This window comes from Protopterus annectens, chromosome 1.part0, assembly GCF_019279795.1.
Source record: "Protopterus annectens isolate FY-2018-M chromosome 1.part0, PAN1.0, whole genome shotgun sequence".
Classification (NCBI taxonomy): domain Eukaryota; kingdom Metazoa; phylum Chordata; order Ceratodontiformes; family Protopteridae; genus Protopterus; species Protopterus annectens.
Window position 1 is genome coordinate 484,388,270 of NC_056725.1, and position 72,089 is coordinate 484,460,358.

Consider the following 72,089-nt stretch of genomic DNA (forward strand, 5'->3'; position numbering starts at 1 on the left):
CCGCGCTAACCAGTGCAACATTGGGCAACGTCGAGCAACGTCAGGCAATGTCAAGCAATGTCGAGCAATGTCGAGCAACGTTGGGCAAAGTCGGGCAAAGTTGAGCAAAGTCGGCTAAACATGGTCACACCTCCTTTACTGTACATTAACCATTCAGGTCTGGCCAGTAGGAAAATAAAAAGCAGTGACAGGGCTCAAACTCAGGATACTGTGCACTATAGTCACAGTACATAATCACTAAGCCATGACAGCATTTCATAACCATGCACTTTCAACAGACACATATCTATCAAAGGAATATTAAACATTGCCATCATCAGCTAAGCAGGTGTGCCTACAGCTGAGTTTTTTCAAAACTGGCTAATCACAAATAAGTGTGGGAAATGAGGCATATTTAAGCTCCACAGGTGGGAATACTTGCCATAAATGGTTGTAGCTCCCTTCTGCAGTCAGCATGGCTAGTGTTGGGGAAGGCACTTGATTTTGAGTGCAATGCTGGAGCATTGAGGAGACCAAAGTAATGGTTTGGCTCCTTGTCCACAATCATGAGGAAAGACACCTGTGGGGCCAGTACCAGGGCTCCCAATAAAAAACTGGAGGCCTGGAACAGTCTAGCTCATGATCTCATCAGTGCCATTGGCATTTCTCGGACTAGTGAGCAGGTCAGGCACCATTATTCTGACCTGAAGCGACGTAAGGAGGATCAACTGGACCAGTGGATCCAGGAGTCCCGTGCGATACCTAATGCCACAGTGCTGAGTAAGTAGCCATTGTATTAAGTAGTTAATAATTGCTATGCTTGTCTATACTATGGATAGGCATGTCTTAATATCACTGAATTTACTTCACAGCTGCAGGTGTCCGGGATATGAATCAGCAAGCCCATGAAGATAGGTTGCAAAGGCTGTGTCATCAGGCAGGTTAGTAATTATTCTGCATGTACTGTTATATAAAATAATGAGAGAGCCTTCAAAAAGTGTTTTAACCCAATAAATAAAGGTGTAATAATCCTTTAATAAATGTATAATTCCTGGAGTGCATCTGTGTCATTTTCTTTGATATGTTGTTGTACTGTTGCATTTTACAAGTAGTACTATTGTATTAAGCAGTGTTAACCCACCCTTGGGTAGGCCCATATAACGTGGATGAAGGGAGTGCCAGTGGCTTTTATGCATATTTACAGCCCTCAACTGTAGGTTCATGACCAGCATGTACAGGTTAGTCTGGCACATGAGCAGTTTGATATTTTGTTCCCCAGAAATGTCAGTGTGCTGCCAGAAATGTAAGAAGCTGTTAACATATAACTGATACTTTCACCCGAACATATCTAGATAATTATATGAAAGTAGAGCAACTCTCAAAATATGTAGCAGTAACATCTGCATCTTGGAAAGTTTGCATGTAAGATACAGCACATATAATGATCTAGCAAAATCCAATTGCACAATATAAGGACATTGGGCAGTGTAGTAATACATGTAAGGGACATATAACTGCAGTTAATAGGAATGTAGTGAAAACTAGAAGGATATGTATGTTGTTAACTGAGCAATCCTATTCCACCCTACTGTATGTGCATAAAAATGCAATTCTACACCACAATCAGTATATCTAATCTCAAAATATTTGTTGGGACATATGCCCTGTTGGTTTATAAATATTTGCATTTATTTCTATGCATGTTCCCTGTTAAAATACCAGAATATTGGTGGCCTGTTGCCATCAATTCAACCTGCATGTTGTTGTAATGTCCACTATTGTTCTATATATGCATGTGTTATGCGTGTCTTTCAACTGTTGAAAATCTGGTGTGTTGGGTTAATGGGTATACTTATGCATGCTGTTATAACTAATTGGGAATGCTGTTGACTGTTACTAACCCATATTTTTATTAAACCTTCCAAAACATAGTTCGTATGGGAAGGCTGGTCCCAGCAGACCCATCTGTCCCACCTCAGCTGGCCATGGCACCTGGCACCAGCAGGTCAGGTGCCCAGCCTGGGACCTCCTCCTCCATTGGCCCTCTGCCACCTTCGGGTGGAAGTGCTGCAGGGGATGGGGCTCGCCCCCCCGTGCAAGAATGGGTGGAGGAAGGCCACCTATCACCCTTCGAACGGTCCGGGCTGTGGTGCGTAGAGAGATCGAATGTTCTGTTGCAGAACCTCTATGCCAGATCGAGGCACGAGTGGCGCAACTCCCGGGTCATCCTGCCCCTACTACACAGCCCCCAGCACAGCCACCCTCTGGGCTGTGAAGGTGCAGTGGGGACTGCCCATGGGTGGGGACCTCAGTCTCACTGTTTCCATCTGTGGGCTCATGGGCCTGCGATTTCTAAACATCCCTCTCCATCAAAAGTGTTCACCCACCACGTGTCATATACCGCCCCTGCATGATTCTTGTTTGTCTTGTCTGTTTATCTCCCCAACCTACCTCCCTAAATATACTTACTTCCCCTAATCACATTCCACTCTCACCTGAAAAAAAGGGCAATCTGCCTCCAAAAAATTACACCCCATACATAGCTGCCCATTTTGCACACATGTCCATTGGACACATAAAATGTAATTTAATTGGCATTACAACATGCTTTGTTGTCCTCACCCCTCTCTCAGGGGTTGAAGGTTTCATATCTACCTCCAAATGTATTCCATATGCACAGCTGTTGCTGATAAAGAAGTGGGCAGATATGGACCTTCCCTACACCAGTCCTGCATATCCCAAGCTACTTTCCATACTGTCTTTCCCTCTTTGTGCCCCTTTTTCACCACTTTCCTATCTCCCCATTTTTCTTTTCTTTCAAAGAAATCAGCGCGGGGTTAGAAGGAGTAAGCACTATTAAGCAGTAGTTAGTGGGTTTGCGCAAGTGTGCGCTTGTTTGCGCTTAGTTAAGTATTGCTAAGCATCGCGCAAACCCATGCAAACCCGCTTACAACTGCTTAAAAGTGCTTTAGTTACTCTGTATGTGAGGGCAAAACACCTCTGTCAGTCTTGAACCCCAGACCTTGCACACACTACACAACATGAAGTACCACTAAGCCACTGTAGATATTCAACATGCTGGTGCTGAAATAAATATATCATGCATCAGAGTGAGTGAATGTAAAGGAAAACTAGGAATGCCATACCACAAAACTTATTCTGTGGATCTTTACCAACAGTTATTGTGGGATTACATTACATGACTGTGATAAGAGAAGCAGCCATTCTAGCAGGAAATAATGTTACACCATCACTTTACAACCCCACATAGTATCACAGCAGGGCAAACCCTGGCATATCTGTTTAGGGCAGAGGATATACCTCCCAACTGTCCCTAATTTTCAGAGATGTCCCTGATTTTGACACAAATATTAGCTCTGTCCCTCTGAATCCCTCCGAAAACTACTGACTATGGCCAGAAAGCTGGTGAATTACACTTAATGAATAATGACAATAATTAAGAGTTAGACACTTCTTTTACTTCAGAAAAGATGTATTAATTCATATGCTATGATTCACTCAATGTTCCAACTTAATGGCACTAACATTTTAAATGTGTCCCTGACTTTTTCTTTACTTTTCCCTGAGTCTGTTCAAATATGTACCTGAGTGTTTGAGAGGTCTGGCAGAGGCAGGAACACAGAGGCATATCAGCCTTTCTGCTGTTACACACTGTGCAAATAGCTTTGGAAGGAGTTTCAGAAGCATACCCTTATGTAGGAATAAAACACTGAAATACAAATGGATGTAGCCATGTATTGGTAGCAATCAACTGTACCAATGCCATTGCTCTATTGCTGAAAAGACCTGTGTGGTGCACAGACACAAAATAACAGGTGATTCTCTGGCTACCATGTGGATAGGTCCACAGTTGGGAGGTGTGCAGACAGACTACTTGCCTTGATAAACTAACATGTACACAGCAAACCTGTAAGTCCAGCAAGATAAAATCCACACAATAATACTTACACTCTCTGTACATCTGCACCCCTACCCAAATGTAGAATATACCTGTGTGTGCAGGTTCTACCAAGAATGTAGGTAAGCATATTCACAGTACTGACATGTGTCCAGGTTTTTCTGATCAGCTTGTGCTAATGTCAACACTAAAGAAGCACAAACTGTTTAGAACTGAGTAAATGAATATTCACAGTATAGCAGTTCACAAACAATTCTTGTGCCAAAGGAATACATCTCAATAACTAGCTTTGTATGGCAGTTAATTGTAAAAGTTGAAAAGAAAGTACATCTTTTCATGTATCTTGCGGTAGCATTTTGAGGGGTGAGTACATTTCTACACTGACAAGTGGGTACTGGAAGCAGCAACATTAGGTCTGAGTACAAAATGTAAATTTCTGGCTACACCCCTGGCTTCTGATATAAGAACTATACCAACATTCTGTCTTAAACAACGATGTCTACAGCAAACAAGGATGATCTTCATCTTGGAAAGCTGAAAGGGCCATGCCTACCTGAGTTAGAAATTTATAGTACTGGGTTGCTATGACAGTGATTACTGCAATTACTACACAGCAGGCTGCATGCAATTAGCAAGTGGTGGCCACTAATTGGTGCAGAGGCCATCACATGCTCATGTGCATATACCTACAAAAGCAGGCTGCAATCTCTGTCAACAAACTCAATCACTGTATTGTAGAGAATGACAGAGAGAGAGAGAGAGAGAGACAGAGAAAAGGAAAAAGAAAAATAAATATTACCAAATCATACAAAAGAAATGTATGTGACTCATATCTATTTACTGGCATGTAGTAGATGCTATTGAAGAATAGTCTACATAATGTGAACCATTCATATGTGGCAGCAGTACTTATTTATGCATAGCTGTTCTGCTTAACTACTGCTGTGGACAATACAGTGTGTACCTGTGGGCAGTGGGACATACCTGTGAAATGTGTAGCTCAGCATTAAATATCAAATATCTGATCCATGTTATCTGTGTTCTGTACAGTAGTGTGGCCAATGGCTGTTGGGGGGATTAGCGCTGACATTATATAAACATAGGTGTGACAGAACAACACATGCATGATAGTCATATTAAAGTGTAGCTTAGCATTGGCAACTGCTTTAGCAGTCTAGTATGCTTTTCTAGCATTTATAGCCATATATACCACCCCTAATGTTAGTGTGTGTTCATATGTGTTTGTGTTGCAGCAAGGCCCAACAGTTCAGCTGCCAGGTCCAGGGACTTACAACAGTGTGGACCTTGTGTGTGTATGCCACACACATATGGAGAAATATATATGTGTCATGTATATTCACATCTGTTTATGTGCATAGAGCAGGGGACATATTGCAACTGTTTGTGAAGGGTGGAGATATATATGTTGATGAAGGTTAGTATGCGCATATTTGTATGTAGGTTTTAGTGTGTGACAAACAAGACAGCATACAGTGCTGGCATATCACATGTGGTGGATAAACACTGTGAGTGGTTTGTTCAGTTTGCAATGGTGAAGCCAGTGAGGCCTTCTAAAGCTACCTGGGCTGTGAACACCTTAAATGCATTTATCTCAAGACTGTGCAATTTTATTACATTACTGTACACCTCACATCCTTTGTATAATTGATATTCTCACTATGAAAGGTGAAATGTATATGTGCCTACATATATATGTATTTGTACACCAATGGATGTGTATATATATATATATATATATATATATATATATATATATATATATATATATATATATATATATAGTTATATAGTCATATATACTCATACGCACCTACATCTACTTGTTGCAATATATTCTCTGTACTGTCAACTGACTGTGATGGTCAATGTGTTTGTGAATACATCAAAGATATTTATCTGTGGGATAGCTTAGTGGGAAACTGTTTATGTCATGGTATTATAGGTCCTTGCTTTGATCCTAGCAAAAGTTAGGTATTCTGTTGCTAGGCAGAAAAAGTGCTATTGCATACAGTGTGATGAAGTCCCTTGGTTTTAACTGGGGTGTGCCATTGAGGCTAAAGCACTACATCTACGATTATTGATTGGCACTGATGTTGAATCCAAATCTTGTGTGTACTGTAGTATGACTTGAAGCTCTGGGCCTGTACAGCAAAGTATGGTGTATGTCCACATTGCTTGCATCCACTGTTTTGTGTGGTCCCTGTATTCATCACAGATTACATTTCTCAAGATTAAGCTTGTGTAAGTACTGACACACAGTACTGTATAGTACACACTGAAAGCTTATCTGGGTTGTCATACCTTTGCGTCCTGTAATTATGTCAGATGTGTGTGCGTGTGGGTATGTCTGTAACATGTCCTTTGACATATGTGTGGTAAAACATATAACTGCATATCTAGCAACATTCATAGTGTACTACAACAGTATGCAACCTATATTCCTGATTGTGCACATATTTTGGACACGGGTTTGCCAGTAACAAGTTGTGTGGTATAATAGTAATACATTTACTGGACTTTACACTCATTGTGATGGATGATATATTTCTTTACACATCAGCTTGATGTATATCTTCTGTGGCTAGGTGTTGCATCATGTTGCATACAGTGTGCCAGGTACTCTTGTATAGTCTTATATAGTGATTTTATTTTGTTGCTGTGCAGAATATAGTTTATTAGACTGAGAGTGAGCCAGGCACTTCCAAGCAGTTGCAGGGTGAGCAGTGATAAGTGGCAGTTAAAGTGTTTCACTCTCCGTTAGCTAATAGGTTGCTATATATGGCAGTTCAGTGATATCTGTACTGTATAATGTTAAATGTGCAATATGACTTGCTCAGACATATTTTCATATTTATGTCTTCCAGGGATCATGGCACATCGCAGGAACCCCACTTACAGTAGTGCTGAAGATGACATAATTACTATCAGTATGATTCAGCACTGCAGTCTCATGTTCTCACGAACCAGCCAGGACCAGCAGAGCATACTGCAATGTGGCAAGATGTTGTCCACAGGGTAAATGAAGTAGGCCTGCATAATCAGACATATAAGCAGGTACGCCACCACTGCTGTGATCTTCACAGACATGTCCGTCAGCATGCTGCTGATGTGCGGAGACAACATCTTGCAACAGGAGGTGGTGTTAATATCCACCCCCCCCCCACCAGAGCGGAGGAGCTGCTCCTGAGCCTGGTGGCACCTGCCCAACAACAACAGCAGCAGACATACACCATGATGGAGGATGGAGCCACCGAGCAAGCACACATGGAGCATGCAGGTAACATGGCATATCTGTAGACTACTGTTATCTGTATTGGTAGATCATGCATATGTGAAATGTGGAGTGCGTTGTTAAAAGATGTGGAGCCTGTTGTTGTGCAATACTGTTCATTTGAAACATAATCTGTAGCCTTGTGAATGCAAACTCTTGTTGTACTATAAGATTGCAAACACACAATAGCAATGCCACAGTTGTGGCCACTGACAAACTGTCTCATCTCTATGTAGGTCCCTCTGAGGTGACATCAAGGCAGCAGATGCTGGTGAGTGTGTTCTACATTTATTATTGTAAATAAAAAGTGCATGGCATAGTTAAGGTGTAGACCATGTACACATGTAACACACCTACCCATAATGCATGTTCTGCATGTTTGGTGTAAGACCATGCACATCTCACTATAGTGATTAGCTGACTCAAACACATGCAATACCCAGACCATCTCAAACAAATGTGGCTAGACTGTAGTGACCATTGGATAGGCCCAGTTGATACTCAGCATGCACATAACTTACACATCTATGTCATACACATAGCATTTTAACATGCTACACATAAAAGATTCCCAAACCTTCTGTAAAGACACACTCCAGTATCCAAAATCTCATCCACACATTACATATAATATACCTGAGAGGTAGAGGCCTATCATGGGGCATTTAAGCACTCTACAACACACTACACATTCATGTTAGGGAATGCTCCTTTTTGGCCTCCTTACAAACTCATGTAACAACTGGTTGGGAAATGGTGACTGTAGCCAAGGTAGTACAGTTCCAGTACAGCATGAGTAGTGCTGGTTTGAGAAACATTTGTAGCCTTGAGTGACCACATGATGCTTCATGATGATGTTCTATGGTACTATACTCCACCCAGTTATTGTAACCAAAGTAACATAGCTTTCTTTGCTATACACCTTGCTATACACCTTAATGTTGCATGTGTGCACACATATGCACCTCTAAACAATATGCATACCAGTCACCATTTGCACAACTGACACATATATGTCTTGTGATGCTATTGAGTGGCTAGGTCATATGACACACATTGAGTATGTGTAGTGGTTAAATATGCAGTTGTATTTTAGCATGCCATGTCATGGATTATACTGGCATGTCCACAATATGATCTACACTCACCATAAGTACCATATGTTGGGTATGTGGCCGAATGGTATTCCATCAATTATCCATGCACCACTGATGATGTTGTGTGAATACTCATCATGCATGTGCTAAAAATGTGTCTACAATTATTTGCTAAAGACACACAGGCTGTAATCAGCATTGGATACCTATCTGACACACAGCTACACATCCAGCCATGGTATGTACACCTGTTTGTTATGGTGCACAGTATATTACAGAGTTTTGAATACCTGCACAGCAATGTTGTGTCCATGTATGCATTGTATTCCAGGGGGAGGCCCATCACCTAATAACAAAACACATGCTTCAAAGCCATGTATACTGTTAGTAACAATGACTGTCTACACTTGCACTGCATGCTGTTGAGCAACACATGTCCTGCATGCTGATATGTGTGATTTGACTGTTTTGCTTGTGATACTGTACACCACCATCACCTGCTATTGTGTATGTTCTGAGATTGCTGGTATTGTGTGTGTCTGCTTTAGAGAGGAGTGTATTTGTGTGTGTGCGCATGTGTGCATGTGTGCATGTGCGCATGTGCGCATGTGTGCATGCGTGCATGTGCACATGTGTGCATGTGTGCATGTGCGTATGTGTGTACGTGCACATGTGCGCATGTGTGCATGTGTGCATCTGCGCATGTGTGCATGTGTGCAGATGGTCTGACATCATGTTCAGGTCTTAAAGTGTGATTCCTGTTTTCCTCTCACAGGTGATGAGGTGGGGCTGGTTCAGTACAGCAGGGAACCTGATGTCACTGACACAGACAGTGATGATGAGAATAGGTGCATTGAGGCACAGGCAGGTTTGTCAGGGTCTGTTGTTGGGCCACCAATTGACAATGCACAAGTCTCCACCCCATCCATGCACACAGTCATACTGCCTGTACATCCATCATCACCATTGCCCTTAGCTGAGGGACAGTGTATGGTTGGCACTGGCCAGGACAATGTGGCATCTATGGCACATGTATCAGGACACAACAGCCATAGCTAGATGTCTGGAATGGTACAACATAGGCAGATGCCCAGGGGTTCTCGTCAGAGCACTGCTGATCATCATGCCCCTAGCAGATGTGCCACACGTCTTTCTACCACACGCATGTTCCAGGCTGTCATGGGGGCACAGACATGAATGGAGCAGTACAGCAGATAGGGACTAAGGACACAGAGGGCTCATAACACCTCTGTAAATTACAGTATCCATGACCTAGCAGGTGCCATACGTAATTACATTGAGGTCATTGATAGACGTTGGGGTGAACCATTGGATGTCCTCCATAATGTCATGTCCATGTGTCAGGACAGTGCGGGATGGTTGAGACTTCGACTTGGATGTATGCCAGCAACATCAGCAGCTGGAGGTCACCGTGGACATCCAGCAAGTAACAGCCACTCCCGTAGTGCCAGTACCAGCCCCGGCAATGTTGGGGGGGGCTGTCCATAGACCGTCCTAGAAGACCACGTGCACATGGCTTTGGCCAGTCCCAGCAGGGACCTGGATCCAGTGGACATATGTCAACCTCTTCGGGTAGTACCCAGTCTGGATTAGTACGTGATACTGTCTGCAGCACCCCTGCCAGACACAGATTCTGTATCCGTGGCCAGAGAAGGTGATCTGTAAAGCCTGCCAGGTACAATCTGTAGCTGTCTCACAAATCCCCATATATGCCAGCCACATTGTGGAACTGTGTGCATGCAGACACACACACACATAAACCAGAAACCTAGGGCAAACACATACCCACACACATTACATCAACATTGGCCCATAATAGTACTCATGGCCCTCACACACACACACACACACACACACACACACACACACACACTCACACACACATGTCAATTGTATGGCTCAGTGTAGGCCTCTGGCAAACCCTGTGTATATGATGAAACATGTGCCACCTCCTGTCATCTGTAACACTGATGCAGGAACAGGTTAACATGGTGCTGATGCACAGGATGACTTTAATAAAATATAGCAATGGTTGAATGTGTAGCATGTTGTCAGCAGTAAAGTGTAGTGATATCCTTGAAGGTGTAGCTGAGCAGTCATGATGAATTAAAGCTGTAATTAGCAATGTTGTATTGTTTCCAATAGTGTTTATTCCAATTGTATTTTGTTTGCCTATGTGCCACTTGGCTGATGTGTGTAGTTGTGTCAGCATGTGTTATACAGTGGACAGTAAGTGTGGGTTGTGTGAAGCACAGGTCTGCAGGTGTACATTTGTGAACATGGTGGAGGTGCACTGTCTGCATGTACGTGCATATTGGACACATGCGTAGGGTGACATGCCATGTATTGGCCAGTGTTAACACTCCATACTTTCTATTGGTGGCCAGTATGCATTGTACTACACACATTTTGAAACTTGAGTACACGTGTGTGTATGACACTGGTTGATACTGTGCTGTGGGTGATGCTGTTGTTGCTATCTGTCATTGGTTTGCATTACTAAGGTTAACACTGTCCCAGCTGCATAATCCTTTATTAATGCACATTGTTCACCTACAGGGTTGCATGGACCGTGCTATCACAAACACAAGAAATTCTCACTTATACAGTAAAAGTGCATTAGTCTCATGGACCCCTGCCATAAACTAAATATATAATAGAAGGTGTGAAGTTGCACCAAAAAAGAGTTACATACCAAGAAGGGATAACCTCTCTGATCAGTATCATTTGGAAAATACAATCCCTCAATAAACATACAAGGCAAGCTTCAAAATGCAAAATGGCAAGGATTCCAAAGACAACACTAAGGTTTTCTTCAGTGTTGTTCATAATCTACAGGGGAAATCTTAGATCAGGTCACAGTTAATGTAAATGGTCACAAAGTACACTTATCTGACTGACATTACCAATTCCTTGTCAGACAGTTTGAATGAGGATTTCACTACCCTGTCATTACACAAGGGCCATATTTCTAGACCTGAATAATGTAAAACCTGATGATTCACAGACACTCTAGTTAAAACATCTCTTTAACAAAGTACACACCACAGTGGCAATGGTACTGGACAGTGTCCCTGGCTGTGTCATACAAAAGCTGACATATGAAGTCACCACTCACCTAAATGCTCTGTCCAGATCCAGCCTCTATACAGGTTACATACTTGTGGAATGACACACGGTAATGGTGTTCACAGTCCACAAGGGTTGAGCTACAATGTCTTCTTCTTCTTCTCCTTTTGGATGCTTCCATTAGGGGTCGCCACAGTACATAATTTCTTCATGCCCTCTGCACCTTGCGCTATCACACCATATATCTGCATGTCTTCTATCACCACAGCCATAAACCTCATCTTAGGCATTCCTCTTTTCCTATTACCTGGCGGCTTCATCCTTAGCATCTATTTCACAATATACTCTGCATCCCTCCTCAGCACATGCAGAAACCAACTTAATCCTGCCTATCTGGCATGGTATACTAATCTTCAAACCTGGCCTGGCCCTCTAATATACTTATTCTTTAACCTGTCCACCCTTGTCACACCTAGTGCAAATGTTAACATAAATTGATTAAGGGTAGAACTACAACAGGTCCTGGAAACTCTCACCCTATAAGCCAGACCAATGTTATCTGGAGGGCTATGGAGCACAGCATTATGGAACTCATTAACAGAGACATTATGAACCTGCAAACACTACACCATACTCACTTAGGTTCTCTAAAGGCCAGATCATGGCTCCTACACCTAGTAGACTTCAAGCCAGTCAGAAAGGCTATAGGTAAGGGAGGGGAGGTCAACACAGCCAGGCTATAGCTCACCAGCAATTCATACCCATCCCACATACTGGTATTATACATAACCTCAACAGACTGACCATAAACTATTGTTAGATTATGGTTTGACAACTGACGCACAGATGTAGGACACACAGTAACATTTGCAACCTCCATGTACTATTCTATGCCAGTAACAATTGGTATTCACCTGCACACAGTCCTGGGACCACTCCTGTTTGGCATATAGCTTTCGTAGGTGCAAGCAAACACATTAGGGATATGTCTGCCCATGTTTGATGACAATGCATACTGTGGGCTATACTTTATTCTCCAGATGACACACACATCCTCCAAAATGGTATCTTACAGACAGATACCTGGTGTCAAACTCATGCTGTAAAGCTATAAGCCAAAGAAAGCATAGTTATCCAATTTTAGAAAACAAAGTATCCCCAGAGAACTGCATAGGTAGTAGCCCCCAAAATGTGGAACAGGTACTAATGTATATGTAGAGCCATGTGTTAAGTCATCTCTCCTTTGATAATCACATTACCAAAGGGTTTTGGAAATCCCTCTGTGGAGCACACAAGCAATAAAGGGTTTGCATGCAGATCCACAGAGGTTGTTGCACACCTATAAAGATTAGTCATCTTTGCCAGACTTTGCTTGCTTAACAGGTTTCAAATATACCTCAAGCATAAGCCCTCACTCACACTCTTCAATAGAAACCGTGATGAGTGGATGTGAAATGGAAGACGTAGCCAAGGGATCACTACAGTGGCTAAGCTTGTCACAAGCATACAGAAGTGACCTAAGGTCTGGAAAGCGCCAGCATGCTCTGGCAAAGATAACAGATGTGTTCATGGAGAAAGCAGAGTACCCTCCTATGAAATACTTGAGGTCACATGTATGTATATGGATTTGCCCAACAGCTACCTTGCATGTGTAATGCACATACAGTTGTCATTGTGATATGTCATACATTAGAAAAATCAAAACACACTCCACATTGGCCCAAACACCTGGAAAACACACACAGTGAGCAAGTGCAAGATTCAAACATTTTTCTACTGACATTATGATACTACAGCAGAATGCATTTACATAACACGCTATACACATTACTGGAATTTCACCTTTCCACAGGTATAGTTGTAGGATGGTGACATAATCAGACTTGACAAACATGAGTATACCACTTTTAAGGGGTGTGAGTAGTCTCCAAAAAGATTGCACCTTCACAGGGAAACACATGCAGTCGGCAAGTGCAGGATTTGAACCCCGTACTTAAGGATGTTGTTATACTACAGCAGTACACATTTACATGACGTGCTATACACATTACTAGGATCGCATCTTTCCACAGGTATATTTGTAGGATGGTGACATCATCAGAATTGACAAAGATGAGCATACCACTTTTAAGGTGTTTGAGTAGTCTCCAGAAAGGTTGCTCCTCCCCAGGGAAACACCCACAATCAGGTGGCAAGTGCAGGATTCAAACTCCTACCTATCTACATTATGATAACACAGCAGTGCACATTTAAATTACGCACTATACACATTACTGGTATTTTACTTTTCCACAGGTATATTTGTAGGATGGTGACATCATCAGACTTGACAAAGATGAGTATACCACTTTTAAGGTGTGTGTAATCTCCAAAAAGGCTGCTCCTCCCCAGGGAGACACAAACACTTGTCCAGTGCAGGATTCAAACCCTGCCTAACTACATTATGATACTACAGCAGTATGCATTTACATGATACTCTATACACATTACTGAGATTTCACCTTTCCACAGGCATATTTGTAGGATGGTGACATCATCAGACTTAACAAAGATGAGTATACCACTTTTAAGGTGTTTGAGTAGTCTCCAAAAAGGTTGCCCTTCCCCAGGGAAACACACTCGCCAAGTGCATTATTCAAACCCCTATCTAACTACATTATGATACTACAGCAGTACACAGTTACATGACTCACTATACACATTACTGGGATTTTACCTTTCCACAGGTATATTTGTAGGATGGTGGCATCATCAGACTTGACAAAGCTGAGTATACCACTTTTAAGGTGTGTGAGTAGTCTCCAAAAAGGTTGCTCTCTCCCCAGAGGGAGACAGATACACATACACACACAGACACACACACACACACACACACACACACACACACACACACACACACACACACACACACACACACACACACACACACACACACACACACACAGTTGGCAAGTGCAGTGTTCTTAATCCAAACTAAGTATGTCTTTACACTTCAGCAAGCAATATGGAGTTACAGGGTGCAATACAGACATTACTTGCTGACAGTCTGCACAAAGGTTTTTTTCACATTTGCTAACCTCAGCAGGCTTATCATACTAGGTGTATTGTGAGTGTATTGTATGCATAGGCCATGACCATATCATATATGGGTTGATGAACCACATGCTGGCACACACCGGGTCAAACCTTGAGTAGCATCTTACCTTCACCTACATGATACTGCCATATAGCAGAAAGATAATAAACTTCAACAATTGGCTGGGCTTCTGGTGTCATTCAAAGGGGATCTAGTCTCTGTCTGCCTGTGATGACATGATAGACAAAAATTGTTGCTTCACTAGAGATGGTTTGCACCTGTCGCCCCTATGCTTCTGAATACTGGCCAAGCCTCTTGCTGTCCCCATATTACCTTCTTTAGGCAAGGCTTAAAGGTTCATAGGTTCATAGGTAGGTACTAGGCTATTGGCCCTGGGGCCTATACAAGCCCAGCCAAAAAGGTACCCTGGCTTTTGCCACCCAAGAAATTTATTTTCCTGTGCCACTGTAGAGCAGAGACACAGAAGTGATCCCCAGGGTGAATTTACTATTTCCCATCCAATCATCAAGATTTTTCTTGAAGAGTGCTAATGAGGAGCTTTGTTTCGTAGAGATAGGTAGTTTATTCTGGAGTATGTGAAGTCTCTAAGACAGGAATCTATCCCTCCGGCATGTTCTGTTTATTGTGGTGACAAGGTTTAGGTCCCTAGAGCATGTCGGTTCATAGCTTCATAGGTAGGTACTAGGCTATCTGCCCAAGGGAATTTATAAGCCTAGCCATAATGTGTTGGCTTTCGCCTCCATTTTAAATTAGTTTCCTGGGCCTCTGTCTAGCAGGGCCACTGAAGCAATCCCAGGGGTAAATTTACAATTTCCCATCCACTAGTCAAGATTCCTCTTGAAGAGAGTCTGTGAAGGGCTCTGCCTAACATCAACTGGGATTCTATTCCAAAGTGAGGGAAGTCTCTGGGACAGGAATCTATCCCACAAGCAAATCCTGTTTATTGTTTTGCTGAGGTTTAATTTACTGGAGCGTGTGGCTCTAAGAGATTTGTTTTTCTTGAGGTGGAGCATGTCCATTAATTCCGGGTTGGACATGGCCTTATACGTCAGGCATAGATCACCTCTGAGCAGGCAGTAAGCAACCAAGTAGAGCCAGAGTTTCTTTAGTTGAGCTGCATAGGGCATCTCTTTGAGGCCCATGATCCTCTTGGTGAGGTACTTCTGTGGTCTTACCAGCTGTTGCAAGTGCCAATTAAGGTACATACCAAATGGGGCATTGTACTTTATTATGGGCCTAATGAGTGATGAGTAGAGGGGCACAATGACCTCTCTTGTTGTAGAGGTGAACTCTTTAGTGATTAGGTGTGATACATAGAAGGAATATCTTACCTCTTTGGCAATGTGATTATCAAAGGAGAGGTTACTATCTACCTGGGTCTCCAGGTCCCTAATTACATTTTCTGTACCTAGTGGATTACCACCTTTGTGGTAATTCATGGGCACTTTGTTTTTTCCAAAGGGGATGACTAAACATTTTTTTGGCATTCAGCTTGAGGGCATGGTTTTGACACCAGGTATCTGTCTCTGTAAGACCCTTCTGGAGGATGTCTGTGTCAGCCAGAGAGTAGATTATGGCCCCCAGTTTGCAGTCATCTGCGAACTTGGTCAGCCATAGTCCTCCCATTCTTGCCTGTACCTCAGAGAAGTATATACTGAACAGGAGGGGTCCCAGGACCGAGATCTATGGGATGCCACTTGTGACTGGTTTAGAGTCAGACATGGCACCTGCAACTCTGACCATGTGTTTTCTATCCATGAGCCAGTTGGCCACCTATCTCATGACATAGGGGTTAATGTTCAAGCTGGTAAGCTTGTCTATGATGCCAGAGTGGGGAATGGTGCTGAAGGCCTTAGTGAGGTCCAGGTAGGTTGTGTGGACTACCTTCCCTTCATCTATGGCCTTGGTAACTGTTTCAAAGAAGTCAACTAGGTTTAGGAGGCAGGATCTGCCTTTAACAAAGCCGAATTGTGTAGGTCCAGTGTCTGGAGGTTCCCAATGTCTCTGATTATGAGTTCCATGATAATTCACTCCATAGCTTTGCAGACTAGACTGGTCAGTCTTATAGGGCGATAGTTCCCAGGTTCTTTTGTGGCACCACCTTTGTGGAGCGGGATGACTGTAGCTGTACGCCATTCTTTGGGTACATAGACTGTGGTAAGGCTGAGTCTGAACAGTGAATTTAGGTGAGGGTTTAGTTCCTTTTGGAGCTCATGTAAGACACAGCCTGGGACACCATCCGGTCCCTTTGATGCTGTGTTCTTAGCTTTGGAGAAGGCTGTTTTTACCTGCATGTCCATGATGTCTGGGGCTCTGCATTCTTCTGGGATGGACGCAGGCCCTTTTGGGGGTGGAGGGTGAAGTTTGCACTAAACTTGTCTGCCAGGATGTTGGCAATGTCAGTTGGTTCAGTGTATTTTTTGCAATTTTGCAGTAGCTCAAAGCATATCTGAGAGTTGCGACCTAAATGTTTGATATAGCTAAAGAAGGCTTTGTGGTTATCTTTAGATTCCTTGACAGTTTTTCTTTATAAACTGGCCTTGGATGATTTTATGAGCGATCGTAGTTTCTTGCTAATAATGATCAGTGATGCCTTTCCTTTTTGGAATTTTGTAGTAGTTTCCTCCTTCTGTTGTACAGCTTATTTATGGCCAAGAACCACCAGACTGGTTTCCTCTTTTTGGAGGAATGAGTCTTGGTTTTACTCAGGATGGCTCAATCCATGCATCCCTGTAGATGCTCATATAATGCACTTGTAAAGGATTCTGCAGATTGGATAGTATTATCCTGTAGCAAGGGGACTTTGAAACGTTCCACTTCGGTCTTGAGAAGTGTGAAGTTTGCTTTTGAAAAGTGTTACACAGTGGTTTCCTTGACTGGGGCTGGGGTCGGGATGTGGATGTCCAGTGTGATTACTTTATGATCTGATCTTACCAGCAAGGGGTTTACCTCTGGTGTGGAACACTGATCCCCCATGTTTGTGATGATCAGGTCCAGTATGTTGCCACCTCTAGTGGGCGTGGTGACCAGCTGTTCCAGGGCATTTGAGTTTATAAACTCTAGGAAGCTTTGGGCAAAGGAGTTTGTACTTGAGTAATTCTCCCAGTCAATGTTTGGGTAGTTGAAATCTCCTAATATCATGGTGTTTGGTAGGACCTTTATATTTTCCAGTGTTCTCAGGAATGCTGAGTGAGAGTCATGAGACAAGGTAGGTGATTTCTAGCAGGCTACGATCGGATATGCAGCTTTGCCCACTGTTAGTTGCACTTGGATGGTCTCCAAGGCCTCATGCTGTGCCACTAATCTGGAGGTGTGGGTATCCTTTATGAAAATGGATACACCCCCTCCTTTTGTATTTCAGTCTGGGTTTTGGAGCCCAAGCTAGGAGAGTGGAGCATGTCCGACAGCTCTGTGTTTGACATAGCTTTGTATGTTAGGCAGAGATCACCTCTGAGTAGGCGATATGCAACAGAGTAAAGCTGGAGTGTTTTGAGACATACTGTGTAGGGCATGTATTTGAGGCTGCTAATCCTCTTTGTGAGGTATTTCTGCAGGCTTTCCAGTTGTTGTAGATGTCTTGTGAGGTACATACCAAAAGGGGTGTTGTACTCTGTAATGGATCTAATGAGTGATGAGTAGAGGGGAACAATGACCTCTTTTTTTCTGAATGAGAAATCTTTTGTGATGAGGTGTGCCATGTAGAAGGATTTCCTGACTACTGTGGTGATGTGATTATCAAAGGAGAGTCTACTGACCACCTGTGTCCCAAGGTCTCTTATCACACTTTCAGTGTTTAGTATACTACTGCCTATGTTGTAGTTCATGGGTACAGAGTTTTTACCAAAGGTGTTGACAATGCACTTTTTGGCATTGAGCTTGAGGCCATGGCTTTGACACCAGGCATCTGTCTCATTGAGGCCCTTTTGTAGGATGTCCACATCATTAGAAGTTTCGATTATGGCTCCTACTTTGCAGTCATCTGGGAACTTCATTAGCCAAAGACCTTCTGTGTTAGCCTGTCCTTCAGGGAAGTAGATACCAAACAGGACAGGACACAGGACTGAACCCTGTGGTACTCCACTTGTCACTGGTCTGAAGTTGGACTTAGTGTCTGCTACTTTCACAATGTGGGTTCTGTCAGTGAGCCAGTTGGCAACCCATCTTGTGACATAGGGATTTATACCTAGTTTAGTTAGTTTATCTATAATTCCTGAGTGGAGGATGGTGTTGAAAGCCTTGGCAAGATCTATATAGGCTGTGTGAACCACCTTACTCTTTTTTTCGGCTTTGGTGACTGCTTCAAAGAAGTCTATCAGGTTTAGGAGACATGATCTGCCTTTTACAAACCCAAAATGGTTGTGGTCCAGAGTTTGGAGATTACCAATGTCTTTGTTTATAAGTTCCATGATGGTACGTTCCATGGCCTTGCAGTCCAGGCTTATCAGGCTAATAAGGCTCTAGTTCCTGGGGTCCGTGGTGGCTCCCCCCCTTGTGTAGTGGGATAACCATCGCTGTACACCATTCAGCAGGCACAAAGCCTGAGGTGAGGCTATGATTGAACATGGTACTTAGGTGTGGTGCCAGTTCGTTCTGTAGTTTGTGTAGAACGCAGCCTGGGATGTTATCAGGTCCCATGGATGCTGTGTTCCTGGCTTTGGAGAGTGTTTTTTACCTGTGCAGCCGTGATTACAGCAACTTTGCATTCTTAGTAAATGAAAATAAGTGTTCAATGTGCCCAAACTCACACTGGTAATCTCAACTTTGCATTCTTCCGGTATAGAGATGGGCTCTTTCATGGGTAAGAGGGGGTAAAGTTAGCACTGATCCTATCTGTCAGGATGTTGGCAATATCAGATGGGTCTGTATATTTAGTGCCATTGTGCTGTAACTCAGAGCAGATCTGAGTGTTGCCATTGTGATTCTTGACATAGCTATAGAATGCTTTGTGGTTGTCTTTAGAATCAGTGGCGATTTTTTTTTCGTAACTAGCTTTGGAAGATTTTATCAGGGATCGCAGCTTCTTACTGAGGCTGACCAGGGAGCTCCTCCACTCATGGGTTTTACCCTCTTTTGCAACAGTTTCTTCCTTCTGTTGTGCAGTTTGTTTATGGCAGGGGGGGAAACAGGTTGGCTTTCTTTTCTTGGAGGATAGTGTCTTGGTTCTGTTTGGGATAGCACAATCCATGCAGTCATGTAAGTGCTTAAAAAGAGCAATTGTGTAGGATTCAGTAGTTGTAACTGTATTGTCCATCTGCATGGATGTCCTGAAGTTCACCACTTCTGTCTTAAGAATCATGAAGTTGTCTTTGGAGATATTTTTTAACATGGTTTCCTTAATGGGGGGGTGGGAGCAGAATGTGGATATGTAGGGTAATTAGCTTAATGTCAGATCAGACCAATGAGGCATTGACTTCAGATGTGGAACACTGGTCACTCAGGACAAACCAAACCCCATAAGCAACACAAATAACCACAAAGTGAGCTAAATGCTACTCATTGCCAGAAGTCTTAGCCTCCAGATGCACACACTTGAGGCACTTCTCAGTATGGAGAATATTGATATCTATGCAGTAACAGAAACCTAGTTCAAGGCTCCAGAGAGTACACCAGCACTACCAAGATACTACTCATTCCATACCTTCCAGCATCCAAACCTGGATCATAGCACATAGGGTGGGGATGTATCATATCCATCAAGGATACCTATACCTCTTTCTATATGATCTCTATAGGATATGTACCCATAGAATGTTGCACAGCAACATTCTTCCCACTCCACAGGGGTGAGGCCACAAAAGACCCTTGGCATTCATGCTCTATGAACTTGATGAGTCTGATCTGCAAGGCAATGAAGCCAATCATAATGGAAGTCAACAATAAAGGCATTGGGAACCTTCACACAGTTGAGCACACCCAGTTTGACTTTGTCAAATGCAGATCACTCCTCCTGAACTGGGTGGATTTCTTTGAGACAGTTACCCAAGCTACAGATGATTGAAATGAGCTCCACACAGCTTACCTGTACCTTGCTAAGGCCTTTGACACCACTCCTCAGTCAGGTATCATAGATGAACTCACCAACCTGGGCACAAATCCATACATCACAAGATGGATTGCAAACTGGCTCACAGATAGATCCCACAAATTAAGAGTTGCTGGCTACATGTCAGACTCTACACCAGTAACAACTGGTGTCCCCCAGGATTCAGTCCTGGGGTCCCTCCTGTTTGGTATAGACTTCTCAAAAGTACATGCCAACACAGGAGGGTTGTGGTTGACTAAGTTTGCTGGGAACTGTAAAGTGTTTGCCATAATAGATTCCCTGGATGACGCAAATATTCTCCAGAAGGGACTCTATGAGACATGTGTGGTGTCAGAATCATGGCCTCAAGCTCAATGTGGAAGAATGCATAGTAATCCCCTTAGGTGAAAACAAGGTACCCACAAATTACTGCATAGGTGTTACCCACTTAAAACTGACAAGGTAATAAAGGATCTGGGGACACAAGTAGATAGTCATCTTTCCTTTGACAACTATGTTGCCAAAGTGATTGGGAGATCCTATGTGGCCCACCTAATCAACAAAGGGTTTGCATCAAGATCCAAAGAGGTAGTGTTGGCACTCTACTCTTACATCATCAGACCCATCATTGAGTACAGTGCACCATTTTGGATGTACTCAGCTAAGCATATCCAGCAGCTGTAGAGACCACAAAGGTACCTCACCAAGAGGATTACTGGCCTCAAACAGTTGTGTTATGCAACACAACTGGTAAAACTAAATATGTTCTCCGTTGCATATCACCTACCCAGAGGCACACTCTGCCTAACATGCAGAGCCATGTCCAACACATATTGAACATGTTCCATCTACGGATAACAAAACTGAGTTGCACTACACACTCCAGGGATATGAACCTCATCACAACAATGAATACAACATGCTGGTGGGATAGAGTACCATCCCAGACACTTGCCTTACTGTGCAACAGAGTCCCAATGTACATCAGACAGAGCCCCTCACTGGCACTCTTCAATAGGAACCTTGATGAGTGGATGGGAAACAGACAATTCATGCCAGGCATCACATCAGCAGCCCCACTAGAAAGGGGCTTAGCATACTAACTATTAGAACTAAGATTTGGAAGACTACCCAATGAGGTGGTGAAAGCTGCACAACTTGCCTAGGCTAATATATGCCTTCATGAAGATAGTCTACTACATACCTATGAACCTATGTGACAGGTACATGTCTACAGATAGTAGATGTGTACTTCATTGTACAGTCATGTTGTACAGCAGGCACATGGACCACATACACTGTAATGCTTACAGATACTGGTGGCTGTTATGTACAGTGGGTGAGATGTGCACGTCATGTCTTTTATGCCATTGGATTGTGTGCTGTGTGGGACAGTCCTGGATGGCTCCTGTCATGGTCACCCTCTTACACACATCTCTGCCCATCCATCTTTGGCTTATTATACTGCGTTCCCCCTATATATATATATATATATATATATATATATATATATATATATATAGGTAGGTAATAGGCTATCTGCCTGAAGACATACATTAGTATGGCCAGAGTGTGCAGCTACCACCACACATGAGGTTAGTTCCCTAGACCTCTGTGTAGTAGAGCTGATGAAGTGATCCATGGTGTGCAGACCTCTCAACTGTCCAGAATTCCTCGGTCTTTACCGAGTTTTGGGGTCCAAATAATGGGGTGCCACGATTCCCGAGTGGCACCCCTTCATTTCCGATTTATTTGCACTTGTATTTTTATTTTTAACTTTCGACATGTGCTGGCCATCACGCGGCGATGACGCCGACACCACCAGCCTGTCGGAATGCTCCCCTTTATCGTAGCACATTTTTCCGCTCTGGTTCAAATGCTTTTGCAAGCGGGAATCACCAGAGCCGGAAAGGAGTAATGAGTAGTGTGCTGGATTTCTTGTTACGAGTACTCGACTAGTGTGGTGGATCTGATTTCTCTAGAAGTAAAGAATCTCGCTGCACTGCCAGAAAGGAGTTAGTGTGTTGGATGCTTTTTGCAATGAGGAATCACCAGAGCCGGAAAGGAGTTACTGTGGAGGATTTCTTTACAAGAGAAGAAGCTTGCTGCCGGAAAGGAGGGTTTTATTTAGAAGATTTGATCTCGCTCAACGTCTATTTAGAGGGAGGTAAGTGTGTGTGTGTGTCCCTAGCTATCACCATGTGTGAGGCGAGCTTTGCCCAGGCTTTTTTGTGCTAAGCAGTTGATAGAGAGTAATCCTCAATGATTTACCTGAAAATCAAAGATTTTAACAGGGGATACTGCAACAAAAATATGAGGTAAAAATCACAAGAGTTGAGAGGAAAGGTGAAAACAATTTGTTTTTAACTCCAGCTAAGCATGAGATGCTAAACTTTGGTTTCAAGAGGTAATATTTGCAAGTTATTTGGTGGAAAAAGGCATGCCTATATTAATTAGAAAGGGAGCACCCTTTAAGATGATCAGAAAGTTAGATGACCATTGTAGTAGATATGCTGCCTGTACAGGATGGCTCTGTAGTCTGAAGCAGACGTTAGCTATTACCTGTAAGATGAAACTTTCTAAGATATGCATAAAGTGAGTGACATTTAGGAGGGATGCACTCTAATTGCCTGAGACTGGAACGCAGTTATAGAGACCATGAGTGTATACACAGAGTCTAGAATAGGAACACAATCAGTTGTGGGCAGATATCTGACTTGCTATATTCTAGGGATGGGCATGATTGATATCACAGAGCAGTTCAACCCCCCCCCCCCCACACACACACACAATTGCTTTAAACATGTTTTTATAGACTGAAGTCCTTGACATAAATTCCTATTTTTGCTGCCCAACAGCATCTTTATTTAGTTAAGACTGCACATACAGGGACAATTCACTTGTCATCTAAGAAGTGAAAATGACTAGCTGTGGTTGTTTGCCCATTATTCTGACTTTGTGATTTGTGTAAAGAAGGTTGGAATACTTTAATATGTGGTAACTCTGTGGAGCAAAGATGAAATGATAGCCATCCTGTTTTATCACAATCAGACATATGAATTAACTGCTGGACGGAGGTTGTCTGGATGAAAGTAAACAAGCCTTTTGTCATTTACTCAGTTTAAACACGTGGCTTTGCAAGAGTAGTGTGCATTTGTGTGAAGGAAGGTGAAGTACTTAACTTGACATTTAAAATACGAATGACAAAGTAGGCTTAATTACTGGAGAAGCCTGTGAAGGAATATTTGCTGTCTGCCATTGTTAGATCGTTACTCTGGCTTTGCAGGACTAATATGATTTGTTTGAAGCAACTTGGAATACTTTAATGTATGACAACTGTTGGTGAGGTGCAAAGGTGAAATGCATTATGCTGACAAGTGCAGAACTAGTGAAAACAAAAGAAGAAGAAAGAAGGTCCATTGACCTGCAGGGAGTAAGTCTGGAAACCATTCCCTGGTGTATAATTAGTTGATCACTTACTATTTATTTTACTTGTTTACTGTTTTGCTATTCAGTGAAATATATCTTTATTTTACTTCAGATATTTTGTTCCTTGTTTTGCATTCATTGACATTTCTGAAATCATAGAAAACTGATTTTGGGGAACAGATGACATCAGGAATATCATGTCATGCCTGAGCTGGATTTTTCCTTGCATCTGCTGTGTCCTGATGTCCAGTTTTAAGGATAGGGAAGCAGTCTTTTCTCCTAGGAGTGATACTGACTATATGTCGAACTGCTTGCAATTACTGTTTAAGAACAGCGTGGCATTTGTAGGGGTCCCATTCCATGAGCTATTTGGCACCCTTCCAGCCTGCTCATGTTGCAGTTAGTGCCTTCACTAGTGTACATTCCTGGACAGTATCCAGCATGTCCTGTAACCTGCTTCATTCAGCTGAGGAAGAAACCTTTGCTGTAGTGGAAAGGACTGTCTATAAAAGACTTTCAGCCATCATGGGAAAATGCTTGGCATGTTTTAGAGAGCTGGAGCTCTTAGTGGAAGTAGGACTCACCAGGCTTAGTGTGGAATCTTTTCTTGAGGCACTATGCACATTAATGGCTTTAAAAATGCTTATTCTGTTATGCAATTCTTGAATTTAGAATGCTGTTTTTTAATGTACTGACTCCAAACAGCTTTACATTATCCTCTGTTCTAGTTACGCACAAGCTGTGTTTTATCCTCATTTAGAATTTTAAAGGCTACTTTTTGTTATTGCCGTCTCCCTTTATGAATGTAAATATACATGGGACATGCCGACTGGGTTGGGCCCCAAAGGTAGTCTTTATCCGCCACTGGCCAGATGCATTTTCTTTGGATGTGGTGTGGGTTCAATGCTGTTTCAATGAATGTGAGTTTCAAGGGCAAAGAAGTTTTAATGTCAAGCCTATTTTCATTGTGAGACAGTATTGCTTTGTTTACCAGATGATGTCTTTTAGTGTTTCTGCATTGTTGTGCTGTAAAATGTAAAAATAAAATCCAAATCATTGTAGAAGTAAAGCAGTATGCATACATTAGTGTTTATGGTAAATGGGGCGAAATAGCCAGGTAACAGGACATTGGAATGGCTGCAGGGGGACTCTGGTGCCATGTTTTGGTCGTCTGTTCTTCAGTTTGTGTTTGAAAGTTGGTATCCCACAATTCCATTAGAGTGGGTGGGGTTACATAAGTATATATGCAAATTAGATGTTAATCAGCATACAGATTTGTACCTATTTTTCATGGGCCTTGTCCAGATTTTTGATTTTTCCAGGTTGAGAGGTATGATGGTGTGACAGTTCAGTTTCACATACACTCATCAAAGCTCCTCTGGAAGAGTGTCAGTTAGGGACTCAGCTTAATGTAGGTTGGGAGCCTGTTCCAAAGTAATGAAAGTCTGTGAGTTAGTAATATATCCTGCCAACATGTTCTATTTATTGCTATGATGATGATATCCTTAGAGCATGTGGCACAGTGAGCTTGGGTTTACTTCAGATAGCGCATGTACATCAGTTCTGCATTGGACATGGACCTGTCTGTTGGGCAGAGATCGCCTGAGTAGACAGTATGCAACATAATACAGATTGAGTTAAATTCAGTCTTGTTGCATGGGGCAACTGTTTGAGGCTAGTAATCCTCTTGATGAAGTACTTCAGTGGTCTTTCCAGCTGCTGAAAGTGCCTAGTCAAATTCATCGCAAGTGTGCCGTGATACTCTCTGATGGGTCTGATGACTGATGAGTAGAGTGAACCTCTTTTGACCTACATGCAAAGACCTTGACAATTTGTGGGAACACATAGCATGATTTTCTAACGACTTTGTGAATGTGCATCTGGAAGTAGAGATGACTATCCACATGTGTCCATAGATCACTTATTATTACCTCCATATTTAGGGTGTTTATTTATTTTTATTTATTTATTTTACATTTGTTTACCGGGCTAGTCTAACTGGATACATGTCCATTTTCAGTAGAGGCCCAGGGAGAAAAGCTCCTAGGTACATACAGCTAATTAACTTATTTCTATCTATGAATAACACAAATATGCAAAAGAAAAAATACAAAAAATAAGCATAAACAGTACTAAATTACAGGATAAAATAACAATTCTAGGTAAATAATCTGTATAGGATGCAGTTTTTTTTTTTTTTTTTTGAAGGAGGGGGAGGATCAGAGTATAGAGTAACTATAGAGCTAGTCAGGTTTGGAGCAATGACATAGCCAGTGAGATTTGAGATATACTTTCAGATTGTTTTTGAAACTGGAGAGAGGGAAGTGTAGAAATATCATTTGGTAGAAGATTCCAGGCTTTCCCTACAGTATTAGAAAAAAGGGAGTCACTGGCCTTGTTGTTTATTTTGGTAGTATGTGCTAAGAGTTTATGTGAGGACCTTAGGGAATCTAGGTTTTTATAGGGAGTGATTAGTGTGGATAGAGCAGGTGTTTTGGATGGTGTGTAAAGGGTTTTGTGAGCTATAGTTAGTTGATGGAATTTAATTAGGTTCTGTAGTTCAAGCCAGCCTAGCTGTTTTAAACTGAGGCAATGATGGGTTCTAAAAGGGTTTCCTGTGGCAAATCTGGCGATGTTATTATAGGACATTTCCAGTTTGCTGAGATTGTTTTTAGAAAGTTTAGTAAAGATGGGTGAAGCATATAGAAGAGGAGATATTAGATGTGTGTGTGCTATTGTTGTATGAGCAGAGGGTAGGAGAAAAGATTTAATCCGATACAGGGAGCCTAATTTTCTATTAACAGATTTAATAGCATTGTTTATATGTATATCAAGGTTTAGTTTATTGTCGATGGTGACTCCTAGCAGTTTAGTGGTAGGTTCTGGGGATATAATAGTATTGTTGGTGGAAGTGACTGAGAAATCCAATGTGGGGAATTTACTTGTGGGAGAGAAAAGAAGGAGTTTAGTCTTTTTGGGGTTTAAGAGAAGGCATCTATGAGTGAACCATGTCTCAACTGTGTTGAAGACTTGTTGGGTAAGGTGTAGGAGGTCTGAAGAGGATGAGGCTGAGCATATAAGTGTGGAATCATCTGCATATTGTATACAAGAGGCTTGAGGGATAGCCAGGTGGAGGTCATTGATGAAAATGGAAAAAAGTAGAGGTCCAAGGATGGAACCTTGGGGGACACCTAGGTTGACTGGTAGGTGGGTAGAGAGAGACTTGTGCCATAGTACAGCCTGCTGTCTTTTGTCAAGGTAGGACTGGAACCACTTAATGGAGGATGTGTCAAGTGATAAGGATTTTATTATGGTGATGAGAATTTGGTGATTCACCATGTCAAAAGCTTTAGATAGGTCAATGAATAGGGCAGAAGAGAGTTTGTTTAGACTACGGTGTTTGTTGATAATATCTGTAAAGGAGAGAAGGGCAGTGGAGGTACTATGTGAAGGTCTAAAACCATGCTGGCAGTTAGCTAGAAGGTTATTTTGTGTTAAATGTTGACGTAGTTGTTTATGGATGCATTTTTCCATAATCTTAGCTATAGGTGAAAGGAGGGCAATTGGTTGAAAGTTGGAAAGTTCAGTAGATTGGCCACCTTTGTGGAGGGGGATAATATGGGAGATTTTCCAAATGGAGGGGATATAGCTTTCAGTAATGGTTCTGTTGATTAGGATTGATATAGGGTAGGCAATGGATTTAGCGGCTAGTTGCAGAAATTCTGCAGGTAGTTGGTCTGCTGAGGGAGAGCATGGTTTCAATTTCTGAAGGAGGGTAAGTACATATGATGTAGGGATGGGTTGAAGTTGGAAGGAAGGAGAAGAGTTTGTTTTATTAGTAGGTAAAGTGAAATTATCAGGTGAGAGCTGGCTAGCTAGTGTTTGTATAGTGTTAGTGAAGAATGTGTTAAATTCATTAGCTGTATTTATTGAAGTTTTGTGTTCAATATTTTGAGGGCTAGGAGTGGTAGTTTGCCCTGAGTGGAGTAGTTGGTTGATGCTGGACCAGAACCTCTGTGGTTTGGTTTGATTTGCTTGTTGGGAAAGTAGGCAGTAATTCTTTTTATCTGATATTACAGCTCTTTTAGTTTGATTTTTTAGTTGTCTGAAGGTTTGTTGGTGGATAGGACTTTGAGTCTTTTTCCAAATTCCCCAATGTTTGTTTCTATCTTTGATTTTTTGTTTGGTTTCTTTAGACAGCCATGGCGCATGTTTGTTTTTTGTTCTAATTTGTCTGGTTGGGGCATGGCGGTCCAGGATGGCAAGAAAGTTGGAGTTAAAGTAAGTAACGGCATCGTCTAAGGATAAATTAAGCAGTGGTAACCAGTTACATGCTTTTAGTTCCATCTGGAATAGTTCCGAGTTAAAGTTCTTTTTGGATCTGATGCTTATTGTGGATGTTGGAGAGGGACAGTTAGTTTTATGTTTGATGATGTAGGTAAGGGAGTGGTCACTTAAGTCATCTGGGAGAATTCCTGAGTCATAAGTATGGGGAGGACAGTTAATAAGAATCCAGTCTAATAGGCTAGATTTTTTTATTGGATCTATTTATTCTGGTAGGGGAGGTGATAGTTTGGGAATACCCATATAGGTTTATGTGGTTAGAAGGGAGGTTACTGCAGAGGGAGGTCCAGTCTATATTTGTATCACCTAGGATGATAGTTTCTTGAGGTAGGTTTTGGGATAGCCAGGAGAGAATATTTTCCATAGTTGCTATATTGTTACCAGGGGGTATGTATAAACAGATGATATAGATAGATTTGGAGTTGTTGATAAGAAGTTTTGTGATAAGAATCTCTGCATTGGAGTCTAGAGGTGGTTTGAGGTTATGGGTGGTTAAATGTAGGCAAGGTTTATATAGGATAGCAACTCCTCCACCTTTTTTGGAGGTTTGGTCGAGTCTTAGGATATTATATCCAGGTGGGATGATCTGATTGTCCTTGGTTGTAGGTTTTAACCAAGTTTCTGTTAAGCATAGAATATCAAAGGAGTAGACTTCAGTCAGGGCTTGTAATTGTGTAACTTTATTGTTTATGCTGCGTATATTAAGATGAGCAATAGAGAGAGAGTTAGATTTTTTAGAAAATATATGGGTAGGAAACATTTTGGAGTTGAGGGATGAGGAAGGAGAATGTGAAGGCCCTGGGTTTGGGTGGATGTCGCCATCTTTTAGAGAGAACATTAGGTTTAGAAAGTAAAGGTTATGGATTCTACAGTAATGAAATAGACATTTCCTGGGGTTGAGGTTATTATATTTTGTGCGTTGTGTTCGATGAAATTTAGGAAGTATGTATTTAGAAGAGAATGTGATATTAGCATGTGTCAAATTTGGGTGTGGGTTTAGTGAGATGGTTTCTGTTTTGGGATAATTTAGTAGTGGGTCAAGTGGGCTTTTAAGAAAGGTGAGTAGATGAGTGAGAATTAGGGGAGGTAGGAGTGAAAGTATTAGTACGACTGAGATAAAGGGTGGGATGTTTTGATTCTTCATTGTAGGAGTATTAATTGGTACTATGTAGCTAGAAGCTAAACTGTATTGAGAGGAGGAGGGAGAGGATAGTATCAATTATATTTGGGAGGGAATGTGTAGGGTGTAATTAGTGGAAATAGATAGCTGAATAGTGTGAAAGGAGGAAGTATAAAGAGAAGAGTGTTTATGTAGAGTAAGATGAAGGGACACGGTAAGTAATAGGATAAAAGTGGTGGGAAGGAAGTTAAGGGTTTGGACAGTGATGAGAGAGGAAGGGGTGTGGTGGAGGAGGAGGTGTGGTCTAGGAAGTATAAAGGTAGGACCCCTGGGGGTGGGTGGGAATTGGGGGTAGGGAGGGGAGCGAAGTGAGACCAGGGCTTAACGGAGTGGGTAGAAACAGTTAGTGAAACTGCTTGTCAGGAAAACAATCAGAAAAGCTGTATACTAAGGTAAGTTATCAGTATGTAAGTGCTGAGATAAGTAAGGAGTCAGAGAATAGAGTCGGTGGTCGAGACCGGGGTAGGAAAAGAGTGAGGAAGTAGTAGGTTGGTTAGGTGGTCATAAGAGTCCAAAGAATTATGAAATGAAGCAAGTGGGCAGGAGGTACCCAAGAGATGAAGCTGAGGTTTAGGGGTGAGACCTATGGCTGGGTTTGCTATTACAGGAGATAGGAGAGGGGGATTGTGTGGTTGTAAAACTAGGGAGGGGGTGACTACAAGTAATAGGGATGTCTGTGTAGGTTAGGAGGTAAGAAGGGGCACTAATATGTTAGGAAAGGGTGGTGGAGACTGCTGTCTGTGCTGGCCTGAAGCCTGCACCTGGTTCCCTGGAGGGTTTATAACAAAGATTTACAGAAAATTATTGGCAGGATAGAGAGACCAACAACATACTTTCTTGTTAACTTGAGACAGGTTGTAGGGAGATTAGGCTTTGAGATACCACTGCAAGCATTCAGAAAGAGTTCATTCCACAAGGCAGGTTGGTTTCAAGAGACTAGTGCAGGAAATAGCACAGGAGAGTATGGTGCTGGGAGGAGAGAAAAAAAAATTACAACAATGAAGTGGGGAGCAAAAGCAAAGAGTTAGGACATGATTGGGTAGGTTTGTTAACATTAATAACAGTTAGTATTGATACAAAACATAAATAGCAAGCTTGTCTATATAAAACAGTAGCTAAATGGCATCTATGTGATATTTGTATGATTGTAGCTCGAGGCCATAATTTTGAAACCACATCTGTCTAACTGAGACCCTTTTTAAGGAGGTCTCTGTTGTCCTAAACATCAATTATGACAACCTTTTTGCAGTCATCCACAAACTTTGCTAAACATAGCCCTCATGTGTTTGACTGTATTTCTGAAAAATATACACCAGACAGGAGGGGTCCCAGGACTGAGCCATGGGGGACAGCAGTTGTTACCAGCTTGAACAGGAGACCACAATTCTTACCTTGTGGGATCTATCTATGCCCCAGTTGGCAATCCATCAGATGACATACGTGTTTATGCACAGATTGTTGATTTTGTGGCTACGACATGTGTGTGGGATGTTGAAAAAGGGTTTTTCAAGGTCTATGTAGGGCCGTGTGGAGCTCATTTCATTGATGTATGTCCTGGGTGACTACCTTGAAAACTGTCTATCAGGTTTAGGAACCATGATCTGCCCCTGACCAAACCAAAATGGGTAGGGTTGTGTGTTTGTAGGTTCCCAATAGATCTGTTTATGAGTTCCATAATGATGGACTCCATTGCCTTGCAGATCAGCCTTATTTGGCTTATAAGACTGTAGTTCCCATGGTCTGTTGTGCACCAACACTTGTGGAGTGTGCCAAACGTTGGTGTAACCCATTCAACAGTTTCATATCCTGTACAGACGGTGAGTGTCAACAGACTGTTCAGGTGCAGGGTCTGTTTGTTTTGGAGTTCACATATGACACAGCCAGGGAAACCATGTCATCCCATAGATGCTGTGTTTTTAGGTTTGGATAGAGCTGTTTAACCATTGTATATGTGATTTCTGGGTTTTCACAGTATCCAGGTATGGTAATGGGCCCTTTTGTCAGTAAGAGGGGGGCAAATATGTATGAACCTGTCAGACAAGAAGTTGGCAATGTCAGTCATGTACATGTATTCATTTACACTTTGCACTGACTCAGAACATATATGAGTTTACATTGATATGAATGACTTAGCGAAAGAAAGCTTCATGGTTCTCCATGGACTCTTTGGCAATATTTTTGCCAGAACATGGCTTGGATAATGTTAGGAGTGCTCATTGTTTCTTGATTATACTGATCGGAGATTTATTGATCTTCTTTGCATTTTCACTTTCATTGAACAACTTAAGTACTTGTAGTACATAGTTTGATTATGACAGGGGTCCACTATATTATATGGGTCTGTTTTCATATCACTGTGTGCGCAAGGGAGGATTGGTGAATAGTGACAAGTGTCTGGAGTAAGAACTGCAACTGCCAGATATGTGTGGCCCACTGCTGCACTCAGACATGGCCTAAGTGTGTGAGCATGCCCAGTATGACCTTTCAGTATGTTGTTGACTGACATTTGCTTTGTTTGTTTGTGTGTTAGCATGCCCATTATGACCTTTCAGTATGTTGTTGACTGACATTTGCTTTGTTTGTTTAAGTGTGTGAGCATGCCCAGTATGACCTTTCAGTATGTTGTTGACTGACATTTGCTTTGTTTGTTTAAGTCTGCGAGCATGCACAGTATGACCTTTCAGTATGTTGCTTACTGAAATTTGCTAAATTTGTTTAAGTGTGTGAGCATGCCCACTGTCTGCATATATACTATATGTGTGTGAAAAATCAAGGGCTCACCTTTGTGCTGTACATCGACAGGAAGCACGCTGTGCCTGCAGGGCTTCCATGAGTCAATTTTTATAGACTTATCAACATTTCTACATACAGGGGGGACAGCTAATATTTGTACATTTCTACCTGGGGGGGCACACCTGATTGTTACTGTGGTTGTACATAGGATGAGGGGTACACCTGACACTTATACACATTTGCTAGGCCTGCACTGCTATGTCAGGTACTCCATTTCAGTCTGTACTGTTGCCTATCGTACTGGCTTGAGGCATACCACTGTACTACAGACCTTAGCTTCCAATTACATGCATATTAGTTTGTGACTTCATAGCCTACACAACCCACATCTCACTGCTTGGTCTGCTATCTGTCTGCATAGGTCTGGGGGGAGGTTACTCATATGCCTTCTAGAGGGCATGATACAGCATTTGTTTGTGTTTGCATTTGTCTACAATTGTCCTGCTGGCTGTCACTGTTAGGTATGTGACCCCCCCCCTCCAACTGGTATGTGTGAGTGACTTAAGTTGTGTCTGTGCCAGTGAATTACTGTCATGGCTTAGTGGTTCAGTACTGTGACTATAGTGCACAGTATCCTGAGTTCAAGCCCTGTCACTGCTTTTTATTTTCCTGCTGGGCAAACCTGACTGGTTAAGGAACAGTAAAGCAGGTGTGAGCATGTTTACCCGACTTTGCTCGACTTTGCCTGACTTTTCCCAACATTGCCCAAAATTGCCCAACATTGCTCGACATTGCCCGACATTGCCCTGGTTAGCGGGGTGCGCAGCTATGCGCAACTGTTTTTAAATATGTTCAATAGTGGTAAAATTTGCTTAGCAGTGCTTTATATTGCTTAAAATAGGGACTCATGCCTCACGTAGCGCTGCAGGGCTGTCTATGTCGGATGCACATATTACACTCCCTATACATGTTTGATAACAGGTAGTGTCAAGTCCAGCATCCCTTTTACTGTATGTGCAAGTCAAAGAGAGGTGTCATTTCCAGAGTTCCTACTGAGTCAGTGTATGTGCTATGTGTTGCCTCTTTGCCAATGCCAGGGCATGCTGGGTATGCCTCCTTCTGCCTACTGGAACAGGCTTAGGTTGTTCCTCCTTCGAGTCACGCTGTGACTGTGAAGGCCTTGGCAATAGTGGGGGGCTGTTTGGCCCTGCCCCATATTGTTCCTGCTGCAGCTGTTTCCACAGGATCATATTGTGTAGCATGTCACATACCATGACAATTTGGGTACATGTAGTTGATGAGCACTGCAAGGCTGCACCAGATGTGTCCAGGCACCAGAACTGTGACTTGAGCATCCCAAACACTCACTCAATTATGTTTCTTGTTTGTGCATGTGCCTCATTATGGAGTTCTTGTTTGGGTGTGCATTTCTGATGGGTGTCATCAGCCATGGCTCCAGTGTGTATCCAACATCCCCCACTAGGTGACCATCAGGGATGTCCCCATTGGAAAATCTCTGGTACAGCTGTGTCAGATGCCAGATGTGGGAATCATGATATCTTCCAGGGCAGCCATCATACACATTCATTATTATGCCCTGGGCATCACACTCAATCTGGCAGTTGATGGAGGGGAAGCCCTTGCAGTTGATGTAGACCCTACCCCGCTCACTGGGTGGTGCTTTGATGTGCATGTGTCTGCAGTATATTGCACCCACTGCCTCTGGGTATTCTGCTATTTGGTGGAAAAGACACATATTGCTGGCCAATGCCTCATGGGAATTGGGGAAATATACGTGCTCACCGACATGTGCTGATGGCATCCAGGAACTGGTGCAGTACCCTGGATGCTGATGCCTGTGAAATCCCCATCATATCACCAGCTGGTCTCTGGAAGGTACCTGTGGCTAGTATTCTTAGGCCAACACATATCTTTGTATCCACTGGGATGGGTTCCCCTCTGTTGGTTCTGTGTGTGAGGCGTGGCCGGCACAGCTCAACAATTTACTGCAGGAGGTCTTTTTCCACCCTATAGCGCTTCACTATCTCCAGCTCATGTAGCCCCTGGTAGGTTACCCTGGGTCTGTACACTCTTCTCCATCTCCTCACAGTGGGTTGCTCAGCAGCATTCACAACATCACAACCCTCAGCACCTTGCACATGTTGGTTTAAGATAGCAAAAGCAGCCCCTAACATTTTGTCTGACTTTAAAGTTTTTAAGCTTTCCCTCTTTGTATACTGCAGTGTTGCAGAGTTCTTGGGAAAAAACAGGGAGTAATGCTGTTTGCAGAGTTTAAAGTGCTGAGCTGGGCTGGGCTAGTCTGCTACCTGTGTAATTGTCTGATTCTGATATATTTCACCTGGCAGCTCTGCTAGTTCTTCTTGGTTAACTTCCTACTACTTCTTTTCCTTCCCTTTCACTTTTTGACCAGGGCAGCGCCGTGCAAACGAGCGCACACGCGCGCACACACTGTGTGCACGTTTGCAAGAAATTTCAGATATATTCACGTCGTACACCTTTGATTTCTGGTTTTCAAAAAGGACAACTGTAGACACGCCTCTTGCAATCCTGAGCAACTCAGGGCAAACACAAGACACTGTGCTCCAATAAGATTACAGCCTTTCTGACACACCCCCTCATGATGTTACCTATATTCTACTCTACTATTCACCTACTCCTACACTTACACTCTTGGGACATGGCTCACATGCTGGGGAAAATTGGGATTCACTATCCTTATCCTCATTTGCATAGGATTGCCTACTAATGCATGCTTACATCTCTCACACTGAGCTTCCCCCCCTTAGCAACCACTATTCAGTGGCCATGTTGTCTTCAAGCTTCCATTCACCTGCATGGCAGTATAAGCGTTTTAGTGAAAATGGCTATTTTTGGCTATTTTTAAATTATTTTCTCTTTTTTTAAAGCGCCGCACATTTGAGCGGTGCTGTGCTACGCTTAAACTTCAGAGATTGGGAGAAAAAAGTTAGATTTTAATAATTTTAAACATTTCTAAATGCCAATGGCCTTATATTTGGCCATTGGCATGCATCCTCAACTGTATGCATCCTTTATTTGGAGCTGTCATAGCTCCATTTAGCTATTTTCAAAATGGTACTTCGTTACCAACAGAGTACATTTCTGTAGATAACACTAATCTTCCACAGACAGGTTAGTGTTTCCTGGATTGCAAATTTACCTAATTTGCATAGGTTTCAGCAGCAATCGAGGTAATTTGCATACCATGATGCTATCCATGCAAGAGTAGCTTTAGCAGCTCTTGTGCACACCCCTGCTGGCTGTACCTGGATCGCACGGCAGACATATTGCCTCCGTGAGCTCCTACACTCTTCTTGCACTTCATGCAAGCTTTCATAAGTCCGGCCCTAAAGTCTTATCTTACACATAATAAAATTTTATTTTTTAGTTTTCTTTTAATACCACCCACCACTCAGTCCAATTAACATAAGCAAATTTCTGATATGTTCTTTTCATAGACATTTCAATTCCTTAGTAAAAGTATCTACTAAATATAAAGCATTCAACATTTTAATACCCTTTCCTGGAAATACTGCCCCCTATTCCCACCTATCACTGGACATACACCCAAATGGTTAGAAGGATATGCTGGTCATGCTCATGTTGTGATATCCGTAAGTGTATCTGATTACATAATATAATCCATTTCAGTTTTCAGGTCACTTCTAATATAAGTAAGAGGTGTATGACAACATATATGTAACTGACCACATTAAGTAAATCGTGCAAAATTCTAAAATCTGAAGTTATTTTCCTTTTAGCTAACCCAGTATCACAGTTAAAATCTCCAATAAGAACAACATGAAGATTAACTAGAACATAAGGCTGTAATAAATGAAGCATCTTCTATTTCCTTCAACCTTAGTGAAGTATAAACTGTAATTATGCAAAAAACACTATTCATATATCTTATATCTTCTACATGTTACAACCACTATATCATCTAAGATAGCTATTTTGCTGTTCTTGACCAGAATGGCTAAACCCATACCTTTTTCATCTCCCAAATTCCACAAAACCTGGTTTCCCCATAAAGTCTGAAAATGGTTCTGACTGTCTAACCTAATATGCCATACATTTTGCAAACAGATAAAATCTATGTTTGCTTTTACACCTCTGTAAAACTAATAATCTTTTAACCTCATTTATTAAAATATTAACCGTCACAGATACAACTGCTATATTATCCATTATCTTTAAAAAGTTTGTTTCTGATCAATTTATTTTTATATTTCCTCTTTTTTTCCCTAACTCTATCTGGAATGAATTCCTTCTTTGTCTTTACAACTTCCCAATGTGATTCTAACCCTGTGTCATTCAATTCACTAGTGTCAGTTAACACTTTGCATCTGACGTCAGTATGTTCTACCTGAACAGAACCTTCTGTAGAAATATTATTGTCTATTGGTTCCATTACAGTTTTCCCAGTCTCAACCCTCTCTTTGTCCTTTTCTTTATCTTGCAATTTTATACAATCCATCCATTTATGATCAGTTCCATTATATTTATAACATGCCATAGTGCACATTTTCATTATGTGTCCCACTTCCTCACATCGAACACAACCTGTTTTTGGACAGTTTTCAATTAAATGTCCTTCCTTACCATAAAAGAAACATGTTGTGGGTCACTCCATACATTTAACAAAGCCATTCATGCCATCCACATATATTACACTTGGAAGATGAACAATTGTGCCATTATCCCATTTCAATTCTCCCATCTTTCCTTTCCCTGTGTCCATAAACCTCTCTTGCCTTTTATTTGTTGTAAATCATATAGTCTCACAGATAGTCTGGAAATAGCATTCCATCTCTTCCTTCTCAATGTCTAAATGAAATTGTATCACAACCTTCCTTTTCAAAACATCCATACATGTCAAAATCATATTTATTCCAAACATTACACATCAATTTCACAATAGTATCTTCTCTTTCCAAAATAATATCTCCTAAAGTGCTTTTCCCCCAAAATAAGTACTCTGACCTCTTTAACATCAGTGCCTAAGGGTGAAATAATAGTGTCCCACAAATCATATCTATCAATAAATAATCAGTTTTAGATGTAACAGTTACTAAATACTTGCATTTCCCAGAAGAGGGCTGCATAATCTTCATTTTATGTTTCTTATTTGAAGCTGTCACTACTGCATTTGACCACACATCTTTCCTTTTAACTGCATGAGTAACAACAATTTCTGTCATGCCATCTGAGAAGCTGTTCTCACTGAGTTTAAACATAATACCACCCCATTATGCTGACTGACAATCCTTCAGTTTAGGCATTTATACAAGTCTTGAAGTACTCTATCCTGCATCCCTCCCAATTGGAGGGTTGTAATAATAACACTATGCATTTCTTCCACCCAGATAACAGCAGCCATAACATCTTCCAATGAGCCAAACAATTTTTTCTGAAATTCAGTTTCAGAATCTTGAAGCCCATCTTTAGCTACCAGCACTCAGTCTCCATGTCCTGCCATCCTAAACCAAAATGTGTCTGACATCAAGTGGGAGTTTCCTGATACCCTGGCCGAATTTCCCCTAGTAACATATATTCCACCTCTGGTCTTCCCTGAAAGGAGGTTACTAGCCTAGTGGGACTAGCCCGGTCAACAAAGGATGGATAAATAAATAAATAAACAAATAAATAAAATAAAAGGGAGCAACGGGCTGTTTTACAATGACAAGGGAATACAACATTTTCTTCAAGGCATTGCTTGCAAGTTATTTTTTCTTTTCTCTTATTCTCAAGATGCAATAAATGAGTGACATATGAGGGGATGCAATTTTCTTTTTCAGGGCCTTGGGAGTTACAGCCTATACCAGGAAATGGCCGATGCACATAAGTCTGTTACTGAGTACCAGCACACTCAACACATTAATCTTTTCTTGTTTGTCTAGGGGGTAATTCAATAGCATCAATAAATTTGTCAGCATACCTTTGGAATAGCAAAAGAAACTGAAAAGCCAGGTAGAATCCCATGTATTCAATACATAACGAATCATGGGGCCAATGCACTAAAATTCTTGTTTGGAGGCATGGCCAAGGATCTTACAGACTGATTGCTTAACCTAAGAGTTCTGGCAACGTTGAACACAGATTAGCAAGCTGGACATTGTAAAACATATAAATGAAGGGAAGCAATGATTGTAGAAAATAAAGGACTGACAACATAGACTTTAAAGAAGTTAAAGGTGTGTTTTTATGGCTTACCTGTGTGATTGTTTTGTACCAATGAAAGTCAGGAATTTAATGTTGCAGCAAGTTTCACAACAATGTATTGTATTGTGTGAGGTAACAGTGCACTTTCCTGTTCTTATCCTTTTAATTGGGGGGGGGGGGGTTCTCCCTTGGAAAAAAATACTTTTTTTGTGTTTTTCAGCTCACCATTTTCAGTATGTGATTTGCGATTAACTGAGAGATTAAATCTCATTAACCTCATTCACATGGGTAACCTGTTATGACAGATGCAGCTAAATTAATATCTTAATTATCATAACTAGACAGCCATATGCTAAAAGTCTGGCATCCGAGAAGATCCAAAATGATATAAGATTAAGGGCTTGTATTTCTTGTGAATAGAACACAGTCATGTTGCAATCTCCTCTCACCAGTAGCAGAGGTCTTTTTTCATAAGATTTTCCATTGTCTAGGTGTTAACTAGCTGGTTTAATGACTAAAAACTGAAAACCATATAGATAACATGTAGAAGCATAACTAGGGCAGGATGAGAGGTTCAACTGCCCCAGGTGCAGTGTTGGGAATGTCACCAACAGCTGATCCCGATCTCTCTTTAAACTTGAGTGCTGTAGCATTCTGTGTGTGGTCTAAAGTGTAGCAAATGCTTTATACATTGTAGCAAGGAGGTTGCTCTTTTTTAGCTAAAACCTGAAAACTGTAATGCTTCATGCAACCTGGGTAAAAACTGCCACAATTGCTTACTGCATTTGTAGCAAGCAGTTTCCTACAGTTTAAAAGAAGATTATTTTTGTTTAGTAAAATTCATTCACAGAGGATCTTGGGGAATCTGGCCACCTGCCTGGTGTGTTTTTGTTGCTATTCAGTGGAAGGGCTTGGGTTGGATGGAACTGTAATAAGACAATCACTACAATGTTGCAATCAGTTTATTACATTCTGTGAAAGGCAGTAAAGTGTTTTTTTTTTTTTTTTTGGAAGAGTCAGTTGGGGATAGCATGAATACTGCAGCTGAAGCATTCAGCATAGCACAGTAAAGTGCTGCTTTTTTTTTCTTCACTTGAAGAGCTGAGGGGGTGGAGCTCTGGCTCATGGTATCATGGTACTGGCACAGATCGCTAGCTGAGCCAGCTATGCTTTTGTGTATATATGTATAAACTTATACATAGGCAGATACAGATGTATACACACAAGAGAAATACTTGAATTATATAATAAAAAAAATGAAAGGATAAGCTTTATTTCAGCATCTAAACATCACATAACTGAGCACCAAACCTATCTGAACAAAAAACAAGTAACTGTGAATGCAACAAACAAAGGTGAACATGCTGCAAAGGTCCAAAATTTTAATCACAGGCAACGAATAAATAATTGAAATAGTTAAAAAGAAGTCTAGTGACAACTGTTTGCTTAGAACTAAAGCTAGCAATATTTATGGGAATATTCAGTAAACTGACAAATATACATATAGGTAAATATTCAATTAATTGACATCTTCACTAATAAATTTGTTAAAATCATTCCTATTTTAAATATTAATAGAAAAGACAAGAAATGCTAATATCTTAACATTAAACATGTCCTGTGTAATTACTGTGCTGTGTTTATAGAATCTTATTTTAAAAAATGTGTATATGTTCTTTGTATTCCAGTAATTATATAAAAGGCTTCTCTCCTCTATCATCACATTGTATTTGCCGCAAAAGAAAGGGAAACATTGTTAACATGTTCAGACAAAATGTGTTCTACCACTAGAACCTCAGTTCTATTCCTTAAAGGTTGCTCTTGCGGTGCTTACCTCAAAGTGGTGCAGCATCACTGAGGGCTGTCTCTTGGCCTACTGCATATGCCAATGAGACATTCTGGGGGAGACGCATATGATAATTAGCCAGCCTCTCCCCCAGGAATGCCTGTAGAAAGTGTGTCACACATACAAGCAATTCATGGAATCACTTGGTTGAGTAAATCAACACCACCAGCTGTGTTAGTTAACTTGGCAAAAAGTTCATGGTTACTCATTATCAGAGCCGGCCTTAGGTATAGGCCAACTAAGTGGCTGCCTAGGGCACTATGTTATCTAGGGATACTTTTACAGTATTTATTTATCTTTCTTATTTTTTTATTTTTTTTATTTTTTGCAGTAAAGAAATGGTTTCTTTAAATATGTTGAATAATAACAGAAAAAAACTGAAGAGTAAGACAAACTGTGAGAAAAAGGAATAAAAAAAAAATAATCTGGATGATGTAGGTAGACCAGGATGGGGCCACTGGGTGGTACGTGAGCTGCTGCTGTGGATTCCTTTTGCCTAGGGCACCAGTTGACCAAAGGCCAGCCATGCTTATTAGTCTCAGTGGGAGGGATTGTGTAGTGGGAAATGCTCAGGAATTTAGTGGATAAGTAGGGTTGGGGGACATGAGAGTATTGTTTATGTGTGTGTGTGTGTGTGTGTGTGTGTGTGTGTGTGTGTGTGTGTGTGTGTGTGTGTGTGTGTGTGTGTGCGTGTGTGTGTGTGTGTGTGTGTGTGTCTCTGCCTGGGTGGTCACAGTAGTGGGGTTAGTTAGGGGATTGGTAGAGTAGATGTATGTAGGTGGGTATGAGTGAATGCATGAGTGTATCCTTGAGTCCAGTCAGGTGGGCAGGGTGTTTAATATATTGGGAGTGTAAGCATATGGCGGTAATGTCTTTGTGCATGTGCATGGAGAATGGGGTGGTGGTAGCTGCCATACCTGAGTTCTCCTTGACTAACGAGAAAATTCTGCAGCACTGACAAGCAATGTTACATATCATTTAACATTATGTTAGATGTCATAGGGACATTTGTATATGACTTAATTCCCTTCAAATGTTAATACAACAACAGGTTTTCCAGCACAAAATATGTGTGGGGTGTTGCTCTTGTAGTGTAGCAGCATTAAACCCTGAGTACAGCACAGGTAACCCATGTTCATTTAGTAGCTCCAGCAGTAGATAGAACAGTAGGGAAGGGATGGGCATGCCCATCTCAGGAGGGTCAGCATTTACCTGGGTGTACCTAACGGAGATCCCTTGTGGAGGCTGGGGGTATTGCATTAGGAAGAATGGCTTAGGAGGAGTAGGATTGTGTGCATAGCTGTACTGCTGCTGAGACTGGGCAATATGCTGCACGTATGACATCCCCATTGCATGCCCACCCCTTGATCAATACCATGAGACCAAGTTGTGTGGTGGGGGAGTGGAAGGCAGAGCATAACTGAAACTCCTCAATGGAATGCAGATGGTCAAGGCCACCAAGATGCCCTCAGGTTCCACAACTGGTCCCAGCAGAAGCAGAGTAACTCTGGGGGAGTCAGAGATGCTGGTATATGTGGTGTGGATGTGGGTTACTGGTCAGCATGACTGAAGGATGATGTAAAGGGGAATCCAAAAAATATTAATAAAAAAAGATGTATGGAGAGGGACACTAAACACCAGGGACACCTTATGAAGTTAATAGAGCACGGGATTTGGGGCATGAAGCACAGCATGAATCTTAAGAAGTATGAAACTCTAATATCTGGCATTATTGACTAAATATTGGTCTATGACTTAAGAGCCATAAACAATACTTTCAGATAAAGCTGGTAGGAAGACTAACTGACATCACAGAGACTTTATTCTAATCCACCAAGAGAGTTAACAGAGTAACAAATCTTGCCATATGATGAATTCTCTGTACAATAAGAAGAATGGAACACTATAGTCTGGCATTACTGACTAACTGCAATCATTCATGATTAACAATGGAAATGACTCCTGGAGAACCTAGCAATTGGTCATCTATTTGTTTAATTTGCAGACAAGTAACCTTTCTGATTTTAAGTTAATGATATTCTCAGAGATGATTATGGAATGGCATGTTTTGGTGGCAAATGATTGATATTGGTACTGTTTTTTTTAATTATTGTTGTAGCTACTAGAGGCTGGTAGGGACAGTAATTGTGAGATTTAATAAACACAGAAGTGTAAGCAAATTATTTTGGATCTAGTCTTTTTAATTTGAAAATTAAGGTTTAGGGGTGTATCAAAGCATATGCTGAGGCAATTGAAGGCTGAACTGGTCCCACCTGTGTTGTTGTTGTTTTTTTCTTGCTCTTTAAATTCTTTAAAAATGGTTATAGTTTCAGGTGGTCCTCATATATCATTTATTTGGCTTTGCTGTGAGAAAGTGGGAGTTTGTTAATGGAAAGCCATATGTTGAGAGATTATAATCTTTGTGTAGTTCCCTTTATTGTTTTACATGTTTGGTAATGGTCCTAAAATTCATCATATAATCTATATATAAGAACAGTTAGAGATGAGGTAAATATAAAGGGAGTTTATAAAAACTGAAATAAAAACTAGGGACAGATATTAAACCTTTCAAAAGACCAGTGTGAACTTAGGCTGACAATGAAAGAGTGAAAGAGAAGTACCTTATTTTATCTCAAAGGTTCTTCTGGATGGGAAGTCATTGAACCAGTATGAAGCCTGTGTGCAGATCCCCATTCAGGCATGTGTGTAAGTCGGATATGTGGTCATCTATGCTGAACTCCCAAGTGAAATCAATGAACATAGCCCCTCTTAGGTTTCCTTTGTCCATGCTGAGCAATATCTCATTTCTAAGTGTCCAAAGAACAGACATTATCTATTTGCTGGCTAAGAATCAATGTTGCATTGTGAGATGAGGTGTATTGTTGGATGTTTGCTGACAGCTGATTGTAAATTATTTTGTCTATGATTTTAAGGTGCTGGAGTAATGGAGCTTGGATGGAAGTGGGATGCCTAGGAGGGCTGTGCTACTTTGATAGTTGAGTAACTAGAGCAGATTTCCAAATGATGGGTGTGACATTATTGGTAAGGCAGAGGTGGTAAATGGGGTATAGAAGAGGAAAGGTAAAATCTCTGCATTGCTACAGGAACCAGGTGTTTCAGTTATATGATGCTTTGGGGCTCTCAAGTGGGACTTCTTCTAAGTGGTATTTGAAGTCTTTAGAGTGAATTTGTTTTGGGTGGAATGGTAGAAGTTACAGAGGTGTGCTGGGGGTAGGAGGTCAATGGGTAAGAGTATTGAAAGGGAATAGAATTCATTAAGAAAGTCAATCTTTGTAAGGTGGCTGTGTGAGCATTGTATGGTGTTGTGGGTGGTATTTTATTATTTATTTATTTAAGGTGGCCGTGTGAGCATTGTATGCTGTTGTGGGTTGTATTTTATTATTTATTTATTAAAGGTGACTGTGTGAGCATTGTATGCTATTGTGGGTGGTATTTTATTATTTATTTATTCATTTAAGGTGACTGTGTGAGCATTGTATGCTGTTGTGGGTGGTATTTTATTATTTATTTGTTTTGTGGGTTGTATTTTATTATTTATTTATTTTTGCATTTGTGAGCCAGGTGAGAGCACTGGTCAAAGGACCTGTTTCAGGCTTGACTTGGGCTATGAGACACTCAAATGCTCTATTTAAAAATAACATAAGAAAGTATGGCATGCTATTTAAAGAACATGGGAAAGTAGGGTATTAAGACACAATATCAGAAAGGTACATTTCTGCAAACAGCAATGAGCATATAAACAAATTGTATACACTGAGCAAGTACAAAAATAGGGTAAATAGGTAAAAATGAAAATGTAATAAGATGCAACAAAAAGGTAAAACAGAGTTGATATATGCATGGATAGTATCAAGGTGGTGTTAGGAAATGGTTACGTTTACATAAAGAACTGGCAGAATGATTAATAAATAGCAAGGGATGATTGATACGGTGGGAGAGACGCATAGTATAATTAGTGGCTGGAGCAGCAATAGTAGTTCTGGTAGAGTCTCAAAAATTAGACTGAGCCATGGCAGTAAGAAATAAGTAAAAATAAGTCAAGATGAAAACATTGATATTAGTGGCTAGAATGGAATAATTTCTCATGTGGAGTGTGGAAGGTAGCCTCGGGGAGCTAGTGGGGGGGAACAAGAGTAGGCATGGTTGGAAAATGGAAAATATTATGACTATATTCTGTGAACAGTAGAAAGGGCTTTAGTGCTGAAAATAATGGAATTTAGATGAATTAGTGAGTGGCTAGGTCACATGGGAAAATGTATATTATGGGGTAGAGCAATAAATGAAATGGAAAGGCAGGGTGCTGAGAGCACCTGATCTGTATATATAGGTTTCAGAGTACGTAATGTAGTATTAGTTATCCATTAATAACTTCTAAATGATTATCAATGAAGTGACACTGGTCTTACTTCTTAATGTTTGTATTTAGTGATTTTCAAAATTCTTTGAGGGAGATTGATCTGATATGCTCTGGAATTTTATTCCAGTGCTCTCATGCTAATTTGGTGATTGCTTGTTCAGTTGTTGCTAGGGTGTACATTGGCCTTATAAGGATGCTGCCATCATAATTTTTGATAGGGTATGCAGGGTCCCTAAAATAGACGGAGTGCTTGAAAGGGGGATAGTAGCAGTTGCTGTTGAGGTTTGTCATTGGATAATTAGGCTGGTCTTATGTCAAAACCATTTGAGGACTGTAGAAGAGATGGAGTTAATTTGGAGGTTCAAGATTTGCATTTTGAGAAATCTGATAGCGTATTGTTATGAATTGTTTCCTTGTCTGTTGTGATGGGTACAGTCTCCAGTTTTGTCAGGTGATGTCATAAAGTTTTAGGAGGTCTTTTAATTCTTTAGTAAACCATTGTGTTTGTTTTTGCTTGAAAAGTATTTTGACTAGTGAGAAGCATTTGTCTTATACCTGAAGGAGATAATGGGCAAGGTCTTCACTGGTAGTCTTTGGGATTTTAAAGGACAATATTGGTGACCAATTAAAAGTGGACAGAGGGGATTTGAGTGTGCTCATATTATTTTGTGTTTTTGTTTGAAGGTGATTAGTTTGGGATGGCATTTTATTGAGGGATTGTGGATGCTGAAAGGGATGGGGCAGTGGTCACGGAATAGATGTGGGAGTAGATGGAGAATTTAGAAATGTATTGGTTGGTTATAAAATGGTCAAGGGGTGAGTGGTGGTATGAGATAGGGTTAGGTCAGGTGGGTTACCAAAGGAGGTGTATAACATCAAGATCCATTAGTGGCTCAGAGATGTCATTTATTTCTGGTCCAAGAAGGTTAAGGTTAAAGCCCCTAGAATAAATAGGAATAATTTTTAGAGTGAAAAGACTATGATTTGAATAAATATTTGGACTTTATTGAGTGACAATGGAGGAAAGAATTTGGCTATGACAACTTAAAGTGGATTTTTTTTTTATTTACTGGTATTTTTACTAGCAACCAGTTGGGCTTGCAATCATCTGCAATATTATCTTTGTTTTTTTTTCATACCACAGAAGGATCCCACCACCTGGTCTATCACCAAATTTACATCAAATATGTAATCATATTCAAAGAGAATGCTGTATTTTAGTGTAATTATTTCTATATCATGACACTCTAACTGCAATTATATCAAGATTGCATATGCGAGGAATAAGCTAATTTTACTCACGTTTATTTATGATGCTGTTAGCATTTTGTAGAGTACAGGAGATTTAAGCGAGTTTTGGTAAGATCTGGTGATGTTTGTTGTTAAAGGACTTTGATTGATTTAATTGTTAGCCCAGATCAGTAGTAGAAGTAAGTGTATAAATATTAAGGTAGTGAAAGGTATATGTGATTGGGTGTAGGTATGAATGAATATAGCATGTAATGGAGTATGTGGAGAGGGCACTGCATGTATCATGTATGATTTTTATAACAATGTGCTGAAATTCAGTGCTCCTCTAGGCTCAAAGCTTGCGATTACAGGTCTCTGCTTCACTTGCCCTGCCATGTACTGCATTGATCACTAACTGTCAGGGCAGGTATGCAGCTAATGGTTGTTTCTGTTCAACAACAGTCTCTTCGTGTGCTTGGAGGATGCAGACTCTCGTCAAATAAAGGTGTCAATGTACCTTTATCACTAGCTATTGAACAAGCTTGGCCTGACTATAATGCAGCCTAGGGCTGCCCAGTCAATCACTATATAACCATATTATGGTGCATTCAACATGCTAATGACACTGATGAATGTGTGGGTTAGGTTACTAAATTTGGGCTCAATATGATAAATGAAGCTATATGAGTTAATATTATCCACAATGCCTTTGTTTACCAAATTAAGTGGCCTTGCAGAATTTCAGTATGCAGAAAGCAATGATAAAGCTGAGAGTTCTGCTTGACAAGTTTTTCAGGTAAACTACTTGGGTGTTAAGCAAACACATTGGTTATAATCCTGCATGCATCTTACAATACCTCACAATTTACTGAATGGTAGCCTTTTCTTTTCTGAAACCTTTCTGCCTGTGTTGCAGGTTTGCCCTTTACTGATACATACATGCAACAGATGTCACCCAATACCTCACGGAGGCTATACATGTTGTAGAAGGTATGCATGGTGCAATCTCTCTGCATAGGTGTGCTAGGAAACTTTATTAATGTTCCTCCATGGAGAGAAGCATTATTTGAAGTAACTTACTGAGATTTACAGAGATGGCTGCCTGTATAATACATACCCTCACAATTTGGTCTCAGAAAGGTATACTAGAATGTAAAGACATACACATACCATGATGTCTACAAATAAGAATAGATCACTCATTCCTATCAATTCCATATGAGTGACACAAGGAAGCAAAGACTTGTACAATGTTGCTATCAATTCTAAAATTAATACTAATGTCTTGTTTAATAAAAGTCAGCCTCTGACTGCACCATTTTTGTTGGCATAGGGTGGCACTTCATGCAAACTGGCAAGAATTTGCAGTTCTAAGGATTACAGCATGATGCCTTGTGATGGCTCCTCTGTATCTGAGGTTTTTTGATATGTGCACTCACAAAATGTTGGTGTTTATTGCTCTTTTATAGTTTGTCACATGGGACTGTTCAAGTTTGTCTATGCATGACTATAAACTTAGGATCATAGAAACAAAAGTATGCAAGTGCTCAGAGAGACATTAAGATGTCTAGCTATACATAAGAAGACAGACTTAAAAATTCTTGCCACATTTTTGGAGCACTCAGTAGTGCTCACTTCCCAAATCAAGCAGGGCCATACATGATAACACTGGTGTAAATATGTGTTTACCCATCCAACTCTCAATACTTTCCTTAAAGATAGCTAAAGTAGTACATTACTTGACATGTAGTGCTAACTTATTCCAAATACTTGTTTATCTATTGACAGCCATTTTTCAACTGCTGATAGAGCAAAAGCACATGTTGGCAAATTATAAAAACTTTGTGCAGGTGAGAGGCAAACCACCCATACCCCATAAATTACATATGCCTACTCTGAGGTTACACAGCAGCTAAGAAAAGGGTAAACTACAGTGCCACTGGAAAGTGATTTGGCATAATTTCTTAGATCTACTGGCAATCAAAGAAATGGCATTTGGTTTATTAACTTGTGCCCCTTATTCTATAAGCAGGTTGAGTTAGGAACTATTATTTATCTGTTGGTTAAGTCACTAGTGAAGGTGCTCATAGAGCCACTAGTATTATAAAGAAACAAAAGGTCAAATAGAACTTCATTTCATGGCTCAAAAAGCAAGAAATAGGTCATCTCATTGCAACCAGTAGCTGAATGAGTAAAATGAGAGTTATGCTAATCTATTGGGATAGTTGATGGATTTAAGGGCTTTATTTTCTTGTTACACATATTTTGGGCCTTTCTCATTGAGTAATATACTTCCATTAGTACCTACCACCAGGAAATTGTATTTAAAGATGGATCTGAGAAGGGACGAGTTAGATAAGTTTGATGGCTTCTATAAATCTTGAGGAAATTTTCTTGGAAATGAATTGGGTTAGATAGATGGAATTCCTGACTATACTGGAAACATGATGTTTAAATGAGAAAGAGTTGTCTGAACAAATGCCTGTGTCTATTATAACCATTTATGTCTGTCTGAAGAGCTTAACTATTAATAATGCATGAAGTGGAAGTAGCTTTTTATGTGGAAGAGTGGATAAGATTGCCCAGCTTACAGTAATCACAAAATTCTATCAAACATACTTCTAAGATATTGGCTCAGATGTCGGCAAAATAAATGCCAAACAGAAGTGGCCTTGGCACTACTCCCTGTAGTATCTCAGTAGTTACAGTGTTATGCTCCCGGAGTATACAAACAACTATCATAGCATGGGATCTTTGGAAATCCAGTTTGCAATCCAGTAGACAATATGGGGGGTTCATATTAAATTTGGCTAATTATTCAATAATGCCATCATGGCAGATAGTGTTAAAAGTTTAGCCCAGGTTGAGATATCCAGCGTACACTGACTGACCACTCTCCACAGCCTGTCTAATCTTTTCAGAAAGCCTTACTAGGCTCAGAAAATATAACCTTACCTTCACTAAACTGCACCGATGGAGGCCTATATCACTTATGTTGCCTTTGTATGCATGAAAACCTTCTGCTATGATTTGTTCGCTGCTATTGGTAGATGTCTGGTGAGGATGATCAGCTTATAATTTCCAGAAATTACCTAGGTATATAGAAGGCCTCTGTGATGTATGGGGTTCACACTGGCAGCTCTCCAGACATGGGCTACGAACCCTGTGAATTGGCTGAGAATGAACAGTTAAGTAGGGGCCTGGATAATGCATATTTGTACTGATAATGCTGCCCAGTATGTGTTCAAGGCTCATTTAAGAATTGTTTTTGGCCTTTGGCAGGAATCTTGTTCCTATGTGATTTCAGGTAGAACTTAATTTTCAGGGTTAGTGGAAGTATCAATGTCAGTATGTGGAGTAAACATTAATGCTAAGTATGTCTGCTAATATGTTGTTTATATCCTTGGGAGTGGAATGTATGATATCACTATGGTTAAGCCTAGTGAATTGTTGGGCATTATTCCTTAATGTCCTGGCATAACTAAAGAAAGACTGGTGAATATGTTCATACAGCAAATGAGCTGAGATAATTAGGATCTTATTCATAGGAGTTACAAGGCAAATGAGCCATGAGTCCATTATGCCCTTGCCAAAATCCACCTTTAGGCCTTGCTTCCTTTTCATAGAAGAAATACTATAGTAAAATCATAACAGGGGTGAATTTATAAATGCCAATCCAGTTGTCCATCTCCTTTTTAAAAACATGCAGTGTGTCATTCTGCATAATTTACAGAGAAGGCGTGTTACAGAAAAGGGGTAGGAGCTGCATTATAAAATCTATCATTCCATCTTGTTTTACTTATTTATTGGAGTAAATGTAGAACTCTGATCCTAGTATTAGTTGGTCTGTGTGATGTATGAAGGTATAAGAGTTCAAACAAAAAACAAGTAATCTCCGTGGTATCCCCGAAGTCTCAAAACAACCCACTAAAGTGTAGTGGGTCTAAAAACAAAACAGTGTAAGAAACTTCTCTGTGTGGAAGATTTTCAGTCCATATATTTCTAGTTAATCACTGTATATTAATCAGATCAGACAATAGTAGTAGAAGTAGCGAACATAAACTCGTCAAGTCAAAAAGTAATAGAAAATATATAATTCTACAGCATTACTAAGTATTCGAAAGTAATCCAAGCAAGGCAGGCAGTCTGTTTCCAGTCGAAAATCCTTTATTAAGTACACAGACAAGCGATCCAAGTAAAACAAAAATAGAGTAATAATTTCCTCACAAGCTTTCTAAATATATATATATATATACTTTTATCAGGCATGGGAGTGGTTTATTGTGCTGTAAAACAAAGTGTTATTGGTACACATGTTAAATTCACATCCCTTCCCCCATCAGTGTGACATTCGAGCTGGTCCTGCCCTACCTAGTAGCTGTCATAATAATATATAGCCCTAATATACTTTAATGGTACATCTTATTTAACCAAATTATTAAGTCTGTGATTTTATACAAGGCAATATACTACATGGCTGGAAATATATCAACCTTAGTTCATTTTGCGATAAAAAATTATATATAAATATACACATATACATTTTGCATGTAAAAATCAGTTTCTATTTTCATAACCTATCGTTAACAAAGATCGCTTTCGTCCTTCTAGACTTCTTCAGGTCTGTGTACAAGAACCCTAAAAACCTATATAATTGTATAATTAGTTAGTATTGTTATTACCATCATTTTGAATAAAGTGGAAAAAAGAGAACCAGAAAAAAATAAAAAATATATATGTATGATGATGGAAACAAAATATACACTTAAATTTCAAATGATTTAAAATGGTATTTAAAACCAATTTGTAGAAAAAAAATAAATAAAATAATTAATCATGTAAACAATGTGGCAATTTTCTAAGTTCCAGTGCACTTTTAATTGAACAGTAGTAGTTTAGTCCAGGCTTTCTAAAGGAGTTCAGCTTTAATTGCCACATGAGTTCCTGTTTCTCCAGAATATTCGGGATGTCTCCTTCAAGATCACCCATGTCTATATGATTCAGGATCTGGAACTTAAAACCTATGTGTCTTTTATGAAAAGAAAGGTGTTTGGCTAGTGCATTATTTTTACATCCAGCGCGGATTTCTGACAGATGACATGAAATCCTTCGCTTGAGTTTATTTACAGTCTTGCCCACATAGAATGCATCACATTCGTTGCACTGTGCCCTGTAAATTACTTTTTTAGTGTTACAGTCACCCCCTGCACTGGTTTTAATGATCTTCCTTAAATAAGGGCAATTCCCTTATTTAAGGAAGATCATTAAAACCAGTGCAGGGAGTGACTGTAACACTAAACAAGTAATTTACAGGGCACAGTGCAATGAATGTGATGCATTCTATGTGGGCAAGACTGTAAATAAACTCAAGCAAAGGATTTCATGTCATCTGTCAGAAATCCGCTCTGGATGTAAAAATAATGCACTAGCCAAACACCTTTCTCTTCATAAAAGACACACAGGTTTTAAGTTCCTATGTGATCTTGAAGGAGACATCCCGAATATTCTGGAGAAACAGGAACTCATGTGGCAATTAAAGCTGAACTCTTTTAGAAAGCCTGGACTAAACTACTACTGTTCAATTAAAAGTGCACTGGAACTTAGAAAATTGCCACATTGTTTACATGATTAATTGTTATTTTATTTTTTTTTCTACAAATTGGTTTTAAATACCATTTTAAATCATTTGAAATTTAAGTGTATATTTTGTTTCCATCATCATACATATATTTTTTTAATTTTTTCTGGTTCTCTTTTTTCCACTTTATTCAAAATGATGGTAATAACAATACTAACTAATTATACAATTATATAGGTTTTTAGGGTTCTTGTTCACAGACCTGAAGAAGTCTAGAAGGACGAAAGCGATCTTTGTCAAGAATAGGTTATGAAAATAGAAACTGATTTTTACCTGCAAAATGTATATGTGTATATTTATATATAATTTTTGATCGCAAAATGAACTAAGGTTGATATATTTCCAGCCATGTAGTATATTGCCTTGTATAAAATCACAGACTTAATAATTTGGTTAAATAAGATGTACCATTAAAGTACATTAGGGCTATATATTATTATGACAGCTACTAGGTAGGGCAGGACCAGCTCGAATGTCACACTGATGGGGGAAGGGATGTGAATTTAACATGTGTACCAATAACACTTTGTTTTACAGCACAATAAACCACTCCCATGCCTGATAAAAAGTATATATATATATATATTTAGAAAGCTTGTGAGGAAATTATTACTCTATTTTTGTTTTACTTTGATCGCTTGTCTGTGTACTTAATAAAGGATTTTCGACTGGAAACAGACTGCCTGCCTTGCTTGGATTACTTTCGAATACTTAGTAATGCTGTAGAATTACATATTTTCTATTATTACTTTTTGACTTGACAACTTTACGTTCGCTACTTCTACTACTATTGTCTGATCTGATTAATATACAGTGATTAACTAGAAATATATGAACTGAAAATCTTCCACACAGAGAAGTTTCTTACACTGTTAAGGTATAAGAGTTCCTGAACTACTGGAAGTAAGGCACAGATCACCCCTAAGGGATTTGTGTAAAAGGGAATACACAGATAAAGCATCCATTCTCTCATTTGGTAGCTCAGGTATATTAAGTCAAGATCTTTTAAGATAAAAATCTCTTGGGTCTTTCCAATTGCTTGATATGCTTAGTAGGGTACATTCCAAGGGGGGGCGTTGTATACACTATGGGTCTAATCAGTGCAGAGTACAAGGAGGTGAGCACTTCTTTTGATCATAGTTTCTATAAGGTCTAAATGAGTTGTAAGCACAAAACCTGTGCTCTTAAACTAGGCTTTTTTGACAACATACACATGAATGTGCTCCAAATGCAGAAGGGTCTCAAAGTCTGGCAGTTTGTTGTTTAGACTTCTTGCACTAAGTAGAGCTACCATGATATGGTACAGTGGCTGGTTTATTTTGGAAGTTACACTGGGAGGTCCAGTAGCTTGATCCTGCTTAAAAAATATACATTGGTGACAGCATGAACTTTTATCACTATGCAGAAGCCATGGAATGAGAGGTGTAAACTGTCCTTGGCAAAGCAAGTACAGTTGGCAGGAATCTTATCCCATACTGACACATGCTGAATCCCCTCTAGAATGACACTAGTTATTAAATTAATTGTTAAAGGGAATCATCTTTTCTTTATAATTTGACATCATTCTTGGTACGGAAAAAATTTTTACTAAACCTAGCATTACTCCTGCATTTGTGACATGCGTGGAGAGTTTTCTCCCAGGATTTGCATGTCAGTTCATTTACTCCAGTATGGACCACAATCATGTTGTAATCATATTTGTCCAGCTTAAGTGTCATCAGGGCCCTTGTAATACCACCAACATTGACACTTGAAATATATCTCAGTGCTGCCCTGCTTTGGCCCAGCCTTGTGAGCCTGGAATCAGAGTGCCTGACAATGGAGTCTCCAATCACTGATATTTTTCTGTTTGTGTTGTAGATTATTTTGGTGTATTGTCTTTAGGTTGTGCACTTTCTGGTGATGTCCAGATGTGTTATCACTAGCTAATGTTTCATTGCTTGATTTATGCTGGGCCTTGCTCATACTAGCTCACTGCAGTGTGGACAAGAAACTTAGAACTGCCTCAGCATATGATAATTTAGTAAGGGTAAGTGTAGAGTCTGGTGTAGGTGATACCCGCAGAATGTGTTTGGTTGTGAGAATGTGACAACAAATTTGGTTAGATACTTGCATCTCTCATAAACAGATAATGATGAGTTAAGTAAAAGATCATTATTTTTGAGCATCAGACAATTTTTATATTACCTGAGTGTACCAGGTGCTATGAAACTGGCAACAGAGGGAAGAATAACTAACTGACTTTTTTTTTCAAAAATCTTTATTGTGTTTTTATAGATAAAACAGTGAGAACACCAATAAAGACAAATGTTATCAGTGAAACATGGAAACAATGACCGGTAAAATGTGATGCATATGGTCAAAGAGAATATGACTAATAAACTATATACAAAAAGTGCTAATTGCCTGACAAGGTAGAATAAACAATTGGTCTTAAGCAATATAGTTTGTTAAACATAAGGATGAAGAATTAGATGCCCTAGCAGAGAAAAGCTGAAAGGTAGGAGGAAAAAGTGATGCGTTTATTAACACTAGATCTGTACCCTACCCCTAGAGTAAGAATAACAGGTGCTAAATACTATTGCAATATGTGGTCAAATAATATACCCCAATATTCAAGAAAGTGGGAGTGTCATTTTTGGTTATGCATTAAAAGTGTGTGAACTGTTAGGTACTTAATTGCCATTTCTTTAAACTCTTTCCAAGAGAGTATGGTTCTGTCTTTCCAATTTAAGTAATATAAAATTTAATTAAAGTAAATAAAGTGACTAAGATGCATATTTGTAATTTTGTCAAATTGGGTGGGGGGATATGTAGCATAGTGAATTCCTAAGAGATGATAGATTTCTCATATCTCATTTTTTGTAGTGTAACTCTTAGAAAGCACCAAAGCTTGTAAGAGCATTTGCAGTTCCAAAAGATGTTAAAGAGATTAGCCTTTTAAAGATCACAGTATTGACAAAAAGGGGAGATTGTGGGGTTAAATGTATTTATTATGATTGGAGTAAGATATGCATTGTTAAGGATCATTAGTTCTGTACAACTGTTTTTTTTAAAGGGATTGATTTTGAGGTTATTTGGATATACTGGGTTTTTGGTTGATTGAAATTGTTGGATCTAAGTCAGTCAAGTAGTTTGAGAAGAGGACCTCATTTTGGTATCTAAGTGACACAATTAGCTTGTACATGTTTGAAAACATTTTATTTTTCATTGAGAGTAAGCTCCATGGAGTTTTACATGTATTTATGTCATTTACATCTAGATTAGGATCATATAGGATTTTGGCACACATTTCCCCTGAAGTATCTCAATATAATGGTGTATCTTTTGTGATGATTTAACACAAATATCATCTCTGAGATGGATTGATTCCTAAAGGGGTAAATATCCAGTAAACAGTTATCTTTTAAAAGGGGGGAGTTATTTAATGATAATTAATTTAAGTTTAAAGTTTGGTTTGAGGTGTAGTGGAGGTTTTGAAAGTGCTGGATCAGTGATTCGGCGAGTTTTTGTAGGCTGGTTATTTTATTCCTTAAGGATAAGTGATGCTTTTCAAATTCCCATTGTTAAGGAAAGGAAGGGCTTTGGAATTAAAATTGAGAATCCTTACATAATTATAGAAAAGCTCTATCCAAATCAGAGTCCATATCTTCTTGTTTGGGTTGTAGTCAGAGATTGCTATTATTCTGTTACAATTAATTATGTCATAGTATAATCTGAAGTTAGGGAGGTTTAATCCCCCTTTATTCCTAGAATATATCAGTTTTTTGGTAAGAAATTCTGACCGATTTAGGGGACCATAGGAATCTGGACAGAGACGAGTATAACATTTTAAAGAATTTGTTAGGCACTTTCACATTGGAGGCATTACAAGTATACAGTAGTCTAGGCAGAATGTTCATCTTAATAATGGCCACTTTTGATAAGAATGGCAGCTGAAGTTTATTCCATCTAAGACAATCTTGTGGTAAGGTTAACCACAATTTTGTGATATTGTTTTGGTAGAACAGCTTTGGGTCTTGCTGAAAAGATACTCCTAAGTACGTTAGGGAATATTTTATTACGATTTCAGCTGGCTTAGGGTAAACCAAAGTTGGTAAGATGAGTTAATTGGGAAAATTGAGGATTTCTCTGTGTTTAATTTATAGATGGAAAATTTCAAAAACGTATCAATGGAATTCAAGAATTTCCATAAGTTAGAACTGCGTAATGTAGAGTATAGGTTTAAGTCATCTGTGAATGTCGATAGTGCAATCTTAGTATTATGGAGTACAGGTGCACGATAAAAAGTTTTCTGTATAATAAGTAAGAATAAGGGTTCAATGCATACATTAAAAAGGTATGGGGATAATGGGCACCCTTGTCTTTTTCCATTCTTAAAATCAATCCATGAAGAAGTATGAGCATTGGCCTACAATGACTTGACAGTTTGGATAAAGCTTAGGGGTAATCCAAAGTGGGGCAAAACCAGGAGGAGGGTGTCTAAGTTGAGTCTGTCAAAATCCTTAGGGACATCAGTTGTGAAGGCAAATAGGGGATTGTGACTTTGACTGGTGTTATCATAGCATCTAGTGTAAGCATATTGTCACAGGTTTGCCTGTATTGTATAAATCCTGACTAGCTGGGCGATACAATGTTTGGGATAATGGGTTTTAATCTGCTAGCCATTATTGTGGCAAAGATTTTAATGTCCAGACGATCAAGGAGATGGGTCTGTAAGTCCATGGATTTTTAAGGTTGGCATTTTCTTTAAGGACAAAGATTGTTTTAAAGGATTTAAGGTGAGCAACTGTAATACTATTATCTTTTATACAGTTAAATAAGTATTATAAGATTTTCAAGATTTTCTGAATGAAGGTCTTATAAAATTCCACTGTGAAGCCACCTGACCCTGGAGCTTTGTTCAGTTTGAGATTATTTATTACCATTATTATTTCTTGGTGGGTAATAGGAGATGAAAGCAGGCTTGTTGGGTTTGGCTAAGTATCGGGAAACTCAATTGATTTAGAAGCTGGTCTTTTTCTTGTTCTGATAATAGCGGTGTTTGAGCACCATAAGTCTGAGAGCAGTTTTCAAAATGTTCAACTATTTCTTTGTTAGAATAGTATGTTTTTCCTTGATACATCGCCATGGTTATGATAGGAGAAGCTTTTTTCTGGTTGATCATTCTCGCCAAAAGCTTAGAAGTGATTTGTGACCATTCTGAATAATTGCCCAGGGTTTTAATTTTGTGAAACGTTATTTTTTTCACATTTAGCAAGTATAATTCTTTCTGAAGGTTATCTACCTGTTTTACAGACTCTTGATTAAAGTTTAACTATGGTTCTGCTTCCAATTTGTTGATTCTTTTTTTAATTATTTAGTTTTCTTTGGTGCTGTGTAATAGGTTGCTTTATTGAGGAGAGTCCCTCTTATTTGGGCCTTGGTAAAAGCCCAGTATATGTCAAAAGGTATTTGCGAGATAGAGGGAATGTTCAGAAGTTCTTCCAAAAGCACATTCACCTCTCGTACAATATCATCTTTTAATAATTTATTTAATAAATAATAATAAAAGTTAGGGTTTAAAATCCAGTTATAGCCCCTATTCCTAAAATTGGCATTAGTTGATCAGTTGATAGTAAGTGCAATTTCTGAATGATCAGAGAAAAATCTAAGCTATGTATTAAAGTCAATGTCCATATTTAGAAAAAAATCCAAAATTAAGAAAAAATAAATTCTGGACCAAACATTGTGGCAGTGTGAGAAGAAAGTGAATTTATCCTTTGCTGTATTTTTATTTTAGAAGTTGTATGGATCAAATAAGTTAAAGTAATTTTTAGCTATGTAATTGCTGTAGTGGCGTATGTGTTATTTCACTTATTTGTATTTGTCCTATCTGAAATGGGATCTAGAAAAGTATTCCAATCACCCCCTGTAATAAAGTAATGGTTATGGAAACAGGTTAAGATCTTATAGAGAGACATAAAAAATTCCTGTTGTCTAACACAGGGGGAGTATAAATTTAATAGTAGCACCAGTTTGTGAAAATGAGGGCATCTGACTGTTACATGACACCATCTTCCCTCTGAGTGTATGTCATATTGCAGGACATTACCTTAAAGGTTTTTTTTTTTTTTTTTTTGATAAGGATTGCTACACCCACACTATTTGATTTTTTACCAACTGCACCATTTTCCCCCATGTCATGTGCCAGTGTTCAGGTAGCATGTGTGTCTCTTGTACTAAAATTTGTTTCACTTTGGATTTAAAACCTAGGTGGAAAAATAGCTTTCTCTTTTTATCCATTTGAATCCGCTTTACATTCCATACATCAATAACCCACATATTGTGTCTTTACAAGTAAAATTAGCAGGTAAGAAAAACCTTAATTGGATGTATCTTGAATAACCAAAAGTAGGGCACTCAACTCATTTGATGGGAAATAGCACTTGTCTCTTCCTGCATTAACCCTATCCCTACTCACAGTCCTACTTAACCCGGAAGAGAAATGTAGAGCAAAAGGTGGAGACATACAAAGAAAAACACAGAAGAAATATAGAATCAAATCATCTCCAAAATAGTATTTTTAAATCATTTTATTTCCAAAATAAAAATGCAATTTAAGTAAGATAAGTATAACATAACTTACCCAAACCCACTTACATCCTTACACTTAGCTCCTAATAACTGCTTAGATAGCAATCATAGAATGGAGAGCTGAGATAGAGAGAAAGGGAGGAAAAGCTGCAAATCTTGAAATGGAGATTAAATAAACAGGAAACCTTTAGTTGGACAGAAGCCTTAATAAACAATCCTAATATTCATGTATTATTAGTAAGCTCGAACCAGCTTCTATGTTTATTTTTAAACATAAGAACTAGACATCACTAGGGATAGGCATACATTAAAACTAACATTATCAGAAAAGTGTATCCTTTTAGCCTATTGAAATAACAGACAGATTAAAAGGGCATCTTCTTACAACAGAGTAAAACACATTTCTCAGCAATTTCGAAGAAATAGAATGATATAAACAAGTATGAATGAGAATGCAACAGTGACATTTTTTTATGCTTTAAATTTTGGTAGCATATATTTTTAAGTGTTCTACAGCTGACCAAATGACATTAGTGTAAAGCCAAAGTCTCATTTAAAACAAAGTTTCCACTGGTCACATGGAGTTTACCAGTTTTTAGTTTAACCATATGAGCTACATCTCATTGATCAGAGAATTGTTCCAGGATTTGTAGCAGATAGAACCTTATTTGCTCCTGCAAAGTGAATCATAAGGTTATAAAGCAGTTACAACTTGTGGTGAAATGCTGCGCTATAAAGTGAAACCTGTAAATGACTATGTCATATTCAGATTGTATCTTTGTTTAAAGTTAAATACGTAGTCAGAGTAATGATAACAAAAAGAGCTATCCCCTCCGATCTTTTATGACTGGATTTGCAGGACAGAAGGCTCCAAACCGGTAACACAATTTTAGATAAGCAAAAGGAAACTTTACTGTCCTTATATCACTTGCCAGTAAAAGAAACAAATACATTCACCTTCAGGTATTGAATAAGATATGGCCAAGTAACTTCATCATATTGTTCAGATCTGTTGGTAAGGTTCCTGCACATACAGTGGGGTACATATACTGCATCCACAGTTCTTCCCAAGTCACTTTCCCTGCACCACTTAGATCGTCAATCGATGTTTCCCTTTAGGAATAGCTTCCCAACTAGGTAGTGATGTTCTGACAATCTTGACAGCACTGCTTGGCTTGATAAACTCCTCCATACACTTAAAAGGTGCTCTTTTCACTTTAAAAAAGCAGACAAGTGATGACATAGGAAGTTACATCAGTGGAGAGACAGAAGAAGTGCTCAGCGAAGAGGACCTCTCATATAAATGGAGAAGGACTTAAAATTCCGGCCGGAAACTCATACCTTAGAAAGATTGGACACCTTATAGAGGAATGCGATTAAAGGTACCTAATTAGTGATTATACTTTCATCATTAGCAGTGAGGAAAGGATTGAATTCAGGTTAGCTGAGAGTGGTTTCATGTGGATATCAGCATTTAATGGTTTCACCCAGAGGCAGCTCATTGAAAACAATTACAAAGATGCTTTTTGCTTCTTTGACTGTTGACACTGTGTATTTAGCACCTTTGCATTGAAAAGGGGTCTACTTTACATGATCAACAACTCAAATGTTCGACTTTCATATGGCCGAGACCATATGATCGAACATTTGAAACATCAACCATGTAAAGTAAACAGCATAACAGAAAAAGCCCCCTTGCACCACCCCCCGCTACTTAAATATACCAACTCCGAGATCGCACTACATTGCGGTAATACGAAATCTTCCTGTTCTGCATTGTATGGAGATCTCCATTCAGGTCGGCCGAGCATTTAAAAGTTCGATTATATGGTCTTGGCCATATGAAAGTCGATCTTTTAAAAGTTTGACCATCTGAAGGGGACCCATTGAAAAGGTAGAGCATTAGGGTATTTCATTTGAAACTTAAAAACGTAATCTTTTTTGGGATCAGATATGTGCAAAAGGGGGATAATTATTGTCTTTCTTGCTTGATCTGGATTGGGAGGTCTTTTGAAAAGGAGATTCTGTTAATATTCCAGGTAAGGTATTTTATCTTTTTAGCATTTGTTAGGATTTTAAATACATCCTGATAATTCAGTAGCTTAACGTAGACTTGTCTCGGCGTATCTATATTCTGAGAGGGCCAAATCGCATGGTGGGCTCTTTCAATAACTATTTGTTTCACTTTGGCCATGTTTTCCAGTAAGGTACCTAATATTTGTCATATCATTTCTGTGAGGTTTGGTTGTTCAAATTGTTCAGAGATTGCTCAGATAATAATGTTAGTTTGTCTGGATCTTGCTTCAAGGTCGATCATTTTTTGTTGCATATCCTGTATGTGCTTGGAGTTAATCTCTGATTTTTTCTGAAGATGGTCCAGTTTCATTTCATTTTTCAAGACCTCTGCCTCCATTTTTTGTTAATTCTGGCTACCATTTGGTTTTTAGAGTCCACCAGAGGACTGGAGTTGGTCACAGAATTTCTGTATAGCAGCTGGATAGTATACAAAAATCAAAGATGTCTAGTAGGCTGAAGTTGTTGTATAAATATATAAATACTTTAATAAAATAACAAATAAAAACAGGTAAGTGCTTTTGCAATGTATTTGCTTCTTCAGACCAAAAATACACATTCAAACAAACCATTTAAAAAAAAACATTTGGCCAATCAAAATGAAAATATTAGTCATGTGATATGAATCAGTGATGTAGAGCTCTTCTTTTTAAAGCAGGTTTTAAAGAGATAGTACTGTTTAGCCCTGGAGACACATCTGCTCTAAAATTTAGGATCCATTTCAGCTCCAAAAAGTCGGTTTCATTACTGACATCACCTTCTCTGATTTTAGTATTAAATTGCTGCAGGACTAAAAACTTAAATTTGTGAGTGTCATCAAAATCTAACACATGCTTAGCTAGTGCATTAGTAGGTTTACCATTCCTTATATCACCAACATGCTCTAGTATTATCCCTAAGGGTATGATTTGTCTTCCCTATGTAGAACATTTCACATGCTATGCATTGTGCCATATAAACAAGATTACCAGTGTTACAATCTGCATAGAAATGAAAACTGTTGTCTTTAAAGGTCCTTGGATGGATAATAGTAGTAGTTGACCAAATAAATCTACGTGCCTTACAAGACCTACAGGCATAAGTGCCTTGACATTCAGATTGTATCCTAGAGAGCCTAGATTGTTTATAATATAGGCGTTGTTTTAAAGTTTTATTATTCCTAAAGGCAAACTGCAGAGTATCACCAATAACTTTGCTTATATTGTCATCCATCATTAAAATTGCCCAATTCTTTTTCATAATATCACATACAAAGTTAATATTGCTGGAATAAGTTAGAACCATTCTGTTTTTATCAAAAGTTATTGATTAGCTGTGAATTAGTATGTTGTGTCTCAGGTTTCTTAGAAAAACAAATGATAACTCCTTTCATAGTAATTTCTTCTATGGCCCGCTCTATTACTCCTATACTATATCCCCTTTGTAGTAGTTCAATGTATAAAGTGTCTAAGGCTCTGCTCAAAGATGAGGCATCAGTATGTAAACGCGTTAGTCTAAAAACTTGGGTCTTAACCACATTTCTAGCAATGTGTCGGGGATGCATGCTCATATTATGTAAAATATTATTTTTCTTGTAGGGTTTCCTGTACATACTAGTTGATAAAGTACTTAAATCATTAATGTTAATCATTATGTCCAAAAATTCAATGCATGTCACAGAGCTATACATAGTAAAACTAAGATAGGAAGTTGTGTTCTGTAAATAATCAAAAACTGATCTAAAATATGGGAGGGCCTTGCCAAACAAAAAAAAGATGTTGTCTACAAAGTGTCTGTAGAACTTCACATAATTACCAAATAAAATGTTAGAAAAAACAGACTGTTTCTCCCACTGAGCAAGAACTAAGTTGGCATATGAGTTAGCACACGCTGTTCCCATAGTCATCCCTAATTTCTGCAAAAATTAATCAGTTTCAAATGAAAAGATGTTATTTTCCAAGATCATCTGTAATAAAGCACACATAAGTTCTATTTTAGAGTTCTTAAATGTCATCTCAGACACAAGGAACATCCTGATATTGTCAACCCCTAAATCATTGGGGATGACTGTGAACAGAGAGTTTACATCTATGGTTACAAGAATAACACCTTCAAAGCTATTGGACTTATTGGACCACTCAAACAAATCCTGAAGGGATTGTTTAGAGTTCTTCAGGATACTTACAACCAAGTCTAGGGGCTGTTTCAACTGCTTTTCCACATAGATTGAAAGTGGTTCTGTCAGGCACCCTCTCCTTGACACAATTGGTCGAAGGGGTGGGTTGGCTGCATCTTTATGAACCTTCAGCAAGCCATATATTGTAGGTATCAAGGGATGGTCCACTGTAAAATAAGTATATAAATCATAATCTATCTGACCAGTCATTGATAGGTCATATAAATAGAAATTAACCCTATTCATGATACCAGTAATTTGATATTTCTGTAATTTTAAATATACACCTTAGTCTGTTAACATATCCATCATTTTGTCAGTATAGTAACTCTTGTCCAGCAAAAAAATCCCACCTCCTTTATCAGCTGACCTGATGCTTAGCTGTTACATCTTGGTTAGCTCATGCAATGCTGTTGTTTCATTTTTAGATTGTAAAATTCAGTCTCATAGCTTCTAGACATATAGTCAGTCTTAAATCTTTCTCACACATATTAATAAATACTTCTACAGCTGAAGAAAACTTTGGTGTGAACACACTAGCACTTACGTATTGAACTACTGTAAAGGGGATATAGTATAGGAGTAACAGAGTGGGCCATAGAAGAAGTTACTATGAAAGGAGTTATCCCTTATTTTTCTAAGAAACCTGAGACACAACGTATTAATTCACAGCTAACCAATAACTTTTGATAAAAACAGAATGGTTCTAACTTATTCTAGCAATATTAACTTTGTAAGTATTATGAAATTATGAAAAAGAATTAACCAATTTTAATGATGGATGACAATATAAGCAAAGTTATTGATGATACTCTGCAGTTTGTCTTTAGGAATAATAAAACTTTAAAACAACGCCTATATTATAAACTATCTAGGCCTTCTAGGATACAATCTGAACATCAAGGCACTTATGCCTGTAGGTCTTGTAAGGCATGTAGATTTATTTGGTCAACTACTACTAGTATCCATCCTAGGACCATTAAAGACATCTGTTTTCATTTTTATGCAGATTGTAACAGTGGTAATCTTATTTATATGGCACAATGCATAGCATGTGAAATGTTCTACATAGGGAAGACAAATCATACCCTTAGGGAGCGCATACTGGAGCATGTTGGTGATATAAGGAATGGTAAACCTACTAATGCACTAGCTAAGCATGTGCTAGATTTTGATGATACTCACAAATTTAAGTTTTTAGTTCTGCAGCAATTTAATACTAACATCAGAGAAGGTGATGCCAGTGATGAAACTGAATTTTTGGAGCTGAAATGGATCCAGATTTTAGAGCAGATGTATCTCCAGGGCTAAACAGTACTATCTCTTTAAAACCTGCTTTAAAAAGAAGAGCTCTAAATCACTGATTCATGTCACATGACTAATATTTTCATTTTGTTTGGTCAAATGGTTGTTTTAAAATAGTTTCTTTGAATGTGTATCTTATGGTCTGAAGAAGCAAATGCATTGCAAAAGTGCTTACCTGTTTTTACTTGTTATTTTATTGAAGTATTTATATATTTATACAACAACTTCAGCCTACTGGACATCTTTGATTTTTGTATACTATATTACTTCTGGATTTGTCCTAATCCTGGTATGCTTCTTTTTATAATTAGCAGCTGTATAGGCTGCAGAGCCATTTTTAGTTCTTCGAGGCTTGTAGGCTAGTCTGATTTTGTTTTATTAGTGGTTTTGTTTGTCTCTTGCTGTTTCCTATTTCTGGGTTTTTGATATAATATCTTTTTTCAGGAGAAGCTACCAATGATAACTTGGTTTAGTAGTTTGAGTTTCCATGTTATAAGCTTCATTTGACATCTTTGACTCTTCTTTTTCCCTTGGGACTGGGTAGCTGGCAGTTATAACCTCATGGCTGCGTCCAGGCAGGATGACTTGCCGTAATGAAGTTTAATCTTCCTCGCTTTTGGTGGAAAAAACTGCTTTTTTAAAGTTAAGGCATCTCAGAAGTAGTTTATGTAAGTAGGAATACTTCATTACTCATATTTAATAGAGGTCTATACCGATCTGATTAGATTCTTTTTGATTTCCTTATCAGAGCTAAGGAATAGTAATGTTCATAGGTCAACAATCATCTTAATTACTTCAACTAACTGACTTTTCATTTTGGACTAAAATTGCAAGTGGTGTTAAGGAAGAATAAGAGGATATAATAGTATTTCAGCTTCTAGATTAAGCTTATATTAGCTCAATGAAAGAAAAAAATGGAAAATTTGTAGCTAATGAGTTTTGAGCAATAAGTCAACAGTATGGAGAAAATATTCTAGTCTAGACTGGTAATAAGGTCAGTTTGGCTAATGACAATGGAGGATAACAGAAGACAACAGTGTTTTGGCTCCCAGTTTAAAATATTGATTGGAGGTAATATAATAAATATAATTAAAATTAAGTTCAAGCACTAAAAAGCTTATATAGTAAACAATTTGGTATAGACTAGCTAGGAAATCAGCATGGACGTTCTGTGTTGTGCTACTACTTTACTCTGTGGTTTGTAGTGCTCTAACTAAAAACCCGGATTAAGTACGATTCCTGGTAGAGAAACTGAAACTGAAAATACCTGCATCTGTTGAAGACAGCATCGCATAGTCCTGTGTGGATACTGCCCAGCACAGGTAAACCAGCAACTGCAGTGAAACAAACTACAAAAGTTATAACATTTAATAAAACGAGATATACAATACAGAAAACACTAAGTGATTTCAAGTACAATGCAATACAGATACTTTCCTGCTACTTTTATGATATGTGAGCTTGAAAATGACAGAAAAAATCTTCTCAGCACACATACTTCCAGTATAGATCTCCTGAAGCCTTTAGAGAAGATGCCATTCAACTAGATGCCAGCAGACTTAAATAGAGGTAATGTAGTAAGAGGATCAATAATAAAAGCAGTTAGAAATCCATTCAATGACTATCCCTCAGAAACAGGAGCAAATTATTTTCTGCCATAGCGCAACCACAACTGCCTTCACCTGGACAGGAAAAACAATGATGACTGCAATTAAATGTACAAATAAATTTAAAAGTGCATAAAAAGTGAAGCAGCACATGGAGAACACTTAAAGAAAACTGACATATCACCTAAAACAATAATATATTGAGAACACTTAGTGTAACAAAATGGAGATGCTATATATCACAATAACAGCCAGGCAACTGTAAAACACCCAGCATAAGCAAATTTAGTCAAAAAAACTGAAAACTGCCATTTAACCTAAGTAAGAAAACTGGAAAAGTACAGGGGAAAACACTTGGTCTAACTAGAGGTAGTTATGCTCTAACACAGTAACAGACAGGTGACTGTTTCAGAGGTCTACATTACCACTGAAGTATAGAACATCATGCAACTGTTCATCATAACAGAGTTTGCTGAAATACCTTATTGGTGACTTTGCATGATATCAGCAATAAATAAATAAATAATGAGAGCCTGGAATGCTTTGGCTGTGGGTAGAAAACTCTGTACAAAACTGAAAAAACTGCGGGTGTACCCGGAGTAGATCCCATGACCTAAAGTAAAACACCATGCTCCCATACAGAGAAAAGTATAAAAATATAGATTTTGACTGTCAGTGGTACAATGTAAGCAAATAAATAAATAAATAAATAAATACATAGTGCTCATAATATCAAATGGTACCACTGGAATATTATCCATAAAAACTTACCATCTATAGCAAATCTCGAATCACTAACTTTGCACTCTATACAAGTAATGTACAGCAACAGATTGCTAATGAGCAGTTGGTGGGATACTGTCAACATTTTGTACTTCAGCTTTCATGCCACTGTAGGATTCATTCTTATATACTGGATTCTGTTTCTCTATTTTTTTTTTTTTTTTTTTTTTTTTTTGCTGACATTGTACCGAGTTGCTGATTAGGACTTTTGATGAATTCTGTATGAAGAATAGTTGCATGATGTTGCATCCTTCATTGGTAAAGTAGGAAGAAAACTGTTTCAAACAACTTCAGTCAAACAAACTGTAAAAGTGATACACCAGTAAAATAAACTATAAAATGCAGAAAACACAAAACAACTTTAAGGCTTCTTCTCCCGGTTAGGGGTTGCCACAGTGGATCACTTGTCCACTCATGACTGGCAGTGGAGTTTTACAGTGTTGAGTTGCCAGCCCGGTGCCCAACCTTCCACAGAAGGCACACACATGCACGCACTCATGCGTAGGACCAATTTAGAGTGTCCAATCCACCTACAACATGTCTTTGGAATGTGGGAGGAAACTGGAGCACCCGCAGGAAACCCACACGACCACAGGGAGGACATGCAGACTCTGCACAAAAGGCACCCCAGTTGAGGATCAAACTGGAGAACCTCTTGCTGTGAGGTGACAACGCTAACCGCTGCACCACTGTGGCCACCTCACAAAACAACTTTAAGTGCAATGTTAAAATATAATAACGTTCCTGCTCTCTATATGAAATTTGTTCCTGAGAACATCAGAAAATCTCTTTTCATCCATATCCTTCCAGGACAGCTGTGCTGAAGTCTTTAGAAAGGATGTTAGACAAATACTTCCGTGTTTCATTTGCATGACATTGTGTTTTGATATGTCTATATCTTCTGCTAAACATCTGGGCTCACTGAAAAGTAGTGAAGCAGGGGACAACGAAGCAATAATTGCATGGTCTAACCTGCACATGGCTGATTTGATGCATATGAGTGAGTTCTACTGTAAAACTCTGACTTCCTGAAAGTCAATTTAACAAAATATAAAATGCCTGAAATTCGAACGGGTGAAAAAATAATATTTACTTGTTTTTTGCAGAGGAGCTTGCCTCCCTGTACCCCTTCCCAATCTGCCCACACATACCAATTCCATGGTTGCACCAACTCAAAGAAGGGAGAAAGCTACCAAAACAAGTGAATCATTACTAGTGCACACTTAGAAACCACACTGGTATTGCTTTCCTATGGGAAGCAGGGTTTGGCTTTGTGTTGTTTGTCTTTTTTTTTCATGTTGCTGACATTCAAGTAATTTCATCTTGACCATGTGTAGGGGGTGCCAAGTGAGTGCTGTACATTATGCAACCTATGAATCCTGACTCATATACCGAATACTGGCAAAGATAAACTTACTGATCTAGATAAACTGTATGCCAGCTGAAACATGGTGCAAGGATGAGGTCAGTGCATAGTTGTTTTTTGTCTGCAAAATTAAAAGGATAAATTAAGGCAAATAAGAAATGCTTGCTGTTGCAGAGTATAAAATGTTCAAAATTAATGAAAGTTCTGTCCTAGTGCAATAATTTTGGAAAAGGTCAATAACAGAGAATTACTCTGCTAAGCACCAATATACCAGTTTTAAACTTGCATACCTATATCTGTCTGTCTGTCTATCAATCTATCTATATTTCATTGTTTTATCATCAAAAGTAAAACTCACATAACCAGGATAAAACAAAAATGAAAAAAGCCGTGAATACAAATAACACATCTAGTATTAAATTAAAAAAAAATCAATAAATATTGTAACCCCCTCATAAAAAACCTCACAAAACTTTTTTTTCTGCAGGGGCTAAGCTCCCCACTCCCAGCAACATTGCTGTGGTGCAATCCCTACCACACACAGCCAGCCATAAATTGTACCAACTCTAAGATTGCACTAACTTGAGCAAAGGAGAAATGTCACACATAGAACCACAATGGCAATGGTTATCATCCCACTGGAAAAAAGTTCCAAACAAACCCTTAATTTTAAGAATCCATCCAGAAACACAATAATACCTACTTAACAAAAAAAAAAACACACAACTCCCACTACAAACTATGACAAATATCAATTTGGCACAAACTGCTATTCTGTACAATTTTCCTTTTGCTCAATTTAACCACACCAAACTTTTGTTCAACATTCTGTTTATTCACAGGAAACAACTACAGCTATATGTAGTTTTTATATAGACAAAGAGAGAAAGAGAGAGAGAGAGACTCTGAAGACAAGAGTGAAATGAATAGCTCTTCAGTTCAGTTTAGTATAACCAGCAGGGAAGCTACATTTATTTATTTTTACCTATAACTCTAAACAAACTTACAGTCAAAATAGGCATGGCTAAACATATTCTTTACAGGCAGTGGTAACTAGTCATAACAATTGGTACAAAAATGACCTATTGTGAAATACAAAATAGCTCAAAAAATCATGAAGAAATAAAATAAAACATTGTGACTTTAAAAATTTCTATGAATAATGAAAGACTGTTTTATTTTGATAACAAAAAAATGCTCTTTTGGGGAGAATGAATGAACAATTCATATTTTGCAGTCTATAATTATTTGTTATGCCCGTCGAGTAATCTGAGACAGTCTTAAAAGATTATCTTTGTCATGAACTGTGTATTTCAGTTGAAATGTTTTATAATAGTTACCTAGGGAAATCCAGCAATTGGCTGATACTACATATAGAGGCACGTTTCCAGATCGCATGTGTTAGACTTACATAAACAAGGCTGAACTGTGAGAAAGTGCAGAGGGATCAAATTTCTTAAACATTTTCAGTGTACCAGGAAAACTGTTCTGACTTATGAAAAGTGGGTCATTTTTCAAACATAATGTTCACATAATTAAGTCTCAACAGCTGTTTACATTTATTTGGCAAGATATAGTCAATGTGCAGAAGGTTATTGTTTACTGTTTGGGATTATCTGTACATCTCTTTAAGAAAGCAAGTTAGAAAAACAGCACCAACTTAGTGTACTCGTGATCCCCTATGGTAGTTAACAAAACAAAAAGAAAACGTGATTTCTGTGCAAAATCAAGTCCATTTCCCTGAAAGTCATCCACATAATAAAACTGCAAACTTGGATATGAATTGAGAAATGGACCCCCCTGCATGTATCACATCAATGAAAACTGATTAGAATATTAGAATGCTTACAGCATTATCATCTGCTGGTGTTGTGTAGCAGGAACTCATCAAAGTGGTTAACATATAGGTGCTATGCACTATAGTCAGACAACAGTTATCAGCTCTACAGAGCCCTTGCTGTAACTAAGACTTAATGATAACATTATCTCTGCCTTTCGTGAATTAATCAGTGTTACTGAAGTTATTCAAAATCACAAGTTATGATACTCAAATAGGTAGTTACATGTACTTTAAATCAATCGCTAAAGTATAATTAACCTGATGCAATAGTTCTATTACTCGAAAGCTATGCCATATGTTTTTCTGACCCATACAAAATGATTCATCTAACACAAGGCAGCTTCTCCAGCCAGTCCCAAGGGCACACGTGAACATGCACAGTTATTACCTTTATTGAAAGATTCTTATTCCACAGTCTATGATGCTGCAGTTCGGCTAATAACTGTATAGTAACACATCAGCTGTTATAATGTGCCAAGTGCAATACTGTGCAGTTCTGTACTAGATACTTTGCATGTGGTTAGGCACTGACATCAACAACTTTGTTGGGCATATGCAGAACTACCTCATATAGCTAACAGAAGTATATAGTGCAACAATATAAATTAATTTGGTGTATCTTTATGACAGGACTGCAGCAATGCTTAAGTTATATTATAGAAACTCTGTAGTTGTAAAATTGCACCCATCTATCTCATGAAAGCTACAGTTGCCTATCCATTACTGAAACTGATACTGTAGGAGCAGACCTGTTAAATGCTTACTGCTAAGAGTTGTATTTTTAATGTTGCAACTAGCCAAAAATAAATAAATGAATTAATAACTAACTAAAGAAATTGATTATTTTTTCAGTGTACTGCTGATTACATGAAATTATCTTAATTTCAAAACTCAGTTATCATGCAGTATTGTAGCAGGAAGCTCATCAAACATTCTTAGGTTCAGCCTTAATAGTTAGTAACATATCCAAACCTAGTTTTGATCTACAGAAGCACTTCCATCATGAACCATGTGATACTTCAACAGGTGATTAAAAAAATTCCAGCAACATTGCAGCCTACAGGTATTACCTTTGCTGGGTAATAGTGCTTTTTTCTGCATTTTAATTTATTCAGCCCTCCTCTGCTTACTGTCCATACAGACACATATACAATCACCAAGATACCTTCAGCTGTGCACTTGCATAATTACGTTTAGTTTTCAGACTGCTACGTTACTATAACAGCAGAAGTCATTAATGGTACTGAAAGCTTCTTTCCCTGTAATGAGGAATCATAAACTTTTCAAGCATGATACAGCAATGCATTTCTTATGGTTCTGTTATTTAGTAATATTCCATTCCTCTCAGTAGAAACATTTCCGTAATTGATAAGTGCTTGTTTGATTGAGTCCTTGCACCTTTCTTTACTATTGCTTTTCCAAGGCTGCCCCTCCAGTAGTAAGGTTAACCACAATCTAAACTATCTTAAGTATAAGCATTGTCTACTTTCTCTGTTTCATCAGCAAAAACCCTCCCTGGGATTCATGAAGCCTGCGCCAGGCATCAGAGTAGCGTCAGCGATCTAGCGCCAAATATGGCCGCTGAGCGATTCAGGTACGAGCTGTTTCCACATGCACTACCAGCGTATGCCAGAGCTGCGCAGCTCCTGGTGCATGTATGCTAATTACCCCATGTGCAGCAGTATAGCATGCAAATGAGTGTATATAGCGATTCATGAAGTGGTGCAGGCGTAGCGTAAGCATGTAGAAATATAAACCAAAAAAAAAAAAAAAACAGTTTACATTTTGTCAAACATAAAATTGGAGCCATGAAAATGGACCAAACTTATGTATTGTAATGTTAATATATGCCAATGGCTAAATATATAGCCAATGGCATAAAACAACACGCACAACATATAAAAAATAACATTTAAAGTCATGGCCACACTAACGCAAAGTAAAACTGCAGTGCATCTGTGTGCAAACGGGATCACAAGGAAAATATATTTAGATGTCATAAAACTGCAATGTAACACTATTCATGATATCCCCATAATAGTCAATGGCGTGCATGCTACACCGCAACCATGGCACAAGGGTTGCTAAGGGTCTGTGACAGTGTTTGTGCGGTAACTAGGAATTAGCAGTCAATGCCATGCAAATGAGTCAAGTAATACTGAATCGCAAACACCCCAACGGCGTAAGGATGCACCACACGGTGTAGCGGTACAACACCGAGGAGTGGCCTGGAGGTAAACATGACATCAAGTGAGGGGCGCGCCACCGTAGCTGTAAGCACATTGGATCATTGCTAATCCGTGTTGCGTGTTGCTAAGCAAAGGCGCAGCATAGGGGTGTGGAAGTAGCCATAGCTTTACTTAGCTAAGAGCACAAAAGGTAACCGAAAGTTCATGTGAACGTGGATGAAAATGCGCACGAAACCCGGTAAATGGCTGTGCGTGGCACGGACCACAGCGGAAACAGGAAGGATATGGGAAGACAATAAGAAAATGCTGCAGCATGGTAATTGGAGTACAAATGAGTAATTAAAACATAGAAACTCACAGTTGGCCATAGACAACAGCTAACAAGGCTGCTAGCAGCTACCTGCAGAACAGGAAAGGGGAGGTGCCGTACAGCAAAGAAAAGAGAACTGTCACAGCAGAACAAAGCAAACTTGCAGTAGATCAGCTACATAACACATTTCCCAACACAATCCTGGGTTGTGAAAGTACAAAACAAGAAAGGCGCCAGCTGGATGCATGCCTGACAATGGGTGGGGAATCGGGTTGAATATTGAAGTAAAGGGTAATAGATGAATCACAGCAGCCAAGCGTAAGTCAACACCAAAGGCCCCACAATAGCAGTACCTGCTGTAAAACCAATAATTAAGATACCCTGCAGCTAGAATAGCACAAACACAC